Here is a 72,089-nt window from a genome sequence, read left to right as displayed (position 1 = left end):
AAATACTTCATATCTATGTGTAAGATGAAAGTAACTATGCACTCACTTGATTAGGTGGTGACTTGGTACTCGAACAGCACTTCGTTATCTCAAAACAAATTTTCCTTGACCAAAACCTAGTATGAATACCTAGGGTTTAGTTTTAACGTTAACCGCGACTAATTAATAGTCTAGCTATTATTACTATTATATAAGCGTTAAATAACACTCAATATAACTCATGATAATAGCCCAAATAACTATTTTAAGGACCTAATAACATTACTATAATTATTTAAAAGCTATATTAAAAATTGCATAGGCGTAACTCACTTACAGCGGGTTTTCTTAAAAACCGGGCTTTGCTCGGAGTAGCGTTTCCGAACCGAAAGACCCTTTTTCTCGGGACTCCGGGAGCCTCGGAGCTTCCTTTGGGTGCTAGGGGGTTTACCAAGGCTTAGGAGGGGTTTAGGACCCTTAGAGAGAGGAAGAAGTTATAGAGAGAATGAATAATGGTGTGAAAAACCCGGAACTCTTGCCCCCCTTTTATAGCCTGCGAGGCCTCGGACTACGCTGGGCGTAATCCTTGGCTACGCTGGGCGTAGATCGGATAAGGGTGCCAGCTCGCACCAGCTGGCTCACACTCGGACTCGGAAAGGATAAGGCTGGGGTACGCGGGGCGTACTCATCCTCGGACGCGGGGCGTAATTGCGAGGCGACGTGTCCTTCATCCGAAGCGAGGCGTGATCAGCAAGCAACGGCTAGGATCTTGCCACGTCATCGGTCTTGCAACAGACTTTACAATTTTGCTTCCCGAATTCTAAAATTCATAACTTTCGCATACGAGCTCCGTTTTCGACGTTCTTAATATCCACGCGTAGGTGGGAACGTACTCTACAACTTTCGTTTAGACTCCGTCGGCTAATTTTGACTTTATATTAAAAGTTATATTTTTAACAGGCCGGGACATGATTGGTCCGTTAAAAATTCATAACTTCTTCATCCGACGCCCGTTTTCGTCTGTCTTTTTATCGATATGCTCGTTTAGGTTGTGTAGGCTAAAAACCGCTCGATCTAATATTCGAACTTCGGGCTGTACAGTGCTAAGCCGAAACTTCGAAAAATCATAACTTCCTCATACGAAGTCAGATTTGGGCGTTCTTTTTATGGACGCTCTCGGTTTAACGTTTTCTACGACTTTTGTTTAGACCGCTAAGGCTAAAAGTCACTCTATTGTAAATTCACTATTTATTCTTCCCGGTGCCGTGTCGGTTCCGTCGCGAAACTTCGACGGGTCATAACTTCTTCGTTATAACTCGGATTTCGGCATTCTTTATATCACCGGAATCCTTGTTTCGACCACTACAACTTTATGTAAAGATATCGGGCTTATCGCACACTTTAATTTTGACGCTTATTTTTATTCTTTATTAATTATACCTTTATAATTAAGTAATAAGCACACAAATACACATAATTCACATAGTATTCAAATATTTCATCTTTATTACTTCAAAAAGAGTTACAATAGTTGACCTAGACTATTACATTGTCTAAAAATGCTTAGCCCCGAAACCTGAGCGTTATAGAGGATGTTCCTAAAATGGCGTTCAGGACTCGGTACAGTCACTACGAGTTTGTAGTGATGCCCTTTGGGTTAACAAACGCACCCGCAGTGTTCATGGATCTAATGAACCGGGTGTGCCGGCCTTACCTAGAAAAGTTCATGATTGTATTCATAGACGACATTCTGGTCAATTCAAGGAGTGAGGAGGAGCATAGCCAACATATACGACAGGTATTGGAGACACTAAGGGCGGAGAAGTTATATGCAAAATTTTCGAAGTGCGAATTTTGGATCCGAGAAGTGGACTTCCTCGGTCATGTGATTAGTGAGAAAGGAATACACGTGGATCCCTCCAAGATCAAGGAGATCTAGAACTGGTCAGCACCAAGGACGCCTACAGAAATATGCCAATCCTTAGGCCTCGCTGGCTACTACCGAAGGTTCATCCAAAACTTCTCCAAGATTTCCAAACCACTTACCACCCTAACCCAAAAGAGTGTGACTTTCAGCTGGGGAGAGAAACAAGAGACCGCTTTCCAAACACTAAAGCAGACCCTGCGCAGCGCCACGATTTTATCCCTACCCGAGGGAACCGAAGACTTTGTGGTCTACTGCGACGCATCAAACCAGGGTCTTGGGTGTGTGTTAATGCAACAAGTAAATGTCATTGCCTACACATCAAGACAATTAAAAATGCACGAGGTCAACTACGCCACGCATGACCTCGAATTGGGAACAGTAGTATTCGCCCTAAAGATTTGGAGGCACTACCTTTACGGAACAAAGTGTACTATCTTTACCGATCACAAAAGCCTTCAGCACATCCTCAATCAAAAAGAGCTCAACATGAGGCAGAGACGATGGGTAGAACTACTAAATGATTACGAGTGTGAGATTCGTTATCACCGAGGAAAAGCCAATGTGGTAGCTGACGCCTTAAGTCGAAAAGAATACTCGGGTCGCCGAGTAAAGTCATTAAACATGACAATCCATTCACACCTATCCATGCAAATCAAAGAGGCCCAGGTGGAAGCTTTGAAAACTGAGAATGTGTCAGGTGAGGCATTAAGAGGAATGGATAAGAATCTAGAAGTCAAGGACGACAGAGCTCGTTATCTTATGACCCGAATTTGGACACCGAAATTCAGCGGGCTCAGGGACGTCGTCCTGAACGAAGCACACAAAACTCGATACTCTGTACATCCTGGTTCGGACAAGATGTACCTGGACCTGAAGAAACTCGACTGGTGGCCAAACATGAAAGCCGAAATCACTACCTACGTGAGCAAGTGCCTGACGTGCGCCAAAGTTAAGGTAGAGTACCAAAAGCCTTCGGGTTTACTACAGCAACCTGCGATACCCGAATGGAAGTGAGAACGAATAACCATGGACTTCATAACCAAACTGCCTAAGACAACGGGTGGTCTTGATACCATTTGGGTAATCGTCGATAGATTGACCAAATCCGCGCACTTCCTGCCAATAAAGGAGACCGACAAGATGGAAAATTTGACTAGGACGTACATCAAAGAGATTGTACGACTACATGGTGTGCCGATATCCATTATCTCTGACAGAGATAAGAGATTCACTTCATGGTTCTGGCAGTCCTTACAGAAAGCCCTAGGTACCAGGCTAGACATGAGTACGACCTACCACCCACAAACCGACGGGCAGAGTGAAAGAATTATTTAAACCTTGGAAGATATGCTAAGAGCTTGTGTTATTGACTTCAGTAAAGCGTGGGATACCCACTTACCACTTATGGAATTCTCGTACAACAACAATTATCATACTAGCATCAAGGTCGCGCCATTTGAATCTCTTTACGGCCGCAAGTGCAGATCACCACTGTGGTGGGCTGAAGTGGGAGATACACAGTTAGCAAAAGGGCAATTCCCTAACAGCACCCTCACTGTCCCTGAGATCATAAGGGAGACCACGGAAAAGATCGTACAAATTTGAGAGAGACTGAAAGCATCTCAAGATCGAGAAAAGAGCTACGCCGATAAGCGACGCAAACCCTTGGAATTCCAGGTTGGGGACCGGGTGCTATTGAAGGTCTCACCATGGAAAGGAACGATACGTTTTGGTAAACGTGGTAAACTAAATCCAAGGTACATCGGGCCGTTCGAAATCCTTGCCAGGATTGGCCCGGTGGCATACAAACTTCGACTACCCCGATAACTTAATAGTGTATATCCTACCTTCCATGTGTCCAATTTGAAGAAGTGCTTGTCTGACGAAACACTCGTTATTCCTCTTGACGAGATTGAAATCAACGAGAGTCTCCACTTCGTGGAAGAACCGGTAGAAATCATGGATCGAGAGATCAAGAGAACAAAACAGAGTCGCATCCCCTTAGTGAAGGTCCGTTGGAACGCTAAACGAGGACCTGAGTTCACCTGGGAACGCGAAGATCAGATGAAACAAAAATACCCACATCTTTTCCCCAACGCCTGAAGTCCCAGTCGAAACGCTAATTTCGGGACGAAATTCCTTCTAATGGGGGGATGATGTGACAATCGTCAATTTCTGGTCAAGTCAAAGTCAAAATAAAGTCAACAAGTCAAATCGGTAAACTCAATTAGTGCTTGTGTGATAGGACTTACTCTATGTGTACTAATTTACAACTCGCTATCTTAATATAAAGTATCGTTTAGAGTTTTCAATGTTCAGAAAATCTAAGATTCTAAAAGGAGTAAGTGAAGTAATAACTCAATAAGACACCTTTAAGTACCCTACGGGGGCATATAACACTCATAACAAGGCTTAGCGAAGCCTACGATCTTTGCACTATGAAGAAAAACACTAATAAAGGCCCCCGGAAAAATCTCTCTAAATCTCTCCCACTCTATCTCTCTCTCTCTCTCTCTCCCAAATCTCTCTTTTAACTTTTTATAATCACTCGGGGCATCCCAACCCTTAATTTAGTCGAAACGGGAAGATAAATGGAAAAACCCTCTTAAAGAACTGAAACCCCTTAAGGGACCGAACCTCCCTATAAGAACCGAAACCTCCTAGGAACCGAACCTCCCAATAAGGACCGAAACCTCCTAGGAACCAAAACTAACCTTAGGGACCGAACCTGTCAAGAACCGAACTCCCCTTTGAGGACCGAACTCACTTTCGGTTCGGGTCAAGTCCCTTCGGACCAAAGCCCCTCCTACTTTCGATCCATTTCGCTTCCCATGTGCCTTCGGTTCCCACTTGAGCAGATTCGCGTGCAAGTCTTTAGGACCGAACCTACCTTCGGTTCTCACCCTATGGGACCGAACCTTCAGTTCTAGTCTCGCAGGCTCGCCTCTGTTGGGTAAGATATTGTGTTGGAGTGTTGACTTCCCATAAAGTATGACACAAGTTAACCCCCATACCCATAAAGGACAACCCCTAGTCACTATTCATCCCTACCTAGTCAACTATTTGTCCTCTCACCCCCTCTCCAGCTGGACGATTTGATCAAAAGCTGGAAAACCCCCAACTCCCCTTCCACTTAGTCACTCTCTCACCAAAAAGCAAACACTCTCTGTCATTTTCTCTCTCTAAGAACTTGAGACTCCAAGGCTGACTTTGAGCTTTTCACCTACATTCAGTAAGTATTCTCATCCTACATTGGACATTCTTCACTCCTTCACTCAGATTATAAATCTCTCATAACAAATGTCGCCATAATTGTTCTTAGATCTTCAACTCTCCAAGCTTTTACCAAGTGTTCTTGACTTTGAAACCTCTTTTCTTCATCATCCATCTCAGGAAATACTCAAGGTGAGTTCATACCCCTACATTTTCATGTTTTCTTCAAGATTTGGGGGGGGGGGGAATACAAGTTAATACACCAAAAACTTACCTAAATTCAAACAACAACTTTCATCAGAAAAGTTGAGTCCTATTCACAGACTGTTTTGACCATCTTAGACTTAATATATTTCAAAATTGTTTAATATGCAAGTATTTCGGGTTTATACCTTTCTAATTACTACTGGCACATCTCCATACGATTTTTCTACAATTTATGGTGATTTTTATAAAGCTGTCTAGCAATTCAGAAACGAATTCGGACCAGTCTGTGAATATGAGCATTTTCACACAAGTTAGAGACTTCTAAAAATCATAATAAAAATTATGAATAAACTACACACAATTAATGAACTCTTAGAATTTACGGATTCAGTTTTCGACATCGTATGATTTTTCTATGATCTTTTTAAAACAGTGCAGAAAGGTTAAGACTAGATAACAGTTTACAACTTACATAGAACTTTGTAACATGTTGAGCAAAGTGTTTATCCTTGATGATTCTATCTTTTACATGTGTTTTGTGTTGAGTTACATTTAAATAACAAAAATTACTCGCTGAATTGTAAGAGTCCTTTATCATTACAACCATACTGGATGAAACATAAAAAGTAAAGTTCATGGGTTGTACTTTTCAAACATACTACATAAGAAGGGGATTTATTTACACCACACAAAAAGGGTTTTATATTCAAACCACACGTAAACTCGTTAACGTAAGTTGTGAGACAATTCTTCATTTTTACTCTTAGAGTACGGGTTAAAAATTCTTGTAAGTTATAACCAGAATCTCTTGTAGGGAGAACGTGATAATTATATATAGATCTATATTGGGATTGACACCCCACACCTTGCTGCTAGCTACAGCGGGACCTGCAGGTCTGTTGGTGCATGGAAATGCTGCACAAATAATGAGTGTATATTAGGTTGTATTTTCCCTTTATTGTATTTTAGGTGTAAATACTCTCCCTCCTATATAAAGGGAGAGTTGGTCATTTATTTCTTAAGCTAGCTCACTTTTCTTAGATTAGAAATTACTATTGCACTTCTCAGCTTGTAATCTCTAGAGAGAGAAAGTTGGTGGGTTCTCCCACCTAGGGAGAGTTTCTCTCTCACCATGTTCTTCATGAATATCAATATTATTCTCTCTTTGTTCTTTGTCTTTTTCATGAACTCATAATATGTTCTTCATGTTCATACTTCCAAAAACACGATTAATCTCGAGATATCTTACTTCCGCACTCACCGTTCGTTATAAAAATGGGTCTCTACAAGGTCTACGGGTGACAAAAGTCATAAAAAATTCTAACGCCTGAAAAACGTTGTAGCAGGTCATCCAGTTGTAGTATGGTTGTAGCGACTCACATAGGGAGTTAACAATACTTAAAGTTTACGGGGAATTCTACTTTAAAAGGGTTTTATCTATTTAAAACTGCATTCTTTGTTACGATTATGAAACACACTCATACATTCGGTCTTGGGATTTAAGACTACATAACATTTTATAAGGAAAATATTGGATTTTTCTTGTGTATACATTACATTTACAAATAAGGGTTTTCCAATCACTACAACCAAAAGCTTATGAACTCACCAACTTAATTGTTGACACTCTTTCAAAACTACTTGTATTCTCAGGAAACCAGTGAAACAGGTAACCAACTGCTTTTGAGGATGGGACACAAGACGTCAATTAATACATTTTTGTCATCATAATGTAATTGATATTGGAACATGTAAACTCATACTATGGTGTAACTTTTTCAATTATATTTATGATGGTTGTATTTACTATGAGCACTATTATACTCGTTGTTGTGATACTATACATGAAGTCATTCCCACCCCCGGACATTTCCGCCATCCTTGGTTTGGGGGTGTGACAGTTCGGCCATCATAGCCCGAATCATGGCTTGTACTCCAACCATCATGATTGGCTTAGGTGCAGCTGCTACTATCAGTACTTGCTCAATCACTTGGGGTTGTGGCTGCTGATTTCCATTTGCATTGGCATTTACGACTCCACTTCGGGTTCTTGCCATTTCGATCTATAAACCAAATTAGGCGAATTTAGATCTTTATTTATGATAGACGTTTAAATTCTTCTTATCACTCCGAAACGTTACATGCTAGTTCTAATATTGTAGTCAAACGTTTAGAATCCTAAATAGATAAGGTTTCCAGATCCGGTCAGCAACAGACCATAGATCCGATCAAATAATAGCATATAATACATCTTTATAGCTATAACATAAATAATTTAGCACATAAAAGCATTTTAGGCATATTTCCTAAAATAAACTAGTGCTCGTGTCTAAAATATGGTAGATACTCATCTCACAACCATCGCTTAGCATTCTAAGTTTAATTCTAGGAATCCTACAAATTCCTAGTTCGCTTAAACTAATGCTCTGATACCAACTGTGACATCCCCAAATTTCACGGCCAGAAAAAACCGATTTGTTTATGCTTTATTCGAAAATCAGAGTATACTTTTAAAGAAATATGTTGCGGAATTTGTTCCCAAAAATAGGATAAAGAATTTATCAAAGCATTTCCGAATAAATGTATTTTCATTAAATTACAAACCTCGGGATGTCATTGTCAATACAAATCAAAAGCATAAAAAAAACAACATAGGCATTATAAATACTCTATTTATTTCTACTGGCCTATAATCCATAATCACTCATCAGATCTTCGCATCTATACTCTTGTGTCGTTACCAGTAATACAAGAAACTGAGTGGGTCAGGCTTGGGAGCCTACTTAGCACATTGGGTTTTCAACCCACAATAAATAAGTTTATTATTTTCAACAATCATTCAACCCGATTACCCGTTCTCGTTATCCTCACTTTACGTCCCTAAAACATCTATTATAAGGGACCTAGCCTAAGGATTTTTCATTGGGGTGACAACACTGCTTAGGGGATTCCTTAGCAACACATCTCAAATAAGGAAACCATGAAGGGGATGGAGTACACCTGGTGAACACGTAGTTAAAATAAGCACCCACAAGTTGCGAGCCTGCTAGCGTTCCACTAGACTGTCTAGAAAAGTCCGTGGTCGTCATCCATTCTCCGCTAGATGACCGAATCATCGTCAACATCGAGGTCTCTCATCATTTTATTTCATCACACATCAACTATTTCATCTACCCATGTTTTACCCAACATATTTGTACATATAAAATAAATATACAGTTTAGATATAAAAAAAAGTGTAAATATTTCATCCAACATAGATCTCAAGATATAAAATACATATACAGTTTAGATTTGAAATAAAAGTTTAAATCTTTCATCCAACATAGATCTCAGGTAAACAGATAATATGTACACATGACACGTAATTTATATAAAATACTTCATATCTATGTGTAAGATAAAAGTAACTATGCACTCACTTGATAAAGTGGTGATTCCAACTTGGAAAACGCTTCGCTTCGACGAAACCGGGAGGTTTTGCTTGAAAACCGGGCTCTGCGGGAGCAGAGTTCCGAGCCGAAAAACTCTTTTTCTCAGAGCCTTTGGGCACTCCGGGGCTTTCTTCTAGTGCTAGGGAAGTTTCCTAGGCTTTGGGGGTGTTTGGGAGGTTTAGATAGATAGAGAGAGAGAGAGAGAGAGAGAGAGAGAGAGAGAGAGAGAGAGAGAGTAGAGAGAGAAAGAAAATGTTTTTGTTGTGAAAAATGAAGGCTCTCTCGGATGGTTTTTATAAGCTGGAAAAGGGTCCGACTCGTCGATTTTCTGGTCTAATTCGTTGAATTTGTGCCACTTGTCACCCCCTGGTGGAAAGGCTTGGGGAGAAAGCAAGGGCTCAGATCCCGTCACGTCACCCACTTCGCAGCAGCACCCTTCCGACTTCTAAATTCCGTAACTTTCGCATACGAGCTGTGACAACCCGAAATTTCTATTCTGTACAACCATTCACTTCAATAGGAGTCAAAACTGTTTCTGCTAATTTTCAAGCTTTTTGGAATAAGTTTGAGTATTTTAAGATTAGTACTTCAGGAGATAACAGGAGAGAGGATGCCCTAGGGTTTGTTGTGCAATAATATTATTCCAAAACTCCAAGAGTTTGGAGTTTACGGCCTAAACAAAGGTGTTTATGGCCGTAAACCCTAAAAGGAGGTATAAATATGACACTTAGTCATATTTTACCATTTTTCACATTTTCAAGATCCAAATCTCAATTCTCTCTCAAGTATCATCCAACATTTCTTCAAGATCTTCAACTTGTAAGTGTTTCTTACCCTAATAAGTTGATATATACCTTAATCTAGTGATCAAACATGATTCCATCTGTGAAATCATTCCAAAAGTGTAGATCTTCAAGTTTCACCAAGAACACTAAGAACACACACTAGTGTTCTTGGACTTTTAGCACCTTTTCAAGCTTCTACCTAGTAAGTACTTCTATCCTAGAGTATTATAGAGCTTGTTACGCTTCTAAACATCAAGAAAACACCCAAGAAACCAAGGATCAAAGGTGTTTACAGTCCAAGATGTTCTTGGACCGTAAACCCCAAAAAGGGTGCCAAAGTGTGCCCTAGTCCCTTCTAAGCCTTGAAAACTAGCCTAGATCCCTTCCTTGACGTGCTTAGTACTTGAAAACATCAAAAGACCATAAACCATTTGGGTTTACGGCCGTAAACCCAAAGGGAAATGGTCCAAGGACCGTAAACTCCTAAAAGGAGTGAAGTGGTGCCCTAATCTCTTCCTAAGGCTTAAACATGAAGTAGGAATGCTTCTTGTGATCTTTAAGGCTTCAAAACACAAAATGGTCAAAGAAACATGAGTTTACGGCCGTAAACTCATGGGTTTATGACCGTAAACTCAATGAGTTATGGTCACAAAACCGTAAACTCAAATAAAGGGTCCCCTTGAACCCTAAACTCAATAGTAATGTCCTACAACACTTAGATGCAATCCTTAGGACTTATAGCACTTAAATAAGGTGTTTTACATGTCCTAGTATGTCTTAACTTTGTTAATTAGTTGTTTAAAGACTAATTGGATACATATATGTGATATTATATGTTAACTAGGATCATCGTGTGTGTACAAGTCTTCACTTGACACCTAGCATCCTATACATTCCGTTCATCCAAACCACTCACTACAGGTGAGTTCATACCCCTTAATTAACCTTTTAAATGTTTTTAAATGTTTTTAAATGCTTTTATGGGGGGGAATACAAGTTGAACAATTATAGTTATTATATCAATCACATGTGATTAATAACTACCAAACAAGTGGATTTCTTACTTTTCAAACTGTGTTATCAAACTGTTTTACTTCAAACTGTTTTACATACTCTTTTACATATCAAATACTTTTATTAAACTCTTTTAACTTATATTCTGTGTATCTATATGGATATAATTATATAAGTAGGATTGAAAGGACTTAGGACTGATAGCTCACCTTACTTCCTGTTCCTTGTTTGGTTGTGGACTTAGGGTATTCGGGTTATTTGTCCGAAGGTCGTTTGAATCCTAGTTATATATCATGTATATGTGTATAGATATAAAAGGTTACTTCTTTCATTCAGTTCAATGCCTTTGGGTAGCAAAGGTATACAAACATGTTCATCTACACAAACAACATTACTAGTAAACTATAATAGGTATAGTTTAGGAAGATACTATTACTAGAACAATGAATCATACAATGAGTCAGTTCATTCATGAGTAATACATAGTGATGAGAAACAAACATAATACATAGTGATGAGAAACAAACATAATACATAGTGATGAGAAACAAACATAATACATAGTGATGAGAAACAAACATATTACATAGTGATGAGAAACAAACATAATACACAGTTATGAGAAACAAAACATACATGCTAGACAGAGAAAGAACACACAATACAACTAGCACATACATATACATATACATATACATTACTTACAGTTATGTGAGCCACTTAACGGGGGCATGGCACTACCTGTCATGACCCGTTTTGTATCCAGAATCTCCTTAAATGGGGAGCGTATGAGTTTGTGTATAGATCTATACTGGATTGACTATCCTACACCTTGCTGCTCACTACAGTGGGACTTGCAAGTCTACGGGTGCCAAACGTCATTTCTTACGACGTCTTACATCGTTGTTTTTCTATAAAGTCGGTAGCAGGATACAGGCCGATCACATGGTACTTTAAATAACAATTGGTTTAAAGTAAGTAGTACAGCAGTAGTTACTTAATACAACACTACAGTACTATATCATTTTCCCTTTACATTTACTTTGTGATATTCACACAATAAACAATAATGTAGAAACTATATTTTTGGTTAATGATAGTCAGATTTGGGAAAATACATACTCTTACAAGAGACACACACACAGACACTAGATGCCTTGGTAGAAGGCTACTTTTAGTAGGAAACATAGGGTTTTCTAGGAGAGTTCAAACAATTACAAACTTTTACAAAACTTATACATTACAGACTTACAAACACTTTCATACAAACACAGACATTAATATACTTATGATCTCACCAGCTTTAAAGCTGATAAACTCTTTCAAAATAACTTGTATTCTCAGGTCAGCAGTAGACAGGTACCGGTGCTAGGTTTTGAGAAGATGGAGCTCGTTCAAGACTCATCTTTTATTTTGATGTATATTTTTGGTGTCTATATAACTTGACAGAACACACTTGTATTAAATTATATTATTAATGAAATGGATGATTTTGTTGCTTGTTTACTACTTTGCATTGTTGTGATACTGTACATGATGTCCTCCACCCCCGAATGTTTCCGTCGTTCCGGTTTTGGGGTGTGACACGAGCTCTGTTTTCAATGGTCTTTATATTCACGTGTAGGTGGGAACGTACTCTATCATTTAGACTTCGTCGGCTAATTTTTGACTTTATTTTTAAAGTTATATTTTTTAACAGACCGGGATATGAAAAGTTTGTTAAAAATTCATAACTTTGTCATCTGACTTCCGTTTTCGTCTGTCTTTTTATTGTTGAGCTCCTATTGATGAGATCTTCAATTCTCATTTAGGTTGTGTTGGCTAAAATTCAATCGATATAAAATTCGAACTCCGGGCTGCACACTTCTATGCCAAATCTTAGAAAATTTATAACTTCTTCATACGAAGTCAGATTTTGACATTCTTTTTATGCACGCTCTTATTTTAACGTAGACTACGAATTTCGTTTAGATCGCTAAGACTAAAAAGTAATTTGTCAAAAATTCACTTTTTACGTTACGCGGTGCCGTGCAGATTTAGCCGTAAAACTTCGACAGGTCATAACTTCTTCGTTATAACTCGGATTTCGGCGTTCTTCATATCTCCGGAATCCTTGTCACGACCACTACAACTTTCTTCATAGATATCGGGTTTATCTATATTTTTATTTTTGATGTTTATTTCATTCTTAATATGTTATATCTTATAAATAAGTATAATGCACATAAAATCACATAATTCACATAATATTCAAGTAATTCCTCTTTATTACTTCAAAATAAGTTACATTTGTTGAACCTAACTATTACATCATCATACCAATGCTTAGCCTAGAAACACGGGCCTTACAGAAGTGTACGACTGTACTTTCAGTTAATATGATATCATACCAACGAAAAAGTGAGTATCAGTCATTATGTAGTAGATTAACCATTAATGGTTCTATCTGATGAATCAATGTGAAGAGTATAATTTGGAATGATGATAAGTCGATAAGAGAGATATGACTCTACTTTAGCAATGTTATGATATACAAGGTATAGGATTTAAGAAACCCGTATAGAAGTTTGTAAGGACTGAAGGTAACGTTATGCCACATCATGTTAATAAAGAGTTGGAGCTGACCTTCTCGGTAAATTCAATTTATTGTAACACCCGAAAATTTGAGGAACAACTTTGGGTATAAATCACCTTATGGGGATTGGAAACGACGTGTTGGAGGCACTAACACCGCGTGTCCAGATAAGAAAAGACGCGGGTCTCATTAAGAGTAAAACGGCGTGTTGCCTCATGGAACACGACATGTTGGTTGCTGGAAATGAAACCCTAATCTTCCGGGTTTTGCACCCTATTTAAAGGAATGGGGAGGTTTGTAACATCTGGAATTCCAGGTATCAAATTTTAATTATTTATTTTGAGTCAAGAAGAGGGACTCGACGAGTTGACGCCTAGACTCGTCGAGTAGGATCGCGATTGCTGACTGGATTTAATGAATGGACTCGACGAGTTAGTGCGTTGACTCGACGAGTCCGCGTTGTGGACAGAAACCCTAAATCCTCCGGCCTGTGCCCTATTTAAGGGATCTTATGGCCCTCATTTGCGGCCACCTTCACCCTTGAGAGTACCAGAGAACCTGAGAGCATTGTGAGTGAGAAAAGAAGCCATTTTCTTCATTTCTAGTGTGATTTTTGCAAGAAAGAAGGAAGGAGGGCAAGCTAGGAAGATTGTGGAGCTCAGATCTTCCACCAATTGATCAGAAGAGGCTGCTAGAGGTATAAATCTATGCTCATTCTCGTGTATATGGTGATCTACTTGAATCTAGGGTTTTCTTATGCCTTCTTTAGCTTGGATTCAAAGCATATGAGGTCCCAAGGTGGAATCCTTCTTGGATCTGGACCTTAAGAGGTCCTGAGAGTCCTATCTATCCTGCTTTATGCTATACCTTTGGATATATGAACCTAGGTTGCCATTTTAGAAGCTATTTCACCAAAAGAAGCCCTATGAGTGTTGCATGAGTGTAAAGGTTGGACCTTTACGTGATTATTGTGTATTGGAAGATCAGATCTATAGGTTAGAGAAATAGATCTGACCTCAGAAGGTCTTTTGAGTGTTGCCATGGAGGGAACTCGCCGAGTCCATAAGGGGACTCGACGAGTCGAGTCGGGTTGCCCCGCGATTCATGACCAGTGAAAACCCGTCGAGTGAAAGGTTAACTCGACGAGTCAAGTGAGGATTTATGAGGATTAAGAGGTCATGGACTCGCCGAGTCACCCGAGTGCACTCGACGAGTTTGGTCAAAGTTTGACCGATTGACTAGAGTTGACTTCAGTTGACCTTAGAGTTTTGGTCAAACTGGTTCAAGAAAGGACAGGGAGGGGTAGAATGGTCTTCTACCCATTCTTTAGGAATAAGGACAAGAGCAAGTATTGATTAGAGATGTTATTATGTTGATAGGAGGATGCTAGATCGAGTTATTCAGCAAGAAAGATTATCCGACATCGTACGAGGTGAGTCTTCTCACTATACTTTACCTGGAATGGTAAGTATGACTGACCAGAAGGTCTTATGTTTATGAGTTATTAGATTTTATGTGATATGTTACCGGAAGGTCTTATGTGTTATGACGAGTATGTGATATATGTTCCTATGTGATATTTATATGTAATGTATGTTATGAGTAGCATGGTAAGGACTGGAAGTTCAGTATGGTATGGACCGGAAGGTCAACAGGGTATGGACCGGAAGGTCAGCAGTGTATGGGCCGGAAGGTCAACATGGTATGGACCGGAAGGTCGACAGAGTAGGACCGAAAGGTCTACTCAAAGGATGGGACCGGAAGGCCCCTGAGACACATTGACCGGAAGGTCTCGTAGAGTTATAGCCTCGAGTGGCTAGTTGTATGTGCATGGTATTTTGGGGAACTCACTAAGCATTTATGCTTACCGTTTATGTGATATGTGTTTCAGGTACCAGCGAGGATCGCGGGAAGGCGCCGCCATGATCTGTACACATTGATGAAGTTTTATGTATTTGAGATCTTGGGATTGTTTTATTGGATGACATGTGTTACATTGGGTTTTTGATATTTCTTATGAATGAAATTATGTTTTAAAAATGAAAAATTGTTTTGGAAATTCATGTTGTTACAAATTGGTATCAGAGCCTTGGTTTGAGGGATTCGGATGCACCTTCGGGTGTATTTGAACTCAAACTGAGGATTTGAGAAAGTTTTTCATAAAATGAACAGTTTTTCTAAAAAGTAAAGGAATTTGAGGAAAGCGGAAAGAAGCAGTGTGTACGATCAGCCAGCGCCCGAACGGTGATTTCCCAAAATACCCTTACATTATGTGTTATGAGATATGATATGATATGTGATGCATGCTAGAGTAGGCTAGGTATTCATATTAGGACTAGAGTGGCCTGATTTGTGATGCCTTAGCCTAGGAGATTACTGCTGCTATGATATGCTTCGAGAGTGAGTAGGTAGCAGTGAGGAGCTTATGACAAGTCTACCGAAGGGTAGCCTATGCTTAGCAAGATGTAGAGTACTTGTAATCTGGGATCCTAGGAGGAAGACTTGGGATGAACGCGGATGCTGTGTGGAAGGTAGTATAGGGCCCGTACTACTGAAAACACCGGATCAGTGCATAGTTCAAGTAAGAATCCTTAGGGTACCAGGGAACAAGTAGGGTTGAGTTATCGGGTGCGAGTATACTCGAGCGAGTCTCTGATATTTTTATGTTGTATTTCAGAGACATCATGGTTGGGACACGCCACAGACCAGGGACCAGCGGCGTGAGTGATGAGGAGCTTCGTCAGATGATCCACGATGAGGTGGCTGCGGCTATCCGAGCAGAGATACCAGAGATGTTTGGGTCTATTAAGACCACGTTGATTGAGACATTCGATGAGCGGTACGCCGCGGTTACTGAGGCTGCAGCCGCTGCGGCTACGGCAGCTGTTGCTGCTGCTAGACCTTAGGGGGGTGACTCGTTGCTATTCCGGGAATTTAGCAACACGAAGCCACCAGAGTTTGATGGGACGCAGGACTCGATTTCTGCGATGAGATGGATTTCTGATATTGAGGGACGCTTCTACACCTGTTTGTGTCCGGAGCATCTGAGGGTACGATTCGCGTTGAACCAGCTCCGCTTGGGAGCGAAGGATTGGTGGAAGTTTGTGACGGCAAACGTCACTCTTGTAGAGATCTCAGAGGTGACCTGGGAGAGGTTCACCACCATGTTCAGAATCGAGTATGTTCCTCCGGTGGAGAGGGAACGGTTGGCACAGGAGTTCTTGACCCTCAAGCAGGGGATGGAGTCCGTGACTGAGATTACACGGATATTCCACGAGAGGGCGATGTTTTGGCCTGAGCACGTGTCGTCTGATCAGGCACGCATGGGTCGGTATTTGAGCATTCTGAGGAGGGACATTCGGGAGTTCGTTGCGAACTCGACGTACCGGACATTTTCCGAGCTCTAGGAAAATGCCCGGAAGAGGGAGATTGAGCTAGAGACTCAGGCCAGGGAGGAGGCCGAGTCTCAGAGGAGGGACAGGCGGCCGATGCAGTCTCAGCCGGCAGCCAAGCGGGCAAAGCCCGCTGATGCGAGAGCTGGAGGCCAGAAGGGCCGCACTTATGGGAAGTGTGGTAAGGGACACGATGGAGTTTGTCGATCAGGTGCTTGCTATAAATGTGGCAAGGAGGGGCATATCGCCAAGGATTGCCCCAGGGGATTCATGGTTTGCTTTCACTGCAACCAGACTGGCCATCTGAAGGCCGAGTGCCCACAGTTACATCAGGGAACAGCACAGGGATCTGCACCTGCTGCTAGAGCTACCGAGGTTCGGCCAGCGAAGGCCGAGGCACCGAAGGCTCGCGGGAGAGCCTTCCAGTTGATAGCGGAGGAGGTCCGCGCAGCGCCCGATGTCGTGGCTGGTACTTTTCTTGTGAGTTCTGTACCTACCTTGGTGTTATTTGACTCGGGTGGGAGTCGATCATTTGTGTCGTTAGCATTTAGTCAACACATCAGTATTCTGCGAGAGGCATTGAGTCGACATCTACGAGTTTCCATAGCTGACGAGCGAGGGGTGTATGCTACTGACGTGATTCGAGGATGTGTACTAGAGATCTTCGGTGTTGAGTTCCCGATAGATCTGGTCCCGATTGCGATGGGGGACGTTTGCGTTATAGCGGGCATGGATTGGTTGAGCCAATTCGGGGCGGTTACAGACTGCGAGAGACAGACGGTGACGATACGAGACCCTAGTGGGGGAGTGCTGACGGTATATGGAGAGGGTACCCGACATGGGTCAGCATTTTGTTCGGCTGCCAGAGCGAGACAGAGTTTACAGCAGGGCTGCAGCGGGTTTGTAGCTTATGTGATGGATACTCGAGTGGTCGCAGAGAGGCCGAGTTTGGTTGATGATGTTCCGATAGTGCGTGAGTTTCCGGATGTTTTTCCCGAGGAGTTGCCGGGTGTGCCTCCCGAGAGGCAGGTGGAGTTCCGCATCGAATTGGTTCTGGGGGCAGCGCCTATCGCCAAGGCGCCTTATCGCCTTGCGCCGCCAGAGATGAGGAGTTATCCTCGCAGCTTCAGGAGCTGATGGGGAAGGGGTTTATTCGACCGAGTAGCTCGCCGTGGGGAGCGCCGATCCTTTTCGTCAAGAAAAAGGAGGGTTCACACCGGATGTGCATTGATTACTGGGAGTTGAACAAGTTGACGGTCAAGAACCTTTACCCCTTACCGAGGATCGATGATCTGTTCGATCAGTTGCAGGGAGCGTCTCGGTTCTCCAAGATTGATTTGAGGTCTGGATATCATCAGGTGAGATTGCGGGATAAGGATATCTAGAAGACGGCGTTCAGGACTCGTTATGGGCATTACGAGTTCGTGGTGATGCCTTTTGGGATCACCAATGCACCAGCAGCGTTCATGGATCTCATGAACAGGGTTTGCAGGCCGATGTTGGATCGATCGGTGATCGTGTTCATCGACGATATTCTGGTGTATTCGAGATCCCGAGAGCAGCATGAGGAGCATTTGAGGGAGATCCTCGGAGTTTTGAGATCGAAGAAGCTTTACGCCAAATTCTCCAAGTGTGATTTCTGGTTACGAGAGGTCCAGTTCCTGGGGCATCTCGTTAATCACAACGGGATATTGGTCGATCCGGCCAAGATTGAGGCGGTGATGAGTTGGGGAGTGTCGAGATCCCCCACCGAGATCAGGAGTTTTCTCGGGTTGGCCGGCTACTATCGGAGATTTATCAAGGATTTCTCCAAGATTGCCGTGCCCCTCACCAGGTTGACCCGGAAGGGCGTTGCTTTTGCATGGGGTCCAGAGCAGCAGACCTCATTTGAGACTCTTCGCCAGAAACTGTGCGAAGCCCCGGTGTTAGCCCTTCCAGAGGGAATGGAGGATTTTGTGGTGTATTGTGAGACATCGATATCGGGGTTGGGTGCGGTGCTTATGCAGAGAGGGCATGTGATAGCATACGCATCGAGGCAGCTGAAGCCTCACGGGGTGAGGTATCCCACCCACGATTTGGAGTTGGGGGCCGTGGTGTTCGCCCTCAAGATATGGCATCATTATTTGTATGGGGTTGAGTGTATCATATACACGGACCACAATAGTTTGAAGTACTTGATGGATCAACCCAACCTGAACATGCGCCAGAGGAGATGGTTGGATGTGTTAAAGGATTATGACTGCAAGATCCTGCACCACCCGGGCAAGGCTAACGTTGTAGCCGATGCCCTGAGCCCTAGGGCGGAGAATGCCCCGATACGAGATATTTGTATGAGGATGACGGTGATGACTCCGGTGTTTGACACCATCCGAGAGGCCCAGGCGGAGGCTGTGAGACCGGAGAACCGCAAAAGTGAGCGGGTGATTGGGCATGTATCAGAGTTTGTTACCGATAGTCGAGGGCTTATGACCTTTCAGGGTCGGATTTGGGTACCGTTTACGGGCGGGGCACGTACCATCCTGATGGAAGAGGTGCACAGATCAAGGTTCTCAATCCATCCCGGGGCCACTAAGATGTATTTGGACCTGAAAGGAGATTATTGGTGGCCCTGTATGAAGAGGGATGTTGCGTGGTTTGTTAATAGGTGCTTGACCTGTCGCAGAGTTAAGGCCGAGCACCAGCGTCCGCATGGAAAGTTGCAGCCACTTGAGGTTCCCCAGTGGAAGTGGGAACAGATTTCTATGGACTTCATTACCAAATTGCCGAGGATCGCGAGGGGTGTCGATCCAATCTGGCTGGTCGTTGACCGGCTGACGAAGAGCGCTCACTTCCTTGCTATCAGTGAGAGCTCTTCCGCAGAGAGGCTAGCCGAGATGTATGTGAGAGAGGTGGTATCGCGGCATGGAGTACCGATCTCGATTGTGTTAGATCGAGATGTACGTTTCACTTCCAGATTCTGGAATAAATTCCATGAGGAGTTGGGTACGAGGTTGCATTTCAGCACCGCTTACCACCCGCAGACGGACGGACAGAGTGAGCAGACGATTTAGACGCTCGAGGACATGCTTCGAGCATGTGTGTTGGACTTCGGAGGAAGTTGGGACGCGTATTTACCATTGGCTGAGTTTTCCTATAACAACAACCACCATTCGAGTATTGGTATGCCTCCCTTCGAGCTGTTGTATAGGAGGAGGTGTCAGACGCCCATCTGCTGGGGAGAGGTAGGGCAGCGAGTGATGGGTAGCACTGAGATAGTGCTTCAGACGACTGCGCAGATACAACGGGTCAGACAAAGGTTGCTGACAGCTCAGAGTCGCCAGAAAAGTTATGCGGATAGGCGACGATCCAAACTCGAGTTTCAGGTGGGTGACTTCGTACTCCTGAAGGTATCGCCTTGGAAAGGAGTGATCCGATTCAGGAAGAGGGGCAAGCTGGGGCCCCGGTACATTGGTCCTTTCAGGGTGACCGCGAGGGTGGGCAGGGTAGCATATCGTGTAGAGCTACCTGCGGAGTTGAGCCAGATACATGATACCTTCCACGTGTCCCAGTTGAGGAAGTGTATAGCCGACGAGTCGGAGGTAGTGCCACTAGATGATATTCAGGTGGATGTGAGCCTGAATTATGTGGAGAGGCCGATTGCGATCCTGGATCGAAAAATCAAGGTTCTGAGGAACAAGGAGGTGCCCCTGGTTCAGGTCCAGTGGCAGCATCGGAAAGGGTCCGAGCTGACTTGGGAACCGGAGTTGGAGATGCGGGAACAACATCCAGAGTTGTTTGCAGAGCGAGACTTCGAGGGCGAAGTCTGATTTTAGTGGGGGAGAATTGTAACATCCGGAATTCCAGGTATCAAATTTTAATTATTTATTTTGAGTCAAGAAGAGGGACTCGACGAGTTGACGCCTAGACTCGTCGAGTAGGATCGCGATTGCTGACTGGATTTAATGAATGGAATCGACGAGTCAGTGAGTCGACTCGACGAGTCCGCGATGTGGACAGAAACCCTAAATCCTCGGGCTTGTGCCCTATTTAAGGGATCTTATGGCCCTCATTTGCGGCCACCTTCACCCTTGAGAGCACCAGAGAACCTGAGAGCATTGTGAGTGAGAAAAGAAGCCATTTTCTTCATTTCTAGTGTGATTTTTGCATGAAAGAAGGAAGGAGGGCAAGCTAGGAAGATTGTGGAGCTCAGATCTTCCACCATTTGATCAGAAGAGGCTGCTAGAGGTATAAATCTATGCTCATTCTCGTGTATATGGTGATCTACTTGAATCTAGGGTTTTCTTATGCCTTCTTTAGCTTGGATTCAAAGCATATGAGGTCCCAAGGTGGAATCCTTCTTGGATCTGGACCTTAAGAGGTCCAGAGAGTCCTATCTATCCTGCTTTATGCTATACCTTTGGATATATGAACCTAGGTTGCCATTTTAGAAGCTATTTCACCAAAAGAAGCCCTATGAGTGTTGCATGAGTGTAAAGGTTGGACCTTTACGTGATTATTGTATATTGGAAGATCAGATCTATAGGTTAGAGAAACAGATCTGACCTTAGAAGGTCTTTTGAGTGTTGCCATGGAGGGAACTCGCCGAGTCCATAAGGGGACTCGACGAGTCGAGTCGGGTTGCCCCGCGATTCATGACCAGTGAAAACCCGTCGAGTGAAAGGTTAACTCGACGAGTCAAGTGAGGATTTATGAGGATTAAGAGGTCATGGACTCGCCGAGTCACCCGAGTGCACTCGACGAGTTTGGTCAAAGTTTGACCGATTGACTAGAGTTGACTTCAGTTGACCTTAGAGTTTTGGTCAAACTGGTTCAAGAAAGGACAGGGAGGGGTAGAATGGTCTTCTACCCATTCTTTAGGAATAAGGACAAGAGCAAGTATTGATTAGAGATGTTATTATGTTGATAGGAGGATGCTAGATCGAGTTATTCAGCAAGAAAGATTATCCGACATCGTACGAGGTGAGTCTTCTCACTATACTTTACCTGGAATGGTAAGTATGACTGACCAGAAGGTCTTATGTTTATGAGTTATTAGATTTTATGTGATATGTTACCGGAAGGTCTTATGTGTTATGACGAGTATGTGATATATGTTCCTATGTGATATTTATATGTAATGTATGTTATGAGTAGCATGGTAAGGACTGGAAGTTCAGTATGGTATGGACCGGAAGGTCAACAGGGTATGGACCGGAAGGTCAGCAGTGTATGGGCCGGAAGGTCAACATGGTATGGACCGGAAGGTCGACAGAGTAGGACCGAAAGGTCTACTCAAAGGATGGGACCGGAAGGCCCCTGAGACACATTGACCGGAAGGTCTCGTAGAGTTATAGCCTCGAGTGGCTAGTTGTATGTGCATGGTATTTTGGGGAACTCACTAAGCATTTATGCTTACCGTTTATGTGATATGTGTTTCAGGTACCAGCGAGGATCGCGGGAAGGCGCCGCCATGATCTGTACACATTGATGAAGTTTTATGTATTTGAGATCTTGGGATTGTTTTATTGGATGACATGTGTTACATTGGGTTTTTGATATTTCTTATGAATGAAATTATGTTTTAAAAATGAAAAATTGTTTTGGAAATTCATGTTGTTACAAATTGGTATCAGAGCCTTGGTTTGAGGGATTCGGATGCACCTTCGGGTGTATTTGAACTCAAACTGAGGATTTGAGAAAGTTTTTCATAAAATGAACAGTTTTTCTAAAAAGTAAAGGAATTTGAGGAAAGCGGAAAGAAGCAGTGTGTACGATCAGCCAGCGCCCGAACGGTGATTTCCCAAAATACCCTTACATTATGTGTTATGAGATATGATATGATATGTGATGCATGCTAGAGTAGGCTAGGTATTCATATTAGGACTAGAGTGGCCTGATTTGTGATGCCTTAGCCTAGGAGATTACTGCTGCTATGAGATGCTTCGAGAGTGAGTAGGTAGAAGTGAGGAGCTTATGACAAGTCTACCGAAGGGTAGCCTATGCTTAGCAAGATGTAGAGTACTTGTAATCTGGGATCCTAGGAGGAAGACTTGGGATGAACGCGGATGCAGTGTGGAAGGTAGTATAGGGCCCGTACTACTGAAAATACCGGATCAGTGCACAGTTCAAGTAAGAATCCTTAGGGTACCAGGGAACAAGTAGGGTTGAGTTATCGGGTGCGAGTATACTCGAGCGAGTCTCTGATATTTTATGTTGTATTTCAGAGACACCATGGTTAGGACACGCCACAGACCAGGGACCAGCGGCGTGAGTGATGAGGAGCTTCGTCAGATGATCCACAATGAGGTGGCTGCGGCTATCCGAGCAGAGATACCAGAGATGTTTGGGTCTATTAAGACCACGTTGATTGAGACATTCGATGAGCGGTACGCCGCGGTTACTGAGGCTGCAGCCGCTGCGGCTACGACAGCTGTTGTTGCTGCCAGACCTTAGGGGGGTGACTCGTTGCTATTCCGGGAATTTAGCAACACGAAGCCACCAGAGTTTGATGGGACGCAGGACTCGATTTCTGCGATGAGATGGATTTCTGATATTGAGGGATGCTTCTACACCTGTTCGTGTCCGGAGCATCTGAGGGTACGGTTCGCGTTGAACCAGCTCCGCTTGGGAGCGAAGGATTGGTGGAAGTTTGTGACGGCAAACTTCACTCTTGTAGAGATCTCAGAGGTGACCTGGGAGAGGTTCACCGCCATGTTCAGAATCGAGTATGTTCCTCCGGTGGAGAGGGAACGGTTGGCACATGAGTTCTTGACCCTAAAGCAGGGGATGGAGTCCGTGACTGAGATTACACGGATGTTCCACGAGAGGGCGATGTTTTGGCCTGAGCACGTGTCGTCTGATCAGGCACGCATGTGTCGGTATTTGAGCATTCTGAGGAGGGACATTCGGGAGTTCGTTGCGAACTCGACGTACCGGACATTTTCCGAGCTCCAGGAAAATGCCTGGAAGAGGGAGATTGAGCTAGAGACTCAGGCCAGGGAGGAGGCCGAGTCTCAGAGGAGGGACAGGAGGCCGATGCAGTCTCAGCCGGCAGCCAAGCAGGCAAAGCCCGCTGATGCGAGAGCTGGAGGCCAGAAGGGCCGCACTTATAGGAAGTGTGGTAAGGGACACGATGGAGTTTGTCCCTATAGCTTCTTGTTCTTGAATGTAAGGATGGTTAGATCTCATAAAGTTTGTAACTTTATAAATCTCCAAGTCAAGGTGACCTTGTAGAGTGTTGGATCTGGCCTATGGTTCTGTTTTTATGCCATGTATAGAGATTAGTTCACAATCCTCGTTGTTGACCTAAAATGGGTTCAAGACATGCATTAGACATGCATGTCTATAAAACACCGACATTTGCTGTGTTTTTGTATCTCTTCTTTTGTCCATGTTTCTATTTAAATTTAAATATAAATTATACTCTACTATTTTTAAAGGAGTTATGTGAAGAAAATCATTTTAATACTTAATTCATATCGCTATGCCATCATATATAAAAATTATAACCATTCAATAAAAATGATTGTTTTAAATTATAACGACGTTTGCTAAATGTAAAGTTATAAATAAAACATAAAAGTAACATTAACAACAAAACAACTTTGTGAAATGCCAAATGAGTATGCTAACATTTTTTTTCCTTTACTTTCTACTGGCTACAAAAAACAAAACATATATGATTATCCATTAAAAAAGATATATGAACAAACACAAAGATATAAAAATATTTTATTGAAAACTAAGTGAGTTTTTAAATAACCTAACAATCCAAAAGTGTCATGAAAAATACAAAGACATCATTTTTTTTACGAACCGCAAAACTTAGCTTCTAGCGTGTCATCGACCTTGAAAATTTTGACCAACGTAGAAGATACTAGGGAAAAACCAATGTAATATGCGCTAGATCAAAATAAAAAAAGTGAGATTTTGTAAGATCAAAGTGAAACAATGTAATATGATCAAGATCAAAGTGAGAAGTGACATGTTTATATAGTTTTGCTTTTTATTTAACATTATAATCATTAATATAAAAAAATATGAGAAGAAACAAGAGTTTTATCAATGTGGTGTATAGAATTATGATATGGAAGTTTCAGATCAATACAAAATGTTTGGAATTGTGTCTATTATAGATATATAGATTTTTTTAAAAATAATAATAATAATAATTAGAAGAGACTCCACATTATTATGGGATAAATATTTACTGATGGGCAAGAGATTAAAAGCGAAGAACATCCCGCAGCCCCCTACTTAATGTCTTGGATAGGATAGAGGGTAAGCAATTTCCCCTTCACCTTTATCCTATACATGATACATAACCTTATTCTTAGTCTCCTTCCATCTCTCTCAAAGTCAAAGAACCAAACCTAAGTGTGATCTATATTCTATCGAAGCGACCGCAATGAATAAACTTGCAAAGTCTTTAGCAAATTATGTCCCTCTTACTCCTGTAACTTTCATCAAGAGAGCCTCCATGGTTTATTCCAACCGTACATCCATCATATATGGCAGAACCAGCTTCACTTGGCAACAAACTTATGAGCGATGTTGTCGTCTCTCCTACTCCCTCCGCTCGCTTAATGTTTACAGGAACGATGTTGTAAGTTTCTTCACTCTAGTCTACAATATTCGTGATCATGCATATGGCTTGTAGACACGATTAATTCTACACACGCAAAAAAAGAGATTTTTCTGTTACGTACGACTGGGTTCATTCCTTTAATTGAATTTTTGGTTGATCGATTGAATAGGTATCTGTACTGGCACCGAACATTCCTGCGCTATATGAGATGCATTTCGCAGTGCCAATGGCAGGAGCTGTGCTTAACGCAATTAATACAAGGCTGGATGCTAAAAACATTGCCACCATCCTCCGTCATTCTGAAGCCAAGGTTTTCTTTGTAGATTATGAGTACGTTCCCCAAGCATCTGTGGCGCTAAGGTTGCTGATGGTGGGTTCCAAAGACAGTTCTGAAGGCCACCATAGAATGCCTTTGGTCGTTGAAATTGATGATATTAACAAGCCCACGGGTGTCAGTCTTGGAAAGTTGGAGTATGAACAGCTTATCAACGATGGCAACCCCGAGTACTCAGGTGAAGAGCTTGATGACGAGTGGGATGCCATCGCCCTGACCTACACATCTGGAACCACCTCCGAGCCTAAGGGGGTGGTCTATAGCCACCGTGGTGCATTTCTGAGCACCATGAGCTTAATTCAAGGGTGGGAAATGGGTACCGAAGCTGTGTTCCTATGGTCACTGCCAATGTTCCACTGCAACGGCTGGACGTGTACCTGGGGTGTTGCAGCTAGAGGTGCTACCAATGTCTGCATACGCAACACCACCGCCGACGAAATATACAAAAGTATTTCCATCCACAAGGTGACTCACATGTGTTGTGCCCCTGTTGTTTTCAACATCCTTTTAGAGGCTAAAGCCCATGAGCGTCGTCGAATAATCTCTAAAGTCAGCATACTCACCGGTGGGGCGCCTCCGGCTGCTGCCCTCTTGGAGAAGATGGAGGACCTTGGGTTCCACATAACGCATGCCTATGGCCTCACTGAGGCCACCGGACCTGCCCTTGTGTGCGAGTGGCAATCCAAATGGAATCAGCTGCCTAGAGATCAGCAGATGAGATTGAAGGCTCGTCAAGGCGTAAGTATACTCACACTCGCGGATGTAGATGTCAAGAACAAGAAAACAATGGAGAGCGTTCCACACGATGGCAAGACAATGGGAGAAATCGTACTCCGAGGAAGTAGCATCATGAAAGGGTACTTAAAAGATGAGAACGAGACTGCAAAGGCTTTTCAGAAAGGGTGGTTTTTAACCGGAGATGTTGGAGTTATACATCCGGATGGATACCTAGAAATCAAAGACAGATCGAAAGACGTGATCGTATCTGGCGGAGAAAATATTAGTAGCGTGGAATTAGAGTCTATTTTATTACAACACCCTGCCATACTCGAAGCAGCAGTGGTGGCGATGCCTCATCCAAGGTGGGGGGAGAGCCCTTGTGCTTTCGTTGTTTTAAGAAAGATAGGAAGCACAACTGAAACAGAAATCTTGGCATATTGCATGAACTATATGTCGAAATTTATGGTTCCAAAGAAGGTGGAGTTTGTGGAGGTGCTACCAAAAACAGAAACAGGTAAGGTCCTAAAAAAAGAGCTTAGAGAAGTGGCGAAAACCCTTAATATCTCCAACACACCCAGAAAAACGATTGATCTGGAAATGAACGTTTAGTTCCATATATGATTCCATCAATGTTGGTGGCAATAAGACGAACCGTTATATAAGAATGTTTATCCGTCAACCTAATATTTCATTGAAAAATATTTTCTCTAGTACACATATACAATCAACCAAATTCAGTTTTTACTATGGTTACTCCGTTAGTAGATGTACTCTAATGATGTGACGTGTGTGACAGTATGTGTATGCAGGACGAACACGAAAAATTTCATTAGGTATAACACATTTTTTCCTGATAAAATATAATAAAATAAAACCGGGTTTTTCCCATCTTTGATGTGTGGTTCTTTTTGCAAGTTATGTTCTGCTTCTTCATAGTCATCATGTTAATTATAGAAAGCCAATAAACAAGGTTGTCTTTTGAACATACATTAGAACTAGGGATTAACCGATCTAAGTCGAATCACCCCACCTAATTAGGAATCGTACTACTAGATTGGATGTCCAATCACAATTGGATTGGATTGGTTTCGAAATTTCAATATCCAATTGAATAAGATCGGTCATTAGATCATCCTAAAAATCCAATGAATGACGGAACCAAACCGATCAAATGTTTATCCAATCGGATATCCAACATTAATCCAAAAATTATCCAATTCGCATCCAAGATTATTATCCAATTAATATTAGAGAAAATTAAAAATATAACAAATTCTTTTGATGATTTTACATGTTTGAACCTTCCTCATTGAAGTTGAAGAATTTAAATGTCGTTAGTTAGTCTTATTTGGCATAATTATATGAGGTTATAGTTTTAATTATCATAATTATATTTGGTTGTTATTGTATAGAAAAATGATTATATTTTTTGGATAATGGATAACCAATCAAAGATATCAAATGTATAAAACCGATCTAATCCAATATCCAATTTGACTATATAAATAATTTGATTCAAATATCCAATTTGATCGGATTTGGTACATATAAATAATTTGATTGGGTTTGTTGACAAAATCTTATTCAATGAACAATTAGATTGGACCGGTTCCATCAAAATCCATTCGATATAAACCGATAAAGACTTCTAATAAGAAGAATTTAAGATACAAAAGTCTTTAGCCAAAAAAGATTACACATTATCATGAAGTTCTTAATGTGCCATAATTGAGTAACACGTTTAATTAGCTTGAGAGATCTCATAATTATAGGAGTCCGTATTCTCCACATGGCTTGACAAACCATTTTGTTTTCTTTTTAAATATATATTATTAATAAAAAGCAAATTAAAGTTGCTACTCTGTTCCACATTCAAAATATGATGTGGTTTGAATTTGAGCACGAATGGGTGGGTTTTGAGGTTAGATTGGATATACGTAAACAAACGATCACCAAGCGTCAACAACACAAACTAAATGATAAGAGTTACCTTTACGAGAGCTGTTTTCATGCCCTAAAAATTGGAAGGTTGCTAGAGGGCCAGTTTTGTTTTGTATAGGTGCCCGTAGTGGCACCAGTAATGCCTGATTTATTAATATGCAGTGCAAAGATTTTTAATATTTTTTTTCTATTAGTATCACTATTTAAATTTTGTGTCAACCCTAACGTGGAAATGCTATGTCTGCCCTTGGTTGCTGTCTTGCTGAACTTTTACAACGGAGAAAAAGAGATGCAAAGAAGGAGAAAGCTCCTAAACATTTACACTTTTACGTTTACACTTCAAGTAAAAGTAGTCATTGGATGTTTAAGGAACTTCAAAAAAGGCATGTATACAAAACTTTAAAGCATGTGCAGGTGAAGTAATAAATAGATAACAAACATATAGATAGGGAAATATAATTATATTTAAAATAATTTTTTGCTAAGACATTTCGTCAAAGATTAATATTAGTTTAAATTACCTACAAATCATTAACCAAATGTAAAAAGTCGATAAGTATTTTCTCTAACTATAAATTAAAAAATATTATTTAATGGCATACATTTTAACCATACATCTTTTTTTATGTCATTATAGTATATTTTTAGTGGATATTTTAAATATCACCGTAAAATTAACAGATTTAATGACACTTATTAATTTATGTCACTAATATTAATATTTATTAATGATATAATAATTTAAAATGCCACTAAAAGCTCAAAATTTTATATTATATATGCTTTTATATACCACTAAAGTTTTAGTGTGATTTTACATATTTGTTTTTGTGCTACTAAAAAAAATTGAATTCCCTCTTATTATTCCCCACAAAATGAATCAACGTTTATTTCTAAAAAATAAAAAAGAAATACTGGTGTTATAACTTATAACAGGAAATTTGACGTTACCCCCATTTTATACCATAATTGATCGCATTTCACAGCTCCAAGCATCATAAATCCCGCTGACGGCGAATTTTACAAAGATCAAATCGTTAATTTCATTGGATCCTTATCCAGATTACGATCAATAAACTCCTAATCAAAATCCACAAGATTAGAATCAAAACTCCTTATTGTGTTGTCATTCTTCTCCGAGCCCTTCTTTTCGAATCTACTCAACGAGAACGGAGACAAGGGGTTTCTGTATGATAGGAATGGAAATGATAACCCAAGAACAGAAACAATTAATAAATTTTTAGTCAAGTCTGGAACAAGAACCAATCAAGCCTCAAACAATAATAACCAACGTATTTAGTGCAATAGTAAATGATTCAAAGTAAGCAATAAACACAAAAATAATGTTTGAGAATGACTGATGTATTTCTTGTAAATGTGCTCAAAGGTGTATTGATTACAAAAGTTGACTCTCCTATTTATAGGAAATAGGTGTACGTAAAGACAAGGGAATAAAATGTATAAGCGGGAACTGCAGATCAACAGTAGTACATCAGACAAAAGATTATCGTTGATCTTATCCCCTATTCAATAACATACACAAGACAGAATAAACATCAGTACAAGATGAGCATAACCTCAGATACATCTCTTCTTTAGAAATAAAGTAGCTCAGAAAATGCAGGTTCCTGAAGCAAACTTTAGTTCAAACTTTCCACATCTTTCAAATAAGCTAGTGATCACTTTACTTGTTCTATCAATCCCCCCCCCCCCCCCCCAAGTAACCTTAGCTATCCTTTCATCTTCAATCTTCATCATTGAAGGCAAACAAAAACACCTTATGTAGCCAAGTCCTGACTTCAATCCACCAGTTGATTTGATCAATAAATCCCTTCTTTGCATCCTCAGATATAAGAGATTTTTCATCTCTTTTTACAAAATTTTAAAGCACATGGTTGTGAACAAGATGCTTTTGCCTTAGTATGAAGAACTGCTTTTGTGGAGAGTTATTCACGTTGAATACAAATATGAGTTCATGCTTGTCAGTCAATCCCAGAGGCAAATATTCAATGCCTTCAAGTGTGGAGTTGGTTGGAGGAGGAGGAATGTTTTTTCTGTTTTGAAAAGAATATAAAGTTCAACATCATTTCTTGCAAATTCTATGCCATAGTCCTTCAGGAAGTTCGAGGCAGTTCGGAAGGAACTTTTGGCAAGAACTGTAACTTGCTTATGTTGGAAATGATAGACGATGATGAGAATATCGTATGGTTTCATCGTCGGAAAATCAGCATCCGAGATAATGATTTTTCAAAAGTCATTTCAAAAGATGTGGTGATAATGGAGATGAATCTTTAATCCAAATTTCTGGATTGATTTATTGCCACAACCTATAATTGAGGAGATCTTTTTCCGAGACCAAGTTTCTCTAATTGATAAGCAATGGAGAGCACAGGAACTTTTAAGTCTTTCCCTTTCGGTTCGGACTTAAGTATCCATCGGATCCTTTGGATGTAGACCCGAAAACATTTTGTAGAGTCTTCCATGCAGAGATAGTAGAAGATATAGTTACTCTGTCTTGGAAACAGTTAAAGTATAGGTCTCGCGAGGAACATAGTGAAAATCGTAAAGCCGTCATTCAGGAAAATAAAGAGAGATTCAAGGAAGAGGATTCAGATACTCTCATTGGTTTTGAGAGATCAGAATCTCCTTGATGGCTTGTTCGATCTGCTCTTTGGAAAATCCCTTAGAGTGATTCAATGACTTCTTCAAACTAATCTTCTCATTTTCCTTCATTTTGCCATTATCTTTTCTTGGAGCTCCTAGAGCTGGAGTTGAAAGACTTGTCACGCGTTGAGTGATAGGAGTCACCATCACTACTTTGGTTGGAATGGAGAGGATATGAGGAAAATCATTATCATTCTGAATAGGAGAACCTTGATCAATTGGTGCAACGATTAGAGGAAGGATTAGAAATGTTTTCGGTCGAGTAGCCCGGAAGGCTTGAACTTTGAATTGATTTAAGACCTTAGCCTCTTAAATACTTCAGAGTACAAAGGATGCAAGTGTTGAAGGCCCAGTTAACCACTTTTACTTTTCTTCTTCCGTTAGCAATTAACCTTCTGAGAGAAGGTTGTTCTTTTGTGTTATCAGTCTGCATGTCGTCATCATCTGATACTTTGTACTATTTGTTCCAGCTACCACTAGTACATACACTCACTCTTTCACCGAAAGGATGTGCCTTCTATGCAAGCTCCACTTGTTCCTGAAGTTCGCCAAATCAAGACTTTTTCGAAGCTCATATTGACAATCTTGGTGAGTTTTTCAGAAATATCAACTATGGCGGATTGTTTCTTCAGTTCTCACAATGCGTCCTCAAAAATGTGCAACACTTCATAGAAATTGTAGCTTAGAATATCGACACAGTGTTGCGCTGATTGAATTGTTCGGATGAGAGGACATGTTGAAGAACTAGATTCATCATGTCCTTCGCTTTGATCTCCTTTTCCAAGCATTGAATTTGTTTCTCATGACGAACATGAGGTTGCTTTATCGGATCATTTGTTGCGGTGATCACGTCGTCATTAAATTTTAACTTTCTTTCAACAATGTTGATGTCATGTTGGACGTTTTCTTTATATTGTTCTTCGTATTTCTCCACTGAATGCTTCAAACATAGGGAAATCAACTCATCTAATTTCTTCTCTTAGTGTTGAATTTAGGGGGTGGTGGTCTTGATTTCAGAAAGTGCCTTAAGCACTAGATTCATCTTTGAGTAAAGAGCTCCGACTTTGTCATCAAGTTACATTACTTTTTCCTTCATCAGGATGAACTCGGATAGATCAAACATCATTTCATCTGAGGATCCTGTGTTCGAGTTGGATTCATACTCATTGTTATCTTCTATCTTCTTTTCTTCTTCCTCCTCTCCACAACCATCTTCAACTTCTTTTGAAGAAGACTAAAGGTCAAAATCCATTAGTTTTGAGGAAAAAGCGTGAGTAAACATGGAATTTTACATAGCTCTTGAATGGATTTGATTTTTGTGTCATCTACTTCAAATACCATTACTTCACCAACATCGTCTTCATCATCTTCACCGGTGGGTGGATCATCTGAGATATGTGTGGTCTTAGGAACATCACCAGTTGGTTGTTCGGAAGAATCTTTCTTTGGAGGATTTTCTAAGTTGATTATAGACATATGAACATCTCCAGTAATTTCTTTCTCGGACTCATCGAAAGTGGATGGATCATCTAGGCCGGAGTTAGGCTTAGGCACATCACCTGTATATAAATCACCTTTCTTCTCCCTGGACTTCTTTGATACCACACTCGATGGATCATCCAAGGGTTTAGGAACATCATCGGTGGAGTGACCACGATCCAAATCTTCAAAGAATACTGTTGCTTCGGAAAATAGCTCTGCGTTGAATAACTAACTGATATCCTTCTATCTTGGAAAAATGCCTTGTAGTTGGTCCTTTTTCTTTTAAAGAAAGAAAATAATATCATCAAAGGATTTGGTTGGATATATACCCTGCAACCTGACCATAGTATCTAAGAACAGTAAATTGGTAGCACCCGAACTTCCTTTATTCGTGGTGTGTATCAGTTCGGTTGTGGCTTCCGAAGAAGGAAGGACTTTTCTCGTAACCTTGGAAATTTCAACAAGGGTTGAAGTTTGTGCTTGTGTAAAAGAAGGAAATAGATCAAGTATGAATCGTGAGTGTATCCCTAGGGCCTCCAAAGAACTATGTTTAACACCTACACCATCCAATTGGGAGGATGGGGGTGGATTGTGTGCAGACTCCTTGTGAGTGTGTGCATGTGATATTGAGACTCTGAACTGTACTTTCGAAGAATGGATTGGTAGGGTTGGCTGAGATCCTAAGTCAAGTCGTTTTCTGATCTGTGAATCCTTTGGGATGATTCACCGGTTTGGTTCTCTTTTTAGCCTTTTGGCTTAAAGGGATAATATAAGATCTCTTTTTAGAGATAACTTTCTTCTTGGATGAACAACCAGATGGTCTCTTTCCTTCTGAAGGAGGAACATATGATATCTAGGCAGGAACTGATGGCACAATCAGTTCCGAAACATCAAGGTTATTTTATTTATAAGGAGAGTCAGAAGGGAGAGTTACGAGCATGTAAAACGTCGGATTGGTCCAAACTCTAATCACTACTATAAAAATACCCTTTAGTGACACGCATTGTGTGTCGTAAAAGCCACAGATGATACACAAATGCGCGTCAAGGAAGGCCCTGCCATTAAGGAAGACGACACGCTTTTGCTTGTCGTAAAGTTACGACGCGCATTTACGATGCACATTTACGACATGCATTGCGTGTCAAGGAAGTCCCTGCCATAAAGGAAGACGGCACATTTTTGCGTGTCATAATTTTATATGTTTTTAAGCAAAATATTTTTATAGATTTACTAAATTTCAAATTAAATGGCAATTAATGTCTCATAATACAAAATAACATATCATAATACACAAGAAAATACAATTCATTTCACAATATATAGTATGTTAAACACAAATAATCATTCTAATGCTAAATAAATGTAATACATTAACTTTTTCTTCATATCATCAATTCCCCTAACCAAACTTGAATTAGGGAACTACTTTTGCCTCCCATATTTTGTTACTTCTTTCAACGCCTTATAACACATAACCTGCACATATAAATAAACATATAAGTGTCTTGTAGATTGATTATTGCCTACTATTATCAATTAAATAGGGTAAAATTACGATAAAGAGAATAAGAAGTGGAAATAAAATGAAACAAATTCAAGGTTAGGTAACTACTATTAAACCAGCTAGCAAATGGGATATCCCTTACAAGTGTAGACCAATACATGTCAATAAAACAAAAAACAAATTAGAAAAACATGTCATTTCACATGGACATGTTTTTCTTTCTTATAAAAACTATGTACCCAAAATCAAGAAATAATTAAAATATTACCACATCTGGCAACTAAAGAATGATACTAACAAAATTTTGGATGTAAAGAAATCAAACAAACAAAAGATTAAAAAATTTGGGTCAAATAAAAATTATTACTTTTAGAAAATTGCAACCTTACCACAACATTTGGAAGAAGGGTTCAACATCTATTACTTTTTCCTCTAACTGTGTCACATGTACTTTACCACCAACCAATGTCTTTATTTGCTTCTTACCAATAGTATCATCAACTCACATTATGCAACTATGCAAATCTGCATCTGAGAAATCAAACATTTTCACTTATTACCTTTGAAGCTCTGTATTTGACTTTTAACCCAATGATGACACCTTATCCAAACCGTAGTTGAAGGGTTTTGTTGCATAAAATAAATAGTTTTTCACAAAAACCGGAAACGGAAGCTTAAAAAGTTTCTTATAAATTTCGAGTGTGACAACAAAACAAACCATCAAGGATCCTTTTAAAGAGGTTGGAATGATATTATAATAACCATAGTGTGTTTAGAAATAACAAACTTTGTAGCCTTTGGACCCTCTTGGATTTCGGGTGATGAAGTAGATGGCAAAGAACAAGAAGCTTGATCTTCTCTACAAGTAATCCACGAACAAGAATAAGGTACCAAAATTGCTAGATTTCTTCTTGTACAACTCTGTTCTTTAAGCCTTAAGTGCTTAAACAATTAAGAACTAAAAGGAAGACACAAAGTGAGCACCAAAAGCAAGTAATGTCTTCAAAAGAGGAAAGAGCTCTAAGCTCTTGGGTGCTTACGGTTTTGAGAGAAAGAAGAAACGAGAAAAAGGTTTTGGTCCAAAAACTAGCACATTCTTCATGTAAGAGACCCTTTATTTATAACCCCATCCAATCATGGCCTCTTGAATATTATATTCAAAAGTATGGGCTATAATGGGAGGCATGGGGAACATTATGATGTAGGTTGACACGCAATATCCATGCTTCTTAGAACTTTCGGCCATATGACCTTTATTATATAAATAATGTTCACTAGTCCTTTAACCATGGTAGAGTAAGCCTTTGATTTAATCATGGTTAACCAAAGTGTCCAAAACTTTGTACATGACTTATTTTATGATACCTTATCATATAAAGACTATTTTTATACTTCTTACAATATTGTTTTCATAGAACAATAATTTTTCTCTAATTAAATACAAGAGTTGAATTTATTTTTTAATATAAAATATATAATAATTATTCAGTAAGTACCAACTTGATTAAGGTGTGACCCTATAGGATCATATGTCATTAACAATGTCACTCAATAATGATTCTTGGGCATATAGATCCAACAATCTCCCACTTGCACAAGATTCATTAAAGACTGACATAGACATCAATTGACGTCTAGCAACGGGCTACTTCCCCTAATAACCCACGAAGGGGTGCCATCAATCAACATCTAATTCCAGGAGCTCACTAGCTACAATTGGAGTATAAGGTAAGTGTATCAATGTTCTCTTTGTTACAGACATCATGTTGGATATGAGACATGGAACGTGATCATTCTCATTTTCCATCCAACTTTTAAGAAAGACGCCTTAGATGTCTAACTCTCAACACATAAGAGGAACAAATCCCATCTTGACTACATACATACTCTCATATAGTTCATCTCTATCCAACGAAGGTTTTTATAACTACACGGTTATGAATAGCGTTTAACCATGTCAAAGTATAACAATCCTCATAGTTGAGTTCTCCAATATGCATCTCAGGTCGAAAGACATAAAGATATTTACTTGTGATCAAGATTCACTTATGATATCGATCCATGAAGTGACTGTTGATACGGGTCATCTCCACTAGTTGTTCTCAAATAAGTACATATGAATTTGGATGCAACACCTTGCTATTTCACCTCTTGAAATCAACCAAGCTGATTCATATTAGTCTTAATTCACAGTTGCTCCCGCAACAATGACTGACTATGGACAAATTTTGAATAATTACATTATTCAAGGATTGAATAACATGCTAATATGGAACACAATAATATTCAACACAAAAGTGATGTCTCATATTTAGAGGAGATTACATATTATTGATACATAGTTCTGAATATCCAGATATTACTCAAGTATAGATTTAAATCCAATCACTAGCTAATCGTAGACCGATTCCTTTTGCATAACTCTCAAACTTCCTTTGAGGTAGAGACTTTGTGAACGGATCTGCTAGATTATCATCTGTATGAATCTTTTCAATGCGTACATTTCCCAATTCTAATTCTTGACGAATGAAATTGAATTTTCGTTGAATGTGTCTAGTCTTGTTGGTAACCATCAGGTCTCTTGCGATAGCGATGGCACCAGTGTTGTCACAAAGCATCTCAATGGATTTTTTGATGCTTGCAACAACATCCAGATCACTGATGAATTTCTTCATCCAACCAACTTCTTGAGCCGCTTCATACGCAACTATGTACTCTGATTCTATTGTAGATAGTGCAACCACTTCTTGCTTTGAACTCTTCCAGGAAATGGCTCCTCCATTAAGTGTGAACACATATCCCGACTGTGATCGTGAGTTATCCCGATCAGTGTTGAAACCAGCGTCAGTGTAACATCTTACATTAAACTCTTCTTCAACTCCTCCATAGACCATAAACATATCTTTAGTTCTTCTTAAGTACTTAAGTATGTTCTTTACAGCCACCCAATGTTTTTCGCCAAGATTAGCTTGATACCTACTAGTTATAGTAATAGAATAGGCTACATATGGCCTTGTACATGTCACAACACACATAATTGAACCTACTACTGAAGCATACTGTATGCGTTTCATTCTTTTGATCTCATCTTCAGGACTAGGACTGCCAGCCTTAGAAAGAATGGTACTAGGTAGTATGGGAACAATTCCTCGTTTCGAGTTATCCATTGAAAAACGTTTTAAGATTTTGTCAATGTATGTACTCTGACTCAAACCAATGAGTCTTTGGGATCTATCTCTATAGATCCTAATACCGAGTATGTATGCAACATCCCCTAGATCTTTCATTTGAAAGGACTTACTAAGGTAGGCCTTACTCTCCTTCAATGTCGGGATATCTTTCCCGATCAGTAATATGTCATCAACATATCAAATTAGTAAAACAATATGGCTCCCACTTGCTTTGATGTATACACATGGTTCATCGGGACTTTCTGAAAAACCAAACTTGTTGATGTTTTCATCAAAACGATGATACCAGGCCCTAGATGCTTGTTTCAATCCATAAATGGACTTCATCAGTTTACACACCTTCTTTAGGTTATCCGGTTTGACAAAACCTTCAGGTTGTTCCATATAGACAGCTTCTTCAAGATATCCATTAAGGAAAGCGGTTTTGACATCCATTTGCCATATCTCATAGTCATAATATGCAGCTATGGCCATGATAATCCTAATAGATTTAATCTTAGCAACTGGCGAGAAAGTATCTTCATAGTCAACACCTTGAATTTGAGTCTATCCTTTCGCGACAAGTCATGCTATGAAAGTTTGTACATTTCCACCATGTCGATCTTCTTCTTGAAGATCCACTTGCGTCCAACAGCCCTGCTGTTAGGAGGTATGTCAACCAAGTCCCATACTTGGTTGTCATTCATGGATTGAATTTCAGTTCTCATGGCTTCAAGCCATTTTTCAGACTCTGGGTCTACAGTAGCAACCTTGTAATTGAGGGGCTCACATTGATCCATCAAGAAGACTTCCTCTTCAGGAATGACAAATCCAAATCTGTCAGGTTCCTGACGAGTTCTACTAGAGCGTTGTACAGTTGGTGTGGTTTCCGACATCTGAACGATAATTTCAGGTTCAACAATGCTTTGTTGATTATCATTCTCAACTAAAGGTTCTGTCTCTTGAATTTCTTCGATTTCAATAGGGCTCCCACTTACTTTATGTGAGATAAAGTCAGTTTCAAGAAAGATTGCTTTACGGGCTATGAACACCAGGTTTTCATCATTCCGAAAGAAGTAATAACCCACGGTTTCTTTTGGGTATCCCACAAATATACACTTATGAGATCTAGGGTCAAGCTTGTCAGAAGTTTCTCTTTTAACATATGCTTCACAACCCCATATCTTTAAGTAAGACATTGATGGAACCTTTCAATGCCATAACTCATAGGGAGTCTTACTAACCTTTTTAGTTGGGACCATGTTTACAATTCGAGTTGCGGTTTCAAGGGCATAACCCCAAAATGAATGAGGAAGGGAAGTATGACTCATCATTGATCGCACCATATCAAGTAGAGTACGATTTCTCCTTTCCAAGACACCATTATGCTGAGGTGTTTCCGGTGGAGTGAGTTATCACACTCTTCCACAATTCTTCAGATGTTCATCAAACTCATAGCTCAGATATTCACCACCACGATCTGCTCGTGTTGTTTTAATCTTTTTACCAAGTTGATTTTGTACTTCATTTTGGGATACCTTGAAGACATCGAATGCTTCATATTTGTGTTTCATGAGATACACATATTCAAATCTACTGTAATCATCAGTGAATGTAATGAAGTACCTTTCACTGCTTCTGGTCATTGTTCTAAAAGGTCCACATACATCAGTATGTATGAGTCCTAGTAGATCTGAAGCTCTTTCACCAACATCGGTAAAAGGAGATTTGGTCATCTTGCCACATAGACATGATTCACATATATCAAAAGACTCTAAGCTATTTGACTCTAAGATCCCATCCTTTTGGAGGTTAGCAATGCGAGTTTTACTTATATACCCAAGTTAACAATGCCATAAATAAGTTTTATTTGAGTCTAACTTTGTTTCCTTATTTAAGTTGAACATTGAATTATCCTTTGTGTATGAACCATTTAAATCGATTTCCTATATTCCATTTTTGGGACTAGTCTCAAAATAGAACACATTATCTTTAAACACAGAAATGTTTTCAGAATCAAAGTCAAACTTATAACGAAAACCTTGTTCATACAAGTGAGAAGTAGAGATAATATTCCTAGTTATACTAATTGTTCAAAATAAGATTAAGGCCATTTGGAAGCAAAAGATGATATTGTCATATGGCTTTGACAGCTACTCGATTGCCATTGCCAACATGAAGTTCCAAATCGCCATCTCTTAGTTCTCTAACATTCCTTAGTCCCTGCAAATCATTGCAGATGTTAGTACCACTTCCAGTATCGAATACCCAAGAATTAGTACGGAAAGCATGTAATTCAATCACATATATACCCGAGGTGGCAACCTGGTTGCCTTTGATCTAATTAAGTACCTCTAGGTATTTGGGACAGTTGCCCTTCCAGTGTCCCTTTTCATTGCAGTGAAAGCAATCAGCGTCAGCAGCAGGTTTGGGTTTAGGAGTTGGGTTAGTGGAAGGAGGCTTCCCTTTACCCTTTCCCTTGCCCTTGCCTTTCTTGGCAGCTTTGCCTTTCCCCTTACAGGTATTATTACCGGTTTTATTCTTGGATATTTGACCCTCACAGATTATCAACACTTGATTGTTTCTAGATTTCTTGATGTTTGCCTCAACATTTTTAACATGTTATGAAGCTCATTGATGCTCCTCTCCCAGTCATTCATTGTGAATTTCATCACAAATTGGTCAAATGACTTAGGAAATGAGGCTAGGATCACATCGGTCGCTAGATCATCCCTAAATGGGAATCTGAGGCGGTCAAGTTGCTCAACATAAAATTTCATTTTGAGTACATGTGCACTCACAGAAGATCCCTCAGCCATCTTGCAACCAATGAAAGCATTCAAGGTCTCAAACCTCTCTTGCTTAGCCCTAACTTGAAACATGACTCTTAGTTGTTTAATCATTTCAAATGCTTCATGAAACTCAAAAGCTTTTTGAAGTTCAGGAGTCATAGTTGCAAGCATGATGCAAGCAACTTCGGTTGAATCATTAACATGTTTTGCTTGGGCATCTTTCGATGCTTTGGCAGCATTAGCTTGGAGCTCTGCAGGGATATGTTCATCAAGGACATAGTCCTTTTTCTCAAGCTTGAGGACTGTTCTCAGTTGTCTGAAACAATCAATAAAGTTGGGTCCACTTAGTTTTTCCTTTTCGAGGATGGATCAGATGGTGAGTGATGTGGTGGTTACAGTTGGCGTAGTCATCTACAAAATAATAAGATTGATTTTAATATCTTCGATATAAATTCTTTTCAAAAATAATTACCCTTCAAATTAAATTTTGAAAAGCTAAAATCCACATCACCCCAAATAAATTGAGGAGGTGACCCACTACCCAAGTGATTTTGTTGATCGGTAGGTTACGATAACCAATTACAACTCTTATGTAATTCTTAGATTTATGGGATCCAAAAAAATATTACTTTGTTTTTAAATGGCATGTTCATCCCATCTATGCCTCAAAACTCTTATGCTTAGGTGACCTTTATCACATAAGAAATTGATCAAATCATCTATTTAAAAAAACATGTGAGTTATATTTCACAAATGGTTAGGTGACCTTTATCCCATAAGCAAATAGTAAAACACCTTGACTATTTTTGACAACTCAAATGAATAAGGTGACCCTAAAATCCACATGAATTGCACAAAAATCCAAAGTGATTTTTAAATGGATTGCATAGATTTGAAGTTTTGTAAATAAGGGCTTTTATCAATGTTTTATTATTCTAGCATTTTAATACATTTTGTATCATGAATATTTCATGAATAAAATATTCTATGGTACATTTAAAGCGTTCCAAAAATCATAAACTTGAATTTATTTCATATAAAATTTTACCGGTTAAAATTTATATTCAATTTTAATTCGACGTTATACAGATTGGAACCGGTTTCTAACTTTGTTAATAAAACAAATTTTTATTATTGAGTTATGGAGTTTAGATTAAGTTTAAAAATATTTTAAACATTTTATATCTTTCAAAGTTTGGCTACTTTAGAGTTTTAAAATTATTTAAAAACTATTTTTAACAAAAACTCAATTTTGACATCTTATGTTGAAACTTTTATATAAAACTCTAAGCCCCAAGTTTGATGTTATTTTTTTGTGAAAATGTTTTTAGCATGGCAAACAAATTTTAATACATACAACATTTTATAACCACAAAAATAATCATCACAAGCATACATTTAAAGTGTATAAACAAAGCCATTTTCTAGTAATATTTATTGTGAGCCACCACAACAAATATTAAGTCATTTCCTAAAGGACTTATTAGGACACTTCAAGGTCTTCAAATGGCTCCATGTCTTCATAAGAACTTCATGCTCCATCTTGTTACATTTTTATAAAAATAAAATACAACTAGTCTAAAAACTAATTTACTACATATAAAAATGAACAAATGAAATAATACCTATTTATCTATTACATTATCATATGAATAAATAAATATCAACTACACATGTACTAATGGTTTGTTTATACACAACAAACATATAAATATAAACAACACTTTGTTTTTTCTAAGACAACTTTTATATAACCAAAATGCTTGGAAAAAAGGTTATACAAAAAATAAACACTTTTTACTACAAGTTGCCAAAGAAAACAAATATGGACATTTCTTTAGCCAAAAAGAAATTCATGCTTGTTTTCAAAAAAACCAAAGATTATCATAACATGAAAATCATTCTAACATTTAAAAGATGACTCTGATACTACTAAAGGGTTTTGTTGCTTAAAATAAATAGTTTTTTCACAAAAACCGGCAACGGAAGCTTTAAAAATTTCTTATAAATTTCGAGTGTGACAATAAAACAAACCATCAAGGATCCTTTTAAAGAGTTTGGAATAATATTATAACAACCATAGGGTGATTAGAAATAACAACATTTGTAGCCTTTGAACCCTCTTGGATTTGGGGTATTGAAGTAAATGGCAAAGAACAAGAAGCTTGATCTTCTCTACTAGTAATCCACCAACAAGAATAAGGTACCAAAATTGCTAGATTTCTTCTTGTACAACTTTGTTATTTAAGCCTTAAGTGCTCAAACAATTAAGCACTAAAAGGAAGACACAAAGTGAACACCAAAAGCAAGTAATGTCTTCAAAAGAGGAATGAGATCGAAGCTCTTGGGTGCATACGGTTTTGATAGAAAGAAGAAAGGAGAAAAAGTTTTTGGACCAAAAACTAGCACATTATTCATGTAAGAGACCCTCTATTTATAACCCCATCCAAGCATGGCCTCTTGAATATTATATTCAAAAGTATGGGCTATAATGGGAGGCATGGGGAACATTATGATGCAGGTTGACAAGCAACCTCCATGCTTCTTACAACTTTCGGCCATATGGCCTTTATTATATAAATAATGTTCACTAGTCCTTTAACCATGGTAGAGTAAGCCTTTGATTTAATCATGGTTAACCAAAGTGTCCAAAATTTTGTACATGACTTATTTTATGATACCTTATCATATAAAGACTATTTTTCTACTTCTTACAATATTGTTTTCATAGAACAATAATTTTTCTCTAATTAAATACAACAGTTGAATTTATTTATTAATATCAAATATATAATAATTATTCAATAAGTACCAATATTGTTTAAGGTGTGACCATATAGGATCTTATGTCATTAACATTGTCACTCAATGATGATTCTTGGGCATATAGATCCAACAGTAGTAACTCATCACATTTGACCTACAAGGAAAGAAGTGTTATCAAGGATAAAATTTGAAGATATTTTATATTGTTGCAAGTAGTACCAAAATTTCATCTTTACATCTTTGAAAATCTTTTGCCAAATCCTGAATGTTGCTGACTAAGGTATTATGATCTTCTTTTTCTCCAGTAAGACATCAACTACAAACATAAGAATGAGCATAAGTTATAAATTTGAAGTAATAAGAGATTATATAAAATATAAAATATGTAATATCTCACCTGAAAAATTCTAAAAGTAGAGAAACCTCTTCCTCAATTGGTGGTTCAAGAATCTATCAATTGTAATTTTGATTTTAGTTCATGAAAAGGATAAAAAAATGGCAACATTACAACTTTTGTTACCACAAATATTGTAATGCCCTCCTAAGCTTGACTATAGAGAAAAATGTCATGAAAGTTCATTGGATCTCCTACCATATCAGAGTCATAATACAGAACCTATAAATTGGAAGGAGTGCTGATCGCATTTTGGAGTACTGATGGCCTAACAGAAGGTAAACCGGGATCAAAATCATACTCATCTCATTTTGGTGAGTCTTAGTTCTCACAACATCCTTCAGCATTTCCTACACATGACATAACGATTAAAGAGGTTGTATAAGGCTACTCATTTTCATGTTGTTGTGTCAAATACCACAGACACCATGCTTACCGCACAATTACCGTAAATATGTACATTCACTAAATGATTATTGGACTTTTGTATCCCAATGACTATAATATGCTTGGCATTTTATCCGAGCAAGAGAGCTTTTTAAAAATGGGATCATGAACGTGTAAAGCCACAAAAAGGGACATCAAGAAACATGATATTCGATTAAAAAGTGGTTAATTTACATGTTTGTTAAAATATTTTATATGTTGCACATACCATGGCCGACTTTGTTTATAGAGAGCTGCTTTGGTTTCTTTAACTCTCCATCATCATCAAATGCTTTTTCTTTCAAAAGCGCATGTTAGATAATTAAATAATAGCCAGAAATATCAATTGAATCAAGTTCAAGATATGACATGTACCTTCAAAGAAAAAGGAAATCTTATCAACGCTCTCATAGAAGTAGTCATCAATTTTCCTTTCCTGACCATCAAATAAATAACAAAGCGTCATTCAATTGGGGCTAATACAATTTCATCAAAAAATTCATTTGTTACCCAAAAATTCAATTGGGTTTATCATAATTTGAAGCAGAAAAACTATTAATTTTTGGTATATTCCGTACTTCAACATAACATGAAGAAACTGTAAGTTAACAATGAATGTTTTTTTAATCTTTAACAACAATCAATCATGTGATAAGTTTTGAAAAACTTCAAGTAATAAAATGGACCTGGTTCTTGCTGTAGAAAATTGAGGCGGGGGAATCAAAGCCATCAAACAATTGGTACATCCTCTTTCTTAATGGTTCAACCTCTTCATTACTCGAGAAAGATTCGATAACAAGATACCCTGTAATATTAGTGCATATTGAAGTTAGAATTCATGAAGGGAAAAGAAGTTAGGGTTTGGGGGAAAAGAAGAAGAAGAAGCTCATTACCTTGATAATTGAAGAACTGAAGCAAGTCAGAACTCAGATTTCTGACGATTCCCATCGTTGACTCTCTTATTGTTTTTGTCTAAGCAATCAAAAATCAAGACGTAAACAGAAGTATTAAAGATACATATTTCACCCCTTTAAACCTAATTTTCGATACCAAGAAGAAAAAGGGTGTATTTGATTCCTCGTTGCTAAGGATTCACGTACGTACGCCGACACCGCCATCTATGAAATTGACCGGAAAGCACCTCTGTTAATCATCACCGGCGGATCCATCCCAATCTAAATTCTTTCCACCACTTCTCACAATAGAGAGACAAGAGAGGAGACTCGATTGTGGGGATGAAAGATGGAAGGAAGGTAGAAAAGAACTAGGCAGTTTTCAAAATGTTGGGGATTTTGTTTTCCCCCGTTATCTACTAAATGCGGGTTACTTAAAAAAAATATAAAAAGACAACTAATTGTAGGACACTCAAAAATGCCTATCCTAAATCCTTCAAAATTTGGGAGAGCTGACATTATTTTTAGGACACGCACCTTTGTGTATCATAAAAATATGTGTGCCATGGTTTGCGTGTCATTAAAGGTCAATATTCTAGTAGTTAATTGATTCGGAAGACGATAGGATTTAATAGTTTTGGAATGTACATATACCAGCAATCAATGTGCTGATTAGAATGGCTTCATGTCTTACAAAGTAGAGTTTTTGCAGGGTGAGAACCGAAAATCGCGTAAAAGGAATCTCGTTACTCTTCTTTCGGTCTTTGAATTCCTAAAAGTCATTCCACATGATGGTCGTAAGATAAACTACAAAATCTTCACTGATGTAGATGTTGTAGCCTAGGTACAACTAGTCTTTGCTCATCGAGTTCGAGCCATTAAATTTGCCTAGATGCCCCTTCATTATCATATGCATCAATATCTTCCAAATCCTTGGAATAGAAGATTTCTTTAACTCTTTTGTGGCGTGATCTCCTTTAAACCCAATGTTTGTTAGAAAAGTTTGTAATTGTATAGGAGTTGGTTCATTCACCACGAAATTATGAGGGTTTTCTTCTACACCAACTGCTGTAACGAACGTGGTTTTGGTAACAGGAACGATCCTCTCACCAGTGATCATAACTTTGATGTAATCATCGAAAACACGAATGAGTTTAAAGGCTTTTTGAAGGAGATGAAGTGGAAACCTAGTGTTGGGGATTTTGGTGAAAGCGACATCAATACGATGTTGAGAGATGAATTCCAACATTATAGCAATTGATTCATCGTAATCGAAGGAATTTAGGGAGAAAAGTTGAGTGGTGTCTTTGAGAATCATCTCAGTTGACGATGATTCGCCAGATCCCTTCGATGAATTCTTTCATTTTGGGGATTTTGCAGATTTGGGAGCCATGAAAGTGGTTTGAAGTTTTGATAGAGAAAAAGAGAGAGAGAGAGAGAGAGAGAGAGAGAGAGAGAGAGAGAGAGAGAAGAGTACAAAGAGATATTTCTAGGGTTTGCACGAAAGATATGAGAACGGAAATTGGGAATGGTTGTTATCAAAATCAATTTATAGGGTGTGATTATTTCAGGTTGGGTGGACGAGGCAATGATGACCCCCGATACTAGAAATAGGTCGCATTAAATGCAAGGTACTTGACTACCTCATCCTAATTGTTGTAACCCAAACTAATTTGATAGTTAATCACTTGTGATTAAAGGAAAGAGAAGTGATGTTACAGTTTCTAAGAAAAATGCTCGTTATTTTATTAAATCGTGTGCCAAGTGCAATGTTTATTGGGTTTTAAGATAATTAAAAAGAATTTAAACATAGAAGAATTAATTTGCAATAAAGATAATCATTAACTCAGATTAAACGGATAAAAATCTGAAAAGCTTCTATATGAAAAAAGCAACTTCGGTTTCAGAATTTCTAAAATAGATTGCAACCAAGGTGTAAGATGCTTCCAATAGACAAAACATCCTATAATACTTGACATTGATCTAAGAAAATAAATAAAGTTCTAAATGGATATCAAAGGTAAAATGAAGCAGGAATATCGTAGAGGCCTGCATTTGAAAAATTGGAGAGACATGAGATTATCCAAAATTTGAAAGAACAAACTTCAGAAAGATAGAGAAGAGAGAGAATATTACCATTTCGGATTTGAATTATGAAATTGATTGTAGTAATCAATTTTTTGTAGAAATGTATCTTGGAATATTTTTGGTCAACATGTACTCCTGATTCTGTGGGATGCATTATCTCGGAAAGAGTTGGACTTGACTATGAAATTTCTGAAATAAACTTAAACTACTTAGAAAGGTTAGACAAATAAGACATGAAAATGATCCTTATTTTTCAAGGTGGAATATTCCTACATTGAGGACTATCCCAAGCTCGTGATTATTTGATTTTATGATGTGAACATCAGAGAGTATAAACTTCCTTAAAGAATTGGGGATCAGGAAACATCATTCCCATTTTATTCAAGAAATAGTGGAATTTGGTTTCATCTAATACCTTAGTAAAGACATCAAATTTTTCATTGTCGGATGGACCAAAAATGAGTTTGATGTTTCCATTCAAAACATGGTATTTAATGAAATGTTACCGAATATCTATGTGTTTCATCATTGAGTGTTGAATTGGATTATGAAAAATAGCGATTACACGTGTTGAGTCACAATGGATGGGAATTTTATTAAATAGGAAGCCATAATCTAACAACTAAGACTTTATCCAAAAAACTTGTGAGGTGCAGCTTGCCGCAACAATGTATTCCGTTTTAGCTATCGAAAAAGCAATGGAATTCTGTTTCTTGGATGACTAGCTCACCATTCTACCACAAAAGAATTAACATCCAACAGATGTACTTTTCCTGTCGAGTTGTAAGCCACCATAGTTTAAGTTAGAATATGATTGAATAGAGAAACCATTGTTGGTAGGGTACCAGATTTCGATGCCCTTTGTTTCTTTGATATATTGGAAAATTGTTTTAAAGCTAAAAAGTGAGACATCTTCGGATTGGCCTAGAATCGAGCACATAAACATGTTTAAAACATTATATCCGGTCGACTTGCAGTTGTAACACCGTAAATTTTCAGGAATTTTTTTTAAACACATAATTCTCAATATCACATTTCAAAAACCACAAGTGTCAAATTTTCAAAACACAAATTCATAAATTGTTTCATAAAATCCAGGATCCACAAAACATAAACTCCATCTCATGTGTGTGTACAATCAAGCCGGCGCCTTCCTGCGATCCTGAGAAGTACCTGAAACACATAACACATAACATGGTAAGCACGAAGCTTAGTGAGTTCCCCAAAATACCACACATATCTCATTACCCTCTCATGGCTATATCTCAAATAAGACCCTTCGGTCAATGTGTCTCAGTGGAACCCTCCGGTCGCACAACTCGGGTGGACCCTCCGGTCCTAACTCAGTAAAGCTTAGAATAATACATAGCATAAATCACAAAGACATAATGCAGGATATCACAATACTCAATAATAGCATACAAGAGCCTCCGGTCACACAAATTACCACTCAAGGTAAGTATCGTGAGAAGACTCACCTCTTAAGCAAGCAGATGAATCTCGTACACAAAACACCGATCTAGCATCCGCCTAACACATACGATAATTATCTCTAATTAAAACTTAAATTACAACTCTAAGTAAACCAAGCTATTTTCTCTCTTTAATCTCTTGGAATGGATAAAGGACAATTTTACCCCTCCATGGTCTCCCTATTCTCTGTCTTGACCAAACCCTAAAGTCAACATAAGTCAACACCTGAGTCAACGGTCCATGTTGACCCGAATCGTCGAGTGCACCTATCTGACTCGCCGAGTCCCCTTGTTTCCAGAAGTGTCGCGAAAGTACCCCTTTGCTCGTCGAGTTGTCTCATCAACTCGTCGAGTCACACGTGTCCAGACTTATCGGGGAAAACCCTAACCTGCTCGTCGATTCAGTTCTCCGACTCGTTGAGTCCTTTCAGACTCTATTCTCATTCAGTCGTTTTAATGCAGATTTACAACCCCAAACTCTAGATCTAGCCTCCCAAGGCTGAGATACCACGTAAAGCTACAAGCTTTACGTCCATGCATGGCACTTAGGGGCTTGAAATGCCAAAACAAGTTCTATTTAGGGTCTAAAGCACACAAGCTCCTCTATAACTGGATAAATCTGGAACCTTTGGACTCTAGGGACCTCACAAGGTCCATATCTAAATTCTAAACCTCTTGGTAAGCTCAACACACTCAAAGCCTCAAGGAAAGATGGAATAAGCCCTAAAACTCCACAAAATGAGATCTAATAAAACTAATGAGCAAGGTGGAGACTTTTTACCTTCAATAGAAACTCTAGATGAAATAACAACAGATCCAACAGTCTCTACTCGTTCCTTGCTTGGATTCTCCACTCTTCTCTTCAAAAGTTGCGCTAAAATGCCAAAAGATTAGCTCTCTATATCTCTCTCTCTCTCTCTCTCTCAGCTCAATATAGGCGATTAGGGTTTCACATAGGGGAGTAAGGTGGCTGGTGAGGCGAAAATGAGGGCTTAAGGCCCTTTAAATAGGACCCAACCCTAAATAATTAGGGTTTCCTCTCACAGCACCAACTCGTCATGTTGGCTCTCCGACTCGTCGAGTTGGTCATAAAACCCACGCGACCAAATTTCTTCTCTACTCGACGAGTTGGGGCCTACAAATCGTCGAGTTGCTCATGAAAATCATAAAAATGTTAAAAAGTATTATACCTGGGAACCGGGATGTTACAATTCTCCCTCACTATTATCAGACTTCGCCCTCGAAGTCATGGTACGAAAACAACTCTGGGTACTGCTCGCACATCTCGGACTCCGGCTCCCAAGTCCACTCGAATCTCCTGCGGTGCTCCCACTACACCTTAACCAGTCGCACCTGCTTGTTCCTCAGGGTCTTAACCTTTCTATCCAAAATTTCTATCGGTCTCTCAATGTAATTCATGCTAGCATCTACCTGAATGTCATCCAAGGGTACCACTGTCGTCTCATCGGCTACACACTTCCTTAAATGAGACACATGGAAGGTGTTATAAATCTGTCTCAGCTCTGTAGGTAGCTCCAACCGATAGGTTACCCTCCCAACTCTGGCAGACACTCTAAAAGGACCGACATATCTAGGGCCAACTTTCCCCGCTTCCTGAATCAGATCACCCCTTTCCATGGGGATACCTTCAGGAGGACAAAATCTCCAACCTGGAACTCTAGCTCGGATCGTCGCCGGTCTGCGTAACTCTTCTGGCGACTCTGAGCTGTCAGTAGCCTCTGTCTAACCTGCTGAATCTGCTCAGTAGTCTTGAGCACTATCTCAGTGCTACCCATCACTCTCTTCCCTACCTCTCCCCAACAGATGGGAGTCCGACACCTCCTCCCATACAAGAGCTCAAAGGGAGGCATACCAATACTGGAATGATGGCTGTTGTTATAAGAAAACTCAGCCAAGGGAAAATACGTGTCTCAACTTCCTCCGAAGTCCATAACACATGCACGCAGCATGTCCTCAAGCGTCTGAATCGCCCACTCGCTTTGCCCGTCTGTCTGTGGGTGGTATGCGGTACTGAAGTGCAATCGGGTACCCAACTCCTCATGAAACTTCTTCCAGAACCTGGAAGTAAAACGCACATCCCGATCTAACACTATCGATGTCGGCACTCCATGTCGTGCCACCACCTCTCACACATAAATCTCGGCCAATTTCTCTGCAGAAGAGCTCTCACTGATAGCAAGGAAGTGAGTACTCTTCGTCAATCCGTCCACAATCACCCATATCGTGTCGACACCTCGCGCGGTTCTCGGTAACCTTGTGATAAAATCCATGGAAATTTGTTCCCACTTCCACTGGGGAACCTCTAAAGGCCGCAACAAACCATGTGGTCGCTGGTGCTCTGCCTTGACCTGATGACAGGTCAAGCATCTCTCGACTACCCATGCCACGTCTCTCTTCATACAGGGCCACCAATAATCCCTCTTCAAGTCCAAATACGTCTTGGTGGCTCCCGGATGGATCGAGAATCTCGACCGATGGGCCTCTTCTATCAAAATACGTTGAGCTCCACCCGTGTACGACACCCAAATCCGCCCATGATAGGTCATAAGCCCATGACTATCAGTCTCAAACTCAGAAATTTGCCCAATCACTCGCTCTCTTTTACGGTTCTCTGGTATCACGGCCTCCACCTGGGCCTCTCGGATGGTATCTAAGATTGGATTCATCATCGTCATCCTCATACACACGTCTCGGAGCAGAGCACTCTCTGCTCTATGGCTCAAGGCATCGGCTACCACATTAGCCTTGCCTGGGTGATACAAGATCTAATAGTCGTAGTCTTTCACTACGTCCAACCATCTCCTCTGTCTCATATTCAGATTGGGATGATCCATAAGATACTTCAGGCTCTTATGGTCCATGTATATGGTACACTAAACACCATACATATAGTGGCGCCAAGTATTGAGGGAAAACACCACCGCCCCCACCTCAAAATCATGGGTGGGATACCTCGTCTCATGAGGCTTTAATTGCCTCGATGCGTATGCAATCACGTGTCCCCTTTGCATCAACACAGCTCCCATCCCTAATATAGATGCATCGCAGTAAACTAGGAAGTCCTTCACTCCCTCGGGAAGGGCTAACACTGGAATTTTGCGCAATCTCTGGCGAAGAGTCTCAAATGAGGCCTGTTGCTCGGGACCCCAGTCAAAAGTAACACCCTTCCTGGTCAATCTCGTGAGAGGGACGACAATCTTGGAGAAATCCATAATAAATCTTCGGTAGTAACCTGCCAGGCCAAGAAAACTCCTAATCTCGGATGGGGATCTCGACTGTGACAACCGTCAAAATTCGAGTCGGTTCTAGATTTGAATAAACTTAGTTGCACATATACGCACGACACATACTGGACTTAGTGACTAGAAGCTCAGTTATAACCTACTATAAACTTGGAAGCAACTGGAAGCAATGGATAATGTACTTAGATTTCACATTGATATGTGAATTCTACAACTACTTAACTGTAGAGGCTATCCATATTCGGGTCACTCTTTGACTCGAACACCTTTTCATGAATCATATACACACATCATGCACTTGACCTAGAAGTAGAAATTAGGTCAAAGTCTCATAGAAACTTAAGTCAAAGTTGAAGACTAGGACTAGTATACTTGATTCCTCAATTTCGCTTGAATCTCGGAATCACTACATAGAATGCCAATAAACCGATAAAAATAAATTACAAACATTATTTATAACTATAAAAGAGTTATAATATCATAAGATAATTTAAAGTCTCAAATATTCTATTTATTTTGATATCCAAATTTTTACAAACTCTCAAAAACCCTAAAACTTAAATTTTATAAAGTTTAACATCAAGAATTCTATAAAAATAGTTATGAAACTTATAATATTATCTTAAAACAATTAAATTCAGGGAAATATAATCAAGAAAAATAAAAATTTAAGTCATTAACATTCATCCTTAATTTATAAGTCAAAAATCAAGGTTTCATGAATAAAAACTTGATTTTAGTGCACATTTTATATAAAATTTAGATATTTTATAAAATAACTTAAATTTTATAAAACAAAATGAATGAGAAAGGGTTATTATACTCAAAATTTCGGACCCCTCTCTTCCCATATCTCTCTCTCACACTCTCATTCTCCAACACACACACATCTCTCTTTTTTCTCTCTCTAGAAAACTCTCTCTACCTTCTCTCTAATTTTTTTTCTCCAAACACCACAACCACAGCCTCTTAACCACGAAATTATGGAGATTCATAAGGGTTTTTCAAGCCACAAATAAATTTAAGGTAAAGAACATACATCTCTTGAAGATCCACAACAATGATTTAAGCCATGCATGTGTATTTTACTTCAAAAACCGACTTCTACTTCTTCATCTTCTTCAAACTTGTTTTATTTTTGTTAAAATGGTTTTTAGAACATCATGGATGTGTTTTAACACCATGCATGTATGATAAAAAAGGTTGCATGTTCATGATCTTAGTGCAAAAATCGATTTTAAGGATTAAAACATCAAACTCAAGTTAAGAGTTTTTGAGAAACAAAATTTTGTTCATAAATGAATGTATACATTTTGATAAGTTTTAATCTTTTGATCTCTGGAAACATGACTAGAATATAAGTTTATCATGATATCTTTTAAAATATTTCAAAAGATTTACTCAAAGAAATGATGAAAACTCATTTTTCTAACCAATCACCATGCATGCAATCTGCCAGATTTCTTTACCTGACTTTAAACTGTCATATCTCACTCATTTCTTAACCAAAGTTCGGGATTCTTTTTCTGAAATATAATATTTTGAGTTAGCTTTCAAACCCATCTGACCTCACTGGAAAAATTCAAATATTTCGATTTTTAGCAATTTTTACAAAACTGTTGCTCAATCAGCACCTTTTTGTGAATACTAGTTTTGTATTGCATGTTCAAAGATCTCATTCATCACTAAAAATCACAGAAAAATTAATTTGAGCACTTAACATCATGTATTAAGAGGTATAAAAATATCTTGATTCAAAAGCTTTTGGAACATGGTGCAAAAATTCTCAAAGTAACATCAATAATTTTTACCAAAATCACAAGAATCAAGTTTTCTATATAATTGTTTGAGCCTTTAGGCATGTTTTTCGACATCAAAAATAAGAAAACAATTTTTCATTGTTATTAAATTGTTTGAAGTTGCATTCTGGAAATTTTCAGCTCAATATATATTTTCTTTATTTTTACATGAAAATAATAATAAAATAGAGTGTTAAACCATATAAAATACTTAAACTTGTAAATAACTTCTGGAAATATTTGTGGATGACCCTTTAAGTTAATAAACATCTCTCATGAAGTTTCATCGATTTTTGTTACTGTTTAGTATGGTTTTTAATTTTCTTTTTATTTAGCTCTAATAAATCATAAAACCACCTTAGGGAATGTGAAAATATTATTTCTTATTTTTCGCAGCTTGTACCTTATATTTAAGACTCCGAAAAATATTTTAGGAATTTTTGAAAATGTATATCTATTTTTCTTGAATTTTTGTGTTTATAATGGACTAAAAACAGGAAAAATAGTTTTACTCATCCAAAGTTCATAAAAATTTACCAGAAACTCTTATAATATGTTAGGATGATACATAAAATTTTTGATGATTTTTATCTTCTGTATGCTATTTTTCTTCTATTTTCCCAAGATTTAATACACTTAAATGTACAAAAATCAGAAAAATTGTGTTAAACTTTTTGAAAACACATATTAATATTTTTCCTAGATTATGTACACTGTAAAATAGTTACACAAAAATTACAAGAATTTTTCATGATAACTTACTATTTTTCCATGATTTTATGATTATTCATGGAATTAAATGGTGAAAAGAAGTTAGACAAATCAAAAATTCAAGAAAATTTATCTTAAGGTCTTTGACTTCAATTAAAACTTAAATGCAAAGTTTGGGAAAGTTTAGAACTAAATTGATTTAGTTTTGAATATTTAATCATTGGAACACCTCTAAAATGTTAAATATTAACATTTCAATAATGGAAATTTTCCACTTAAATAGTTATATAACAATTGATTCTTTGAAACTTAATTTCCACAGAAAAATGTTTGTAACTTATCAATATTAAATTTTGACACATTATTGGCATAATTCTATTGTAGTAGTAAGTATACTAGTGTTAGATTTCGATTAGAGACTCACTAGCGAATACCATTATTGTAGAAATCAGTAGTGGTACACGTGGAACGTAGTTCAAGGCACCATTTGCATCATCTAAATGCATTGTGAGTATTCACGCACTCCCTTATTTTCAGTTTTTATGATTTGGGGTGGAAAAGCATGTCCCGAAAAACTATTATTTGAATGTTGTATTTAAATTGATTTGTATCAAACATGATTGCTATTTTATTGCTATGTCTCTCTATGTATGTCTATGCAACACGGAACATGAGAACTTATCGTACTAAGGCCCTTCCCTTATCTCTAACCATTAACTCTTTGAGCCAATGGTCATTATGGATAGCGCTATTAGGAATTGACAACTCCTCACTCGCCCTATTGCTGGAGTGCATGATACCATATTCATCTATGGAACGATAAGCATAGATCTTGATAGGGCTTCAGTCATAGGTTTGGTTGAGACTCATTGTTTGCTCATACACATACAAACTCGTTTCTCGTTATAGCAATAAACTTGTTATTAATTATAGCAATGAACTTTGTTTCTCATTACAACAACGAACTTTTATTACTGAAAACTTATATACATGTTTTAGCAATGAAATTGTTTGCTCCTTGTAGCAACGAAATTGATTGCTCATTTTAGCAATGAAACTTGTTTACTCGTTTGAGTAACGAACTTTATCTTCCATGAGAATATGAATGTTGCATCTTATTTAGGCAACATACTTTATCTCTCATGATGACAAAGAACTTTGTTTTTACAAACTTATTTACTCATTTTAACAATATACTTTTATTATTGGAAACTTTTATCAAAACTTTGATTTCAATTCATGGAACCAATATTATTTTGTTTATCTGTGAGTACTCACCAACTATTTTTATAGTTGACGCTCGTTTTACATGCTTTTTCAGGAATCATTGAGTAAGTGGCACTTAGGGGCACTTCACTTTTAGGAGCATTCGCATGTGTTGTATTTAAATTTACATTGTAATTTCTTTTAAAAGTTGTTCAAACCCATTGTAAATTTGTAATGATTTTTAATACTATGGTTGGTGTTGTCTTTTAACTTTTGCTATGAAACCCTTTGTACTGTCACGCCCTGTGTTTCCGCTTTAGCGGGGTGTGACAGGAAATGGTATCAGAGCCGAAGGTTATAGAGAATACCGGTTTTCCTTTGGAGAACCACAACTATAGCCAAAAATTTTCAAAATGTTTTTAAAATATTGAACATATTATTGGTATAACTAATTCGAGTACGCATTATTGGACTTTAATTAAGTATAGCCTGGCCAACTATGCTTAATTAAGGAAAGTTAATGTGAGGCTGGAAACGGTTATACTAGAATTATGTTCAAAACAATTTTCAACTTAAACTTTTGAAAAAAAAAAATTTCGGTGTGTGTACGGGCATTGCATATTATAGGCATTGATTTAGATACACTTAGAAACTAAGTGCACTTTTATAACAATGCCTTTATTTAGAAATATTATTGTCCCTTATCAAGTGCTAGGTTAACCACTTAGGTTATATCACTAGCTACTCTAGGAGCAATGCACTTAGTACTGAGAATGAGTATTCCTTGGTAGCTATTGACTTTAGATCTAAGGTTAGTAGCTACATATACACTAGTAATAATCATAAGTCGAAACCTATACGAATTATTCCTCAATACCTCTTCATCGTCTTCGTACTAGAGTTACAACTATGAAAAAGCGTTTCGATACCGACACGAATGATAATTGGAGCATCGCGTAAGGATGTAGATGAGTCACCACTAAGTAATCACTTGGATACCATTGGCGGGCATTCCGGATTCGACTCACAAGGAGACACGGAGGTTTAACGCATACGTGAGACCTTATTACTACGCTACGATTTAGCTTTAGGTTGTTTCCACCTTCAGGTTAAAACTTAACATAGGATATCCCTTTGACCTCTATAAAAGGCCACGAAGTTGCATTGACACCATAAAACGTTTTTCAAACAATTTTCTTGCCCTTTATCTTAGGGAAAAAGACATCGGTACTCGTCTTATACTCGCCTTAGTATTTAGGTACGATCAGCTACACTAATATACTTATTCCTTACTTCTTAATCTTCAATCGAAAAATTATTTCGCTTCATCGGTTTTATTTATCATCAATAAAATATTTTATAACCACTACAATCAACTTAGTAGACATTTCTTAACAATGTAAGCAATATTCTCGCTAAAAAAAAATCTTTTGACAACTTGCTTTAACTTAACACTTTTCTTCAAAACTCAATTTAACCATTATTGGTTTTAACCTTGCAATTTCAATTTTATTTCAAATCCATTTCAAATCCATTTCAATGGATAGATGTGTTTTTAAGGGCATATAAACCATTTTAAACCTTGATTACCATTTTGGCACGTTTTCAAAAAACTTAGAAACATTTTCTTTTATAACCGTGTTTAAACTCTTTACTATAAAACTTAAACATATGACGTTAAAGTTCATATTATGTGTAAAAGCTTCATCGGATCTTCAAACCACTTTTGTTTTAAGACTTTTGACTACTTCCCCATTTAGGCATCGTACTTTACTTAAATGTGTTTTCTTGAAACCCAACATGGTATTTTTACAACTTTCTAATCCAAATGTGTTTACAAGACATCACTGATGCCTACATTTCAAAACACACCTTATTTGTTTATTTTATTTCAAATTAGTTTTATAATCTGTGTTTATAAAACTTACAACATTGCAAAACTTAGTGTTCACTTTTAAATTTCCAGTGACACCTTCAACAATGTATAATTACTCTTCTAAATCTATTGAGTCTTTACCTTATATGTTTTAACTATTATTGAACTCCATTCTAAAAAGTCAAATTGTCAGATTTTCAACTACCGTTTGTAGTGCTTCTTCTTTTTCACAAATGGAGTTTAACTTAATAAGGTAACTCGTGATTATTAGCAAACATTCTAAGACTCTCACATGTCTATTTAATCATCAATATACATCAAATATTAAAGTTTGAAATATATCTCAACCTGGTTTTAATCTACTTATAGGTATTGTTCTTATAATTTTAACAATAACAATCATTGCCGCCGCTACCTTCCTTTTTCTTTCCCCCGCACTTGATTTCTTGCTCTCCTTATGATTTTAGATCTCGCACACCCATAATAGTAACATAATACATTGTCTAACTTTGTTTCTGTCTATTTTGCTTCTCCTGGTATCATGTTTGTACACATACATACTAGAAGTCTATCCTTTCGTTTTGAGCGATTAATACATGTATAGCCGTGAGGAATAATTTTTATTTAGTCAACTTTGATATATTCAATTACGCCTTTTTATCATATACATCTTGTTTTTATTTTGAAATCTCTATAAACAAGTGATCCTTATTTACATTTGCTCTTTCGTTCTAAATTCAGAAACTTGATATAAAATGCAATTTTCATTGTATTTTTCTTTATAATTAATACACAAGATGAATACTCTTATGCTTATAATTTTTCTATATCCGGAAAATATATGTGAAGGATATGTATCCTTATGTTTCTTCTTTTCTTTAAATACATCAAGAATTTTGAATTTTACGATTATCTATTCTCTAAATGATTGTTTTTATAGAAACACTAAACTATGAATGCCCTATTTTAAAGATTGACATTTTTACACCTTTCTTAAAATAGTAATTTACTTTGCAATTTTCAGTGAGTTCCTAAACTCTCAAGCTTGTTTTCATAAGTATTTTGACTCCTCGTAAAATTAGATTTGTCCTGACTTAGACAATTAGTCAATTTTTCAAATAGCGTAATATCAATAATTTCAATAAAAAAAAATTTCCCTTAATGACGACTGAAACCTTTAACTTTAATTAATCTTTATATTATTTTACTACTTTGTTGGATCGCCACACATGTATCTTTATTATCTTGGAATTATTACACATTTTGATAATAGTGAGATTAATTATCATTTCTAAACAGACATTTTGATAACAATGAGATTTTTAATCACTTCTAAACACTTTAAATGCTATATACACAATGTGATTTAATTTATCATAAATTTTCATCGCCTCCATTTGCACCAATGACTCTCTAGATATATTTATTCTTTGAATAAGGTTTTATTATTGTAAGAGTAACCGTAGTAGTAATTATAGCCTCGGAGATGCTCAATCATTCGTAATTTATTTTGTCGACGACACTTAATTAGCCTTTACATTTGAGATGTACCAAAACTTCGTTGCCTACCCTTAGTACGTATTTTTAGGAACTTACCCTCAATCGCTTCTCTTTCATTCGTGCTACCCCTTCTTATTTCAAAATATATCCTTTCCAAATGTAGTAGCCAACCCGGAAGTGAACAAATTGTTCCTAATCTCTTCTTTATTAGGCGGCGAATTTACACTTAGTGCTAATTTAGAACGCGACTTAAGGATCAATGCAGATTTAACGCTCAGTGCAGTTAGTGCTTCAGCAAAACTTATAGCTCTCTTAATTCAGATAATATCTAACTAGATGATCTTTTTCGACTAGGTCGCCATGTTTGGATCATGATTTCCATGATCCTAATTTCTCGCAATCTAAATTGTAGAACTCGAATTAAGGGAACATTAATTTGACTATAGCTAAAGAATTGGGCTTTTCCCTTGAGGAAATAAACCCGAAATAATCAAAAAACATTGCAAGTCACCACCTCTCCAACTATATAGTTGTATTCGACTGAGTTCTAATAGAATACGTCACGAATTAAATTTCGGGGCGAAATTCTTTCAACCGGGGGAGAATGTGACAACCGTCAAAATTCGAGTCGGTTCTAGATTTGAATAAACTTAGTTGCACATATACGCACGACACATACTGGACTTAGTGACTAGAAGCTCAGTTATAACCTACTATAAACTTGGAAGCAACTGGAAGCAATGGATAATGTACTTAGATTTCACATTGATATGTGAATTCTACAACTACTTAACTGTAGAGGCTATCCATATTCGGGTCACTCTTTGACTCGAACACCTTTTCATGAATCATATACACACATCATGCACTTGACCTAGAAGTAGAAATTAGGTCAAAGTCTCATAGAAACTTAAGTCAAAGTTGAAGACTAGGACTAGTATACTTGATTCCTCAATTTCGCTTGAATCTCGGAATCACTACATAGAATGCCAATAAACCGATAAAAATAAATTACAAACATTATTTATAACTATAAAAGAGTTATAATATCATAAGATAATTTAAAGTCTCAAATATTCTATTTATTTTGATATCCAAATTTTTACAAACTCTCAAAAACCCTAAAACTTAAATTTTATAAAGTTTAACATCAAGAATTCTATAAAAATAGTTATGAAACTTATAATATTATCTTAAAACAATTAAATTCAGGGAAATATAATCAAGAAAAATAAAAATTTAAGTCATTAACATTCATCCTTAATTTATAAGTCAAAAATCAAGGTTTCATGAATAAAAACTTGATTTTAGTGCACATTTTATATAAAATTTAGATATTTTATAAAATAACTTAAATTTTATAAAACAAAATGAATGAGAAAGGGTTATTATACTCAAAATTTCGGACCCCTCTCTTCCCATATCTCTCTCTCACACTCTCATTCTCCAACACACACATCTCTCTTCTTTCTCTCTCTAGAAAATTCTCTCTACCTCCTCTCTAATTTTTTTTCTCCAAACACCACAACCACAGCCTCTTAACCACGAAATTATGGAGATTCATAAGGGTTTTTCAAGCCACAAATAAATTTAAGGTAAAGAACATACATCTCTTGAAGATCCACAACAATGATTTAAGCCATGCATGTGCATTTTACTTCAAAAACCGACTTCTACTTCTTCATCTTCTTCAAACTTGTTTTCTTTTTGTTAAAATGGTTTTTAGAACATCATGGATGTGTTTTAACACCATGCATGTATGATAAACAAGGTTGCATGTTCATGATCTTAGTGCAAAAATCGATTTTAAGGATTAAAACATCAAACTCAAGTTAAGAGTTTTTGAGAAACAAAATTTTGTTCATAAATGAATGTATACATTTTGATAAGTTTTAATCTTTTGATCTCTGGAAACATGACTAGAATATAAGTTTATCATGATATCTTTTAAAATATTTCAAAAGATTTACTCAAAGAAATGATGAAAACTCATTTTTCTAACCAATCACCATGCATGCAATCTGCCAGATTTCTTTACCTGACTTTAAACTGTCATATCTCACTCATTTCTTAACCAAAGTTCGGGATTCGTTTTCTGAAATATAATATTTTGAGTTAGCTTTCAAACCCATCTGACCTCACTGGAAAATTCAAATATTTCGATTTTTAGCAATTTTTACAAAACTGTTGCTCAATCAGCACCTTTTTGTGAATACTAGTTTTGTATTGCATGTTCAAAGATCTCATTCATCACTAAAAATCAAAAAAAAAATTAATTTGAGCACTTAACATCATGTATTAAGAGGTATAAAAATATCTTGATTCAAAAGCTTTTGGAACATGGTGCAAAAATTCTCAAAGTAACATCAATAATTTTTACCAAAATCACAAGAATCAAGTTTTCTATATAATTGTTTGAGCCTTTAGGCATGTTTTTCGACATAAAAAATAAGAAAACAATTTTTCATTGTTATTAAATTGTTTGAAGTTGCATTCTGGAAATTTTCAGCTCAATATATATTTTCTTTATTTTTACATGAAAATAATAATAAAATAGATTGTTAAAGCATATAAAATACTTAAACTTGTAAATAAATTCTGGAAATATTTGTGGATGACCCTTTAAGTTAATAAACATCTCTCATGAAGTTTCATCGATTTTTGTTACTGTTTAGTATGGTTTTTAATTTTCTTTTTATTTAGCTCTAATAAATCATAAAACCACCTTAGGGAATGTGAAAATATTATTTCTTATTTTTCGCAGCTTGTACCTTATATTTAAGAATCCGAAAAATATTTTGGGAATTTTTGAAAATGTATATCTATTTTTCTTGAATTTTTGTGTTTATAATGGACTAAAAACAGGAAAAATAGTTTTACTCATCCAAAGTTCATAAAAATTTACCAGAAACTCTTATAATATGTTAGGATGATACATAAAATTTTTGATGATTTTTATCTTCTGTATGCTATTTTTCTTCTATTTTCCCAAGATTTAATACACTTAAATGTACAAAAATCAGAAAAATTGTGTTAAACTTTTTGAAAACACATATTAATATTTTTCCTAGATTATGTACACTGTAAAATAGTTACACAAAAATTACAAGAATTTTTCATGATAACTTACTATTTTTCCATGATTTTATGATTATTCATGGAATTAAATGGTGAAAAGAAGTTAGACAAATAAAAAATTCAAGAAAATTTATCTTAAGGTCTTTGACTTCAATTAAAACTTAAATGCAAAGTTTGGGAAAGTTTAGAACTAAATTGATTTAGTTTTGAATATTTAATCATTGGAACACCTCTAAAATGTTAAATATTAACATTTCAATAATGGAAATTTTCCACTTAAATTGTTATATAACAATTGATTCTTTGAAACTTAATTTCCACAGAAAAATGTTTGTAACTTATCAATATTAAATTTTGACACATTATTGGCATAATTCTATTGTAGTAGTAAGTATACTAGTGTTAGATTTCGATTAGAGACTCACTAGCGAATACCATTATTGTAGGAATCAGTAGTGGTACACGTGGAACGTAGTTCAAGGCACCATTTGCATCATCTAAATGCATTGTGAGTATTCACGCACTCCCCTATTTTCAGTTTTTATGATTTGGGGTGGAAAAGCATGTCCCGAAAAACTATTATTTGAATGTTGTATTTAAATTGATTTGTATCAAACATGATTGCTATTTTATTGCTATGTCTCTCTATGTATGTCTATGCAACACGGAACATGAGAACTTATCGTACTAAGGCCCTTCCCTTATCTCTAACCATTAACTCTTTGAGCCAATGGTCATTATGGATAGCGCTATTAGGAATTGACAACTCCTCACTCGCCCTATTGCTGGAGTGCATGATACCATATTCATCTATGGAACGATAAGCATAGATCTTGATAGGGCTTCAGTCATAGGTTTGGTTGAGACTCATTGTTTGCTCATACACATACAAACTCGTTTCTCGTTATAGCAATAAACTTGTTATTAATTATAGCAATGAACTTTGTTTCTCATTACAACAACGAACTTTTATTACTGAAAACTTATATACATGTTTTAGCAATGAAATTGTTTGCTCCTTGTAGCAACGAAATTGATTGCTCATTTTAGCAATGAAACTTGTTTACTCGTTTGAGTAACGAACTTTATCTTCCATGAGAATATGAATGTTGCATCTTATTTAGGCAACATACTTTATCTCTCATGATGACAAAGAACTTTGTTTTTACAAACTTATTTACTCATTTTAACAATATACTTTTATTATTGGAAACTTTTATCAAAACTTTGATTTCAATTCATGGAACCAATATTATTTTGTTTATTTGTGAGTACTCACCAACTATTTTTATAGTTGACGCTCGTTTTACATGCTTTTTCAGGAATCATCGAGTAAGTGGCACTTAGGGGCACTTCACTTTTAGGAGCATTCGCATGTGTTGTATTTCAATTTACATTGTAATTTCTTTTAAAAGTTGTTCAAACCCATTGTAAATTTGTAATGATTTTTAATACTATGGTTGGTGTTGTCTTTTAACTTTTGCTATGAAACCCTTTGTACTGTCACGCCCTGTGTTTCCGCTTTAGCGGGGTGTGACATCGACACCTCCCATCGCATAACCGCCTCAATCTTGGCCGGGTCGACCAAAATCCCATCTTGATTAACGAGGTGTCCCAGGAACAGGACCTCTCATAACCAGAAATCACACTTGGAGAATTTGGCGTAAAGCCTCTCTGTCCTCAATACTCCAAGAATCTCCCGAATATGCTCTTCGTGCTGCTCTCTGGACCTCGAGTATACCAGAATATCCTCGATGAACACGATCACCGACCGATCCAGAATGGGCCTGCAAACTCGGTTCATGAGATCCATGAACGCTGCCGGTACGTTGGTGAGTCCGAAAGGCATCACCATAAACTCGTAGTGCCCATAACGAGTCCTAATGGCCGTCTTCTGAATATCCTCCTCGCGAACTCTCATCTGATGATATCTAGACCTCAAATCAATCTTGGAAAACCAAGATGCCTCCTGCAATTGATCGAATAAGTCGTCGATCCTCGGTAGTGGATAACGGTTCTTGACCATCAGCTTATTCAACTCCCGGTAGTTAATACACATCTGGTGTGAACCATCCTTTTCTTGACAAAAAGGATCGGCGCTCGCCACAGTGAGCTATTCGGTCGGATAAAACCCTTCCCCAACAGCTCTTGGAGCTGTGAGGATAACTCCTGCATCTTAGGCGGCGCAAGGCGGTAAGGTGCATTGGCAATAGGTGCCGCACCCGGAACCAAATCAATCTGGAACTCCATTTTCCTCTCGGGAGGCACACCCGACAACTCCTCGGGGAAAACATCCGGGAACTCGCACACTATCGGAACCTCGGAGATAGAACTTGACCTCTCTGTGGCAACCCGCGTATCCATCACGTATGCCAAAAAGCCCACACAACCCTGCTGTAGACTCTGTTTCGCTCTGTCAGCAGAGCAGAAAGTTGATCCAGACCTGGTACCCTCACCATACACCGTAAGCAATCCCCCACTAGGGTTTCGTATGGTCACCATCTAACGCTCACAGTCGATCGCAGCTCCGAACTGACTCAACCAATCCATGCCCACTATGACACATACATCACCCATGGTTATCGGTACCAGATCTATCGAAAACTCAACACCAAAAATTTGTAGTACACATCCTCAGAATACATCAGTGGAAAAAACCGCATGCTCGTCGGCTATAGAAACCCTCAGAGGTCGACTCAACACCTCTCGTATGACACTGATGTGACGACTAAAAGCTAAAGACGCGAAGGATCAACTCGCACCCGAGTCAAATAACACCAAAGTACGTACAAAACTCACAAGAAAAGTACCTATATACAAAACAGTGTAAGAAAAATAAATCTCAAATAACAGGAATAAGGAAATACGTACTAACCACGACATCAGGTGCTGCGCAGACCTCCTTCGTTGTCAGCTGAAAAGCTCTCCCGCAAGCCTTCGGTGCCTCGACCTTCGCTGGTCGACTATCAGTAGATCGCAAAGTAGTAGGAGCGGAACCCTGGGCTGATCCCTGAATGAGCTGAGGGCACTCGGCCTTCCGATGGCCGGTCTGGTTACAGTGAAAGCAAACTGCAAACCCCTTGGGGCAATCCTTTGCCAGGTGCCCCTCCTTGCCACATTTGTAGCAAATCCCTGTCCGACACAATCCCTCGTGACTCTTGCCATACTTGCCACAAGTGCGGCCCATCTCGCCCCAACCTTCGTATCAGCGGGATTTTCCCGCTTCGTCGCCGGCTGCGACTGCAATGGTCTCCGGTCTCTCCCCTGAGACTCCCCCTCCTCCTTAGCTTGTAACTCTAACTCAATCTCCCTACGCCTGGAATTGGTCTGAAGCTCAGCCAATGTCTGGTATGACGAGTTTTCCATAAACTCTCGTATATCCCTCCTCAGTATGCTCAGGTATCGGCTCACACGTGCCTGCTCAGTAGACACATGTTCAGGGAAAAACAACGCCCTCTCATGGAATATCCTCATGATCTCGGTCACAGTTTCTGTCTTCTGCTTGAGAGACAGAAACTCCTGAGCCAACCGTTCCCTCTCTACCGAGGGAACATACTCATCTCGGAACAACTGTGTAAACCTCTCCCATGTCACTGCAGCATGATCTGCAGGAGTAAAGCTGGCAGTCACAAACTTCCACCGGTCCTTCGCTCCCAAGCGATGCTGGTCAGCGCGAACCGGACCCTCAGGTGCTCTGGGCATTAACACGTGTAAAAACAACCCTCAATCTCGGAGATCCATCTCATAGCAACAATCGGATCCTGTGTCCCATCAAACTGTGGTGGCATCGTGTTGCTGAACTCCCGAAACAACAACGAGTCACCCCCCTGTGGTCTCGAAGTAGCTAGGGCTACGGTGGCTGTGGCAACAGCAACCTCAGTAACAGCAGCATAACACTCATCGAAGGTCTCAATCAACGTGGTCTTAATAGACCCGAACATCTCTGGGATGGCCTCTCTGATGGCTGCGCCCACCTCAACATAGATGATCATGCAGATCTCCTCGTCACTGGTACCACTGGTGCTCCCTGGGTTGTGGCATGTACCCACCATAATGTCTCTGAAACACAACACAAAAATAATCAACGACTCATTCGAGCATACTCACACTCGATTTCCCTGCCCCTACATGCTCCTTATTATTCCAAATATTCTTACTTGGGTTGCATACAAATCTGGTGCTTTCAGTAGTACGGGCCCAATACTACCTTCCACACCAACCTGTAGTCATCCCAAGTCCTCCTCCTAGGATCCTAATTCACAGTACTCTATCCCTCATGGATATCAAACTACTCTCTCGGTAGATTCCTCTATGCCCATCTAGGTATCCCTCCTAGATCACTCAACTCTCTCTAAAAGATTCCTGCTATGTCTCTCCTACTCTGTTCACACAGAGAAAATAACAGATAAGATCACACTATAGCATACCCTAGGCTAAAGCATCATGAATCAGGCAACTCTAGTTCTAATTTCTGAAATACCTAGCATATCCTCTAGCATGCAACTCTAATTCATAAATATCTCATAATACAAACAAGTAATGGTTTTTTAGGAATTGTCGTTTGGGCTCTGCCTGATTGTACACACTGCTCCTCCTCCTTTTTCTCTTAAAAACTCTTTACTCGTTTTAACAAAAAATTATTTCCCTTTAAATTTTTTTCTCAAATCCTTAGTTTGAGTTTAGACATACCCGAAAGTACATCCGAATCCATAACCAAGGCTCTGATACATACTTGTAACACCGTAAATTTTCAGGCAATTTTTTTTATTTTTAAACACATAATTCTGAATATCACATTCCAAAAACCACAAGTGTCAAATTGTCAAAACACAAATTCATAAATTGATTAATAAAATCCAAGATCCACAAAACATAAACTCCATCTCACGTGTGTGTACAATCAAGCCGGCATCTTCCCGCGATCCTAAGAAGTACCTGAAACACATAACACATAACACGGTAAACAAGAAGCTTAGTGAGTTCCCCAAAATACCACACATATCTCATTAGCCTCTCATGGCTATATCTCAAATAAGACCCTCCGGTTAATGTGTTTCAGTGGGACCCTCCGGTCCCACAACTCGGGTGGACCCTCCGGTCCTAACTCAGTAAAGCTCAGAATAAAACACAACATAAATCACAAAGACATAATGCAGGATATCACAATACTCAATAATAGCATACAAGACCCTCCGGTCACACAAATTACCACTCAAGGTAAGTATAGTGAGAAGACTCACCTCGTAAGCAAGTAGATGAGTCTCGTACACAAAACACCGATCTAGCCTCCGCCTAACACATATGATAATTATCTCTAATTAACACTTAAATCACAACTCTAAGTAAACCAATATATTTTCTCTCTTTAATATCTTGGAATGGATAAAAGACCATTTTACCCCTCCATGGTCTCCCTATTGTCTGTCTTGACCAAACCCTAAAGTCAACAGAAGTCAACACCTGAGTCAACAGTCCATGTTGACCCGACTCGTCGAGTGCACCTATGTGACTCGCCGAGTCCCCTTGTTTCTAGAAGTGTTGCGAAAGTCCCCCTTAGCTCATCGAGTTGTCTCATCAACTCGCTGAGTCACACGTGTCTAAACTTATCGGGGAAAACCCTAACCGACTCGTCGAGTCAGTTCTACGACTCGTCAAGTCCTTTCAGACTCTATTCTCATTCAGTCGTTTTAAGGCATATTTACAACGCCAAACTCTAGATCTAGCCTCCCAAGGCTGAGATACCACGTAAAGCTACAAGCTTTACGTCCATGCATGGCACTTAGGGCTTGAAATGCCAAACAACTTCTATTTCGGGTCTTAAGCACACAAGATCCTCTATAACTCGATAAAGCTGGATCCTTTGGACTCTAGGGACCTCACAAGGTCCAGATCTCAAGTCTAAACCTCTTGGTAAGCTCAACACACTCAAAGCCTCAAGGAAAGATGGAATAAGACCTAAAACTCCAAAAAATGAGATCTAATCAAACTAATGAGCAAGGTGGAGACTTTTTACCTTCAATAGAAGCTCTAGATGAAATAACACCAGATCCAACAGTCTCTACTCGTTCCATGCTTGCATTCTCCACTTTTCTCTTCAAAAGGTGCACTAAAATGCCCAAAGATTAGCTCTCTCTCTCTCTCTCTCTCTCTCTCTCTCTCTCTTTCTCTCTTAGCTCAATATAGGCGATTAGGGTTTTGACACAGGGGAGTAAGGTGGATGGCGAGGCGGAAATGAGGGCTTAAGGCCCTTTAAATAGGACCCAACCCCGGAGAATTAGGGTTTCCTCTCACAGCGCCAACTCGTCGAGTTGGCTCTCCGACTCGTCGAGTTAGTCATAAAACCCACGCGGCCAAATCTCTGCTCTACTCGACGAGTTGGGGCCTCCAACTCGTCGATTTGCTCATGAAAATCATAAAAATGTTAAAAAGTATTATACCTTGGAACCGGGATGTTACAGCAGTGATATAGAGAAGCAATCTTATCATGAATCGATATTTCTTCTGATTAACAACTTCACCAATTGGGTCGAAAAAGATCTTGTGTCCGAAACACATGGGAAATTTAGGAGAGGAATAAGTATCCATATAGTATTTCTTTAGAAGCTTAGAAACATATTTCTTCTTGTGGATGAAAATTCCTCGGTTCATTTCCTTTACATGCAAAGCGAGAAAGAAGCTTAGTTATCGGTTCACACTCATTTGGAACCTTCTAATCATCAAGTTTGTGAAATCGTCAACCATTTTTATGTCGGTCAAACCACATAGGATGTCATCAACGTAAATTTGGACAAGCATGAAATGAGTTTTTTTTGAATCTTTTGAACAAGGTAAGATCGAGTACTCCTCTTTGAAAACCTGAACGCTTAAGAAAACATGTTAGTGTTTCATACCAGAGCTGATGAGCCTGTTTAAGACTATATATAGACTTTTGGGCTTTGTAACAGTAAATCGGAAATGCAAGATTAAGAAACCTAGGCGTTTGTTGGAGATAAAATTCTTCTTTGAGTTCACCATTAAGAAACTCACCTTTAACATCCATTTTGTAACCCTTAAAAAGGCTTTGTGGGCGGCATATGTAAGGAAAATGTGAATGGATTCAAGACAGGAAAAAGGTGCAATGGTTTCTTCATAATGTAATCATTTAATCTGTTTAAATCCCTTAGCCACCAGCCTTTCTTTATTACGTATGATAACTCCTATGTCATCAAGTTTTTTTTTGAATATTCATCTGGTTCCGACTATAGGGTGATCCGTAGAAGAATGAACTAATGTCCATACATGATTTCAGTCGAACTCAACTAACTCCTTTTACATTACTGTTATACAGTCTGAATGATATGAAGCCTCTTTGATAGACTTTAGCTCAACAAACGAGATAAAAGAAACATAATGACACTTATTTTGAATATCAACAATGGATCTAGTTTGCATACCTACATTTAGATTACCAATAACTTGATTTAGTGGATGATCCTTTATCCAGACGTGAAGTCTCGGAAGTTCGTATGTAGTGGGTGATCTGACATTAATTATAGGGTTGTGTTACTCCCTTTGAATTTCTTGAATTATGGGTTGATGCTCCTCATGAACTTTTGTACTTGATATCTAAGCATTATTAGAGGGAAAATCGAAGAAATTCACATTATCATCAAATTTTGGAATTGGGTCAGATTCATGGAAGTGATCTGTTGCGTCTTGAAAACTTTTAGTGTTTTTTTTATTCGAATGTTAGATTACTACCTTGCCTTTGGGGTGTGGTAGGTAATATATTCTTCCCCCAACCTAAGATGGGAACACTTTGGAATCAAAATGAGCGAATGTCGGTGGGGGCCATACCAGGTCTGAGAAACTAAAGGAGTGGGAACTCGTCTAGTTTTCAAGTTAAGAGTAGTTTTTGGAGGCCCAAACAAGGTATCAAAGTCAATTTCACAAATGGTTTGACGATTAGGTGAACCAGGAGGAGGGACATCCTAATCATGAATGTGAGTAGTGATATGAATCGTTTCAGTGGCCCTAATATAGTTGGCATCAAATGAAATATCAAAGATTTCTTCAATAAGACGTGTCCATCGGTTGAGAACAAAATAAGCTTTAGACCTGGATGAATACCCTAGAAAAATATCTTCATCTAATTTTGGTTGAAAACTGGTCAGCTTGTCTTTGTTGTTCTGGTTAAAACTCCTGCATCCAAAGATATTCAAGAAAGAGATACTATGTTTTCTACCATTCATGGCTTCATAAGGAGTCATGTTGAGACTTTTTTTTATAACACTTTGGTTCTAAATGAAGGAGGCAATATTGACAGCTTCAGCCCAAACGTACAGTGGAAGATTTTTCAATTTTAAAATTGACCAAGCAGCTTCAACCAGAGTTCGATTCCTCCTTTCTGCAACACCATTCTTCCCGCAGAGAGTATGTAGCTGAAGAATTGTGGTCAATACCTTTATCTACTAGAAATTTTTCTATCTTTGCGTTTGTAAACTCTTTTCCATTATCGCTACTAATCCTTTGGGCAGGCAATTTGGTAATCACTTCAATTCATTTGGAAAAGTTGATAAGCTCGGAAGCAGTGTCAGATTTCAACCAATGAAAGAAAACCCACGTTAACCTAGTATAATCATCGACTATTACCAAAATGTACTGCTTGTGATGAAGGATTTCAACTGTTGAGGGACCATAGAGATCAATATGAAGAAGTTTTAATGGTTCAGAAATGGATTTTCCAATAAGAATTGGATGACCTCTCTTGGTCTGTTTTCCACATTCACATGTAGCAAACAAATTCTCATTATCAAACATTAAAAGAGGCAATCCTCAGACCATTTCACCAGTGGCCATATCATTCATCTATGCAGAGTATACATATTCTTGTTGCCATAACCAACTAACATTGGAAATTACTTTGGCAAGGAAGCACATATGAGGCTTTCCTATCATGAGATTTATATGTAGATTATAGATATTCTTTTTCCACTTTGATCGAATAAAATATTTTGACCTACCGTCATTCATAATGTATATATGCTTGTTGTTGAATTCAAATCAATGATTTGCATTAGTGAGTTGAGCAACACTAATTATATTGTGCTTAAGTCCGACAAGGCGGCAACATAGGCTACATTTTGAATGGTAAAATTCCATTTGCGAGGATGCCATAGCTTCTGATGATATTATTTGTGTTGCTACCAAAAGTAACAAAACCAACTTTTGAAGTTAACTTGTATTCTCATATGAAGTTCAACTTATCATTCATGTTCATAGAACAAGCGCTATCAATTTACTATATTGTTCCTTGTTCATCTCCACATAAAGCCTACAAAATAAGAAAGATTTGGAGTTTTTAGGCTCCTTGTAAGATTCACAAACTTTAGTATGGGCTTTGGACTTGGCCTTCAAATTTGAGACAAATTGAATCTCAAATTGCGTTTTACGAGACATTTTTAGGAAAAAGCAGAATTTTAGAGTCTTTTCATCTATCCAAAAGTCATATTCAATATTAGTTGGATCCGAAATGGTTTTGATAAGAATAACCGTTTTCTTGAATCTCCATTCAAATTTAGGAATTGGTTTTGTCAGAAGCCTTTCGTCATATGGGATTTTAACATCTTGTCTTTTGTTCACCCGGTTGACATTTGTTTTGGTCTTTGGAATTTTTTTCGTTTTTGGAAATCTTTACTATGGGAGTGGTAGTGAGTTTGGGAGAGGGTGGTTTACGAGGAGAGAAATTATCCTCAGATGATGGAGTGACAAAAGTACATTTTGACTTTGGACCGAGATCAGGTGCATAAAAAGCACTAACAACTAAGGGTATTTTGAGGATCCTTATAGGAAAAAAGGGATTGTGGTTCCTAGTGCGCGGATGAACTATAATTTGTGACACACTCTTTTTGGACTTTTCAAGAAACCTAGAGTTAAGCCCAGATTTTGTTTTAGTGGCTAATACTTTCCTAGCTTCTTCTTTCGGATAAACAATATTGTAACACTCCAAATCAGGTAATTATCCTTTATACCCTTGAAATATAAATTAGTACAAAATAGTTCCTCAGTACGCTGGGCGTACTCCAGGAGTACGCTTAGTGTACTAAGGATGGATTATCGCGGAGGGTTAGCACGTACGCAGGGCGTACCATGGGGTACACAGGGCGTACGTGACTGATAGCCAAAACCCTAATTTTCGGATAAGACACCTATTTAAGCATCCTTAAGTTATTGGGACTAAACCCTAACCAGCTCCTATAGACAGTCGGGGTTTATTGACTCAGTGTGGCAGAGTTTGGGTACCAGCATTCAGGGGTGTGAGACAAATGATCTTGGAGGAGGCGCACAAATCCAAGTTGTTTATCCATTCGAGGGCCACGAAGATGTATCGAGACATGAGGTTGAGTTATTGGTGGCACTGCATGAAGCAGGAAGTTTCATGGTTTGTTGAGTGGTGTTTGACCTGCAGGAAGGTCAAAGCCGAACATCAGAGGCCCCACGGCAAGGTTCAGCCCTTGCCTATCCCCATGTGGAAATGGGAAGAGATTACTATGGGTTTTATCACAAAGTTGCCTAGGACGGCTCGGGGCGTGGATTCCATTTGGGTTATAGTGGATAGGATGACCATGAGTGCGCATTTTATTCCAATTCCCGTAAGTATCTCCGCCGAGAAATTAGCAGATATTTATGTGCGGGTAGTGGTGGTCAGGCACGGGGTGCCGGTATCTGTGGTCTCGGACCGCGATGTTCGATTTACCTCCAGGTTTTGGAGGAAGTTCCATGAGGATTTGGGTACTCAGTTACATTTCAGCACCGCTTACCACGCCCAGACCGATGGTCAGAGTGAGTGGACGATTCAGACACTCGAGGATATGCTTCGGGCTTGCGTATTGGATTTCGAAGGGAGTTGGGATACTTACCTTCCACTAGCATAGTTCTT

At 38.3% G+C, this 72,089-nt stretch overlaps 2 protein-coding genes and 1 pseudogene across 2 annotated transcripts; 1 reads left to right on the top strand and 2 right to left on the bottom strand.

Moving 5' to 3' along the window:
• The first annotated feature begins 24,789 nt into the window (after positions 1-24,789).
• LOC145166668 (trans-cinnamate:CoA ligase, peroxisomal-like) lies at positions 24,790-26,890 on the top strand. Its single transcript, XM_079085690.1, has 2 exons — positions 24,790-25,110; positions 25,262-26,890. Exons 1-2 carry the CDS (start codon positions 24,913-24,915, stop codon positions 26,753-26,755), a joined length of 1,692 nt encoding a protein of 563 aa, XP_078941816.1. The 5' UTR covers positions 24,790-24,912; the 3' UTR covers positions 26,756-26,890.
• A 9,222-nt stretch (positions 26,891-36,112) lies between these two features.
• Positions 36,113-36,904, bottom strand: LOC145164145 (secreted RxLR effector protein 161 pseudogene; annotated as a pseudogene).
• A 5,836-nt stretch (positions 36,905-42,740) lies between these two features.
• Positions 42,741-44,233, bottom strand: LOC145164144 (phytanoyl-CoA dioxygenase-like). The gene is made up of 6 exons (XM_079082870.1): positions 44,179-44,233; positions 43,972-44,090; positions 43,839-43,883; positions 43,661-43,721; positions 43,515-43,583; positions 42,741-42,781 (listed from the first exon to the last, which is right to left on the bottom strand). Exons 1-6 carry the CDS (start codon positions 44,231-44,233, stop codon positions 42,741-42,743), a joined length of 390 nt encoding a protein of 129 aa, XP_078938996.1.
• Positions 44,234-72,089: the final 27,856 nt, after the last annotated feature.

Source organism: Lactuca virosa, chromosome 3, assembly GCF_052849685.1.
Source record: "Lactuca virosa cultivar CGN04683 chromosome 3, Lactuca_virosa_CGN04683_v6, whole genome shotgun sequence".
Lineage (NCBI taxonomy): Eukaryota > Viridiplantae > Streptophyta > Magnoliopsida > Asterales > Asteraceae > Lactuca > Lactuca virosa.
This window is presented reverse-complemented; position numbering and strand designations above follow the sequence as displayed.

Bases quoted from the DNA above. Each gene is read 5' to 3' on its own strand.
- LOC145164144 (XM_079082870.1), bottom strand. From the start codon at position 44,233: ATGGGAATCGTCAGAAATCTGAGTTCTGACTTGCTTCAGTTCTTCAAT. The intron at 43,884-43,971 runs GTCCATTTTATT...GTTAACTTACAG, and splicing joins TTTTCTACAGCAAGAACCAG to TTTCTTCATGTTATGTTGAA. The intron at 42,782-43,514 runs GTATGTGCAACA...TTATGTTTGTAG, and splicing joins TATAAACAAAGTCGGCCATG to TTGATGTCTTACTGGAGAAA.
- LOC145166668 (XM_079085690.1), top strand. From the start codon at position 24,913: ATGAATAAACTTGCAAAGTCTTTAGCAAATTATGTCCCTCTTACTCCT. The intron at 25,111-25,261 runs GTAAGTTTCTTC...TCGATTGAATAG, and splicing joins ATGTTTACAGGAACGATGTT to GTATCTGTACTGGCACCGAA.